The sequence below is a fragment of the Citrus clementina genome, unplaced genomic scaffold, assembly GCF_000493195.1.
Source record: "Citrus clementina cultivar Clemenules unplaced genomic scaffold, Citrus_clementina_v1.0 scaffold_9, whole genome shotgun sequence".
Taxonomy (NCBI): domain Eukaryota; kingdom Viridiplantae; phylum Streptophyta; class Magnoliopsida; order Sapindales; family Rutaceae; genus Citrus; species Citrus x clementina.
The window spans coordinates 5,125,307-5,187,941 of NW_006261964.1; the positions used below are offsets into that span (position 1 = coordinate 5,125,307).

General features: G+C 34.2%; 6 protein-coding genes and 1 non-coding gene across 10 annotated transcripts; 4 read left to right on the top strand and 3 right to left on the bottom strand.

Moving 5' to 3' along the window:
- The first annotated feature begins 7,232 nt into the window (after positions 1 to 7,232).
- Positions 7,233 to 8,338, top strand: LOC18032850 (enoyl-CoA delta isomerase 2, peroxisomal). The gene has a single exon (XM_006420111.2). It carries the CDS (start codon positions 7,445 to 7,447, stop codon positions 8,174 to 8,176), a length of 732 nt encoding a protein of 243 aa, XP_006420174.1. The 5' UTR covers positions 7,233 to 7,444; the 3' UTR covers positions 8,177 to 8,338.
- A 1,014-nt stretch (positions 8,339 to 9,352) lies between these two features.
- LOC112095523 lies at positions 9,353 to 9,479 on the bottom strand. The gene has a single exon (XR_002903899.1). It is a non-coding gene; the product is annotated as a U11 spliceosomal RNA (small nuclear RNA).
- A 427-nt stretch (positions 9,480 to 9,906) lies between these two features.
- On the bottom strand, positions 9,907 to 18,353 carry LOC18031887 (actin-related protein 9). Of its 4 annotated transcripts, XM_024183688.1 has the most exons (21): positions 18,263 to 18,353; positions 18,100 to 18,172; positions 17,908 to 18,017; positions 17,744 to 17,803; positions 17,596 to 17,661; positions 17,244 to 17,352; positions 16,541 to 16,755; positions 16,167 to 16,287; positions 14,977 to 15,041; positions 14,236 to 14,325; positions 13,387 to 13,437; positions 12,924 to 13,055; positions 12,699 to 12,788; positions 12,530 to 12,600; positions 12,237 to 12,436; positions 12,115 to 12,158; positions 11,976 to 12,025; positions 11,432 to 11,477; positions 10,911 to 10,961; positions 10,092 to 10,238; positions 9,907 to 9,953 (listed from the first exon to the last, which is right to left on the bottom strand). In XM_024183688.1, exons 1-20 carry the CDS (start codon positions 18,263 to 18,265, stop codon positions 10,095 to 10,097), a joined length of 1,791 nt encoding a protein of 596 aa, XP_024039456.1. In that variant the 5' UTR covers positions 18,266 to 18,353; the 3' UTR covers positions 9,907 to 9,953; positions 10,092 to 10,094. The 4 variants fall into 4 exon arrangements, with proteins under 4 accessions (XP_024039456.1, XP_006420175.1, XP_024039453.1 ...); XM_006420112.2 differs by having other exon boundaries at positions 9,907 to 10,238; positions 17,250 to 17,352; XM_024183685.1 differs by having other exon boundaries at positions 9,907 to 10,238.
- A 778-nt stretch (positions 18,354 to 19,131) lies between these two features.
- On the bottom strand, positions 19,132 to 21,699 carry LOC18033299. The gene is made up of 5 exons (XM_006420113.2): positions 21,399 to 21,699; positions 20,124 to 20,238; positions 19,873 to 19,962; positions 19,617 to 19,715; positions 19,132 to 19,498 (listed from the first exon to the last, which is right to left on the bottom strand). Exons 1-5 carry the CDS (start codon positions 21,464 to 21,466, stop codon positions 19,397 to 19,399), a joined length of 474 nt encoding a protein of 157 aa, XP_006420176.1. The 5' UTR covers positions 21,467 to 21,699; the 3' UTR covers positions 19,132 to 19,396.
- Positions 21,700 to 26,704: 5,005 nt separating this feature from the next.
- On the top strand, positions 26,705 to 29,851 carry LOC18033389. Its single transcript, XM_006420114.2, has 5 exons — positions 26,705 to 26,943; positions 28,285 to 28,399; positions 28,503 to 28,592; positions 28,671 to 28,769; positions 28,918 to 29,851. Exons 1-5 carry the CDS (start codon positions 26,876 to 26,878, stop codon positions 29,017 to 29,019), a joined length of 474 nt encoding a protein of 157 aa, XP_006420177.1. The 5' UTR covers positions 26,705 to 26,875; the 3' UTR covers positions 29,020 to 29,851.
- Positions 29,852 to 31,320: 1,469 nt separating this feature from the next.
- Positions 31,321 to 32,607, top strand: LOC18033107 (salutaridinol 7-O-acetyltransferase). Its single transcript, XM_006420115.1, has one exon. The coding sequence runs from the start codon at positions 31,321 to 31,323 to the stop codon at positions 32,605 to 32,607; it is 1,287 nt and encodes a 428-aa protein (XP_006420178.1).
- Positions 32,608 to 41,978: 9,371 nt separating this feature from the next.
- LOC18031267 (1-aminocyclopropane-1-carboxylate oxidase homolog 1) lies at positions 41,979 to 43,708 on the top strand. The gene is made up of 3 exons (XM_024184342.1): positions 41,979 to 42,492; positions 42,727 to 43,048; positions 43,436 to 43,708. Exons 1-3 carry the CDS (start codon positions 41,984 to 41,986, stop codon positions 43,685 to 43,687), a joined length of 1,083 nt encoding a protein of 360 aa, XP_024040110.1. The 5' UTR covers positions 41,979 to 41,983; the 3' UTR covers positions 43,688 to 43,708.
- The last annotated feature ends 18,927 nt before the right edge of the window (positions 43,709 to 62,635 follow it).

The window sequence follows — 62,635 nt, forward strand, 5'->3', positions numbered from 1 at the left end:
TAATAAAAAAGAAATAAAAGAAATCAAACAACCAAACAATGAATTTAAAGACAAATAAAATTTTTTTTTTTGTGTTTTTTTTTTAATTAAAAAAAATATAAAAGACAATCTAAATTATAACTAGTGGAAGAATCAAATCAACTTAGATTAAACTGACTTTCTAGCACAATCCCCGGCAACGGCGCCAAAAACTTGTTGTGAAAATTTTAATATACTCGCAAGCGCACGAATCTAGAGATAGAAAAGTGGTAACGAGGTCGATCCCACAGGGATTGTTATAAATTGAAAAGTCTAATTTAAATCTAAAATTAATATTAATTCTAACCTAGTTGAGCAAATTGAGTTTTAAGAGAAATTAAACTAATTAAACTAAGAAAATAATTAAAGTAAATGAGAATTTAATGAGATAAAAATTACCAAGGTTTCGGAATCCACCACTATTCAATTAGTAATTATCTAAATATTAATTAATCCCCAATTTTAGAGTGAACTCGAAATCAATCTATGTCATCTCATGGATATAACAATTAAGCCCAAGTAATTAAATCTAATGTAGGTTCTTTTTCTGCTTAATAATATGACATCTAAGAATCTCATGTAAACATATTGAATAACAAAGAGTCAAAGTTTCCTAAGCACTCCATGTAAACAATTTAATGAAAGACATAAAATCAAAGATAATCATGTATAAACTTTATAGATCCAAGCATAGAATTAATCGAATATTAATCCTAACAATCAATAATGCATGACAGAATTGATGAAAAGATTTTATTAACATCCAATTAATCATGTGAAATAAAAACCATAATCATCAAAGAACATATATAGGGAATTAATTAAATAAAAAGATAATTATTTTATTGAATAGGGTTTCATCCTTAACCTCAGTGTAAGAAAATTAGCTAGACATACTTGAATTGAGAGCAACAAAAGAAATAAAATCAGCCATGGGAAGCCGAAATATTGCTGCTGCGGATTACTCTCTTCCAAAGCCGAATTCTCCTCCACTGGCGGCTACCTCTTCTTCTTTCCGTCCAGCCACTCCCTCCAAAAGCAAAAACTCTCTTTTATAATATTTAAAATGGACCCCACCTCTTAAATCCTAAAGCCAAAAGGCTTGGCCTTTTACTTGATTTGTTCTCACACGTGATCACTCTTAGAATTGCTTTAGGATTCCTTTTGTAATTATGAAAGCCAAGTGTGGGTCCCTTTAAATTGCTTCCAAATATTAGAATGCCATGCATTTGCTTCCCACGTGTTGGCCACTTTAGCTTTAAATTTCTTCTTTGTTTGCTCTAGCATGGAGAATTCACTTTATTGGCTTCAGCTTCTTCGGATTGAATTTCATACACATCTATTTAATTGCCTCCACAAATTGACTTGATCTTTAATGCTATCCATTTACTATTCTTTATGTACTTTTCATCCATAATCTCCAATCAATTCTCTATTCAATAAAATAATTCAATTAATTAAAAATAATAAATAAAATTAACTAGCAATTATATAATAAAGGGTAAAATATGTATATAAATTATGCTCATCAGGAACCTATTATTAGGATAAGAGTTCAGCTAAGCTTAAATTAATTCTAGAAGAGGAAAAAAAAAGAAAAAAGAAAAAGCCAAATAGATCTTCCTTTCAAGCGAAATACGTTAAGAGCGGTTCGCCTTGTCTTATGAGATCCAGGTGGCATGCCATCTTCGTATGAATGAACTACTGCAACAGCATCAATTTCTCCTTGCCACAAACAGGAAATACGAAATGACAGAGCAGAAAAATATAAAAACAATAAATTTCTTTCCATTAAGAAAGGATAAAAACCTAGTCCAGGAGAAAGGTTAAAAATAGTTTATTAGCTACAACGAGCGAAGGAAACTCACTCTAATCTCACAATAGGATCCTTTTACTCGGTTAAGCATCAACATGTCCATAGGCTTTGTCAAAATGTCAGTACGAATTTGTGGCCACGTCTGGTATGCCTCTGAGTCCAGAGAAGGCATCTTGATGTATCCTGAAAAAGAATGTTAATAACTTAACATGAAATGAAAACTAATTAGCAACTGAAAATTAAAAACCACCAAGACAGTTAAATGATTCTTTTACTTCAATGTGAGAAAATACTAGATGGACTACTTCAATGTGAGAAAATATTGGATGGACCCTGCTGAAGTAAACAGGTGAAAAACTGATATGTTTGAATTTATAAGGAAGAAGTGAAGAGAAAGAAGAGATGATTTGGTTTTCTTAATTTCCTCCCTTTTTTATTGAAACACTTCCGACTATATATAATAGTCTTTACAATACTGAAAATTAACAAACAATGCCAAAAAAAATAGGAAACCAACTTCCCACTTCGCTGAAAATCAGCACATCACGGGATTATTGAACAAAACCCACAACTAAATGTAACACGTGCATGCATGGCTCCATGAATGATGGCGTGAATAATGGCTTGCATGGCTCCATGAGTAATGGCACGTATCATTCCTCCCCGCTCAAGGATCCTTGTCCTCAAGGACAAAATCAGGAAATGACTTGGAGAAACGCCATTCATTTTCCCAGGTGGCGTCTTCCATCGGCGCATATTAGACCAAAGGAAGTTATGTTTGATTCGAGAGAGAGTTTTATGGAAACCAAAGTGACCACCAATTGGAGATGAATGACAATCCGCCATTATTTTTGGAATTAATGTTGAGGTGGGGCTAAGATAAATTCTGTTGCGCTTAAACCAAACTCCATCTCGTTGGTACAATTGGTGACGTGATTGAGGAGGGCTCTTTTCAAGCAAATCTTTGTAAAATGAATCCCGGTGAACTTCTTCTTGGAGAGCGTGAATGATGAGCGTGAGCGCTTGACACTGCCCAACACACTCTATCTTTTCTCGGTTTGCAACCATAACTTGAAGCTTCTTGTCTCTGACCACTGGTAACCCAAATTTGGAGACTATGGATTGATCAATGAAGTTGTGAGTGCTGCCGCCATCTATCAATACAGTTACTTCCTTATTTTTCAGCTTGCCCGAGACGCGAAGGGTCTGGGGATGTTCAGTTCCTGCCATTGCATGAAACGAAATCTCCGGTATGGTTTCTTGAGTGTCCTGTTCGAATTGAACGCCGTTAACATCCTCACTTCCTAAATAGGGCAGGTCTTCGATCATGAATAATTGTGGTCGTTCGCAGCGGTGGCCTGGTGTGAACTTCTCATCACAATAGTAACATAATCCCCTTTCACGCCTTTCACGTGCCTCTTGATTGGTGATACGACGGAATGTTGCTGGCGGTGTCACAGGATTTTGGTTTGGGCGCTGGTTTGGAGGGGGTCCTAGAACACCAGCCGTTGGGTTGAGTCCTGGTCTTTGCGTGATCACAATGGATTGGGAGCAAGCTGCTTGGGTCGGTTTCTGTTGTAATTGGTTTCGCTCCTCAATTAATCGCGCCACACCTATCGTGTCCAACAATGTCCGAGGTTGTTTAATTTTCACGTCCAACCGGATGTCATCGCGAAGTCCTGCAACAAAGCAACCAATCAAGAAATTTTCCGGTAAGCCATCAACCCGGTGTGAGAGTCTTTCGAAAGCTTCTTGATATGCGGCCACCGACGAGGTTTGTTTAAGGCGAGTCAAAGCTTCTGATGGGTCCTCGTAATCTGTTGGACCAAAACGGAGGTGTACTGCCTTGGTGAATTCTTCCCATGTGAGTGGACCACGAAACTTTGTCAACCACCTATGCCACTGTAAAGCAATTCCTTCTAAGTGAAAAGATGTTAGCTGAACTTGTTGGTCTGGGGAAATATCTTTGAAATCAAAATATTGCTCTGCCTTGTAAATCCAGCCGGTTGGGTCCTCGCCGTTGAACCTTGGAAAGTCCAACTTGAGGTGGTGATGGGGCCGCTCATGGTGGATGGAAAGTTCATTGACAGCATTTGAACGAGAGGTTTCTTCAGGAGCAAATGGGTTGGTATCGGGTTGGCTGGAACTTGGGTTCCGAGAGTGACGAAGAGCTTGAAGTTCAGTTAACACAGCTTGCAAGGCAGCATTAACTTGGTCAAAACTTGCTTCATGTCGAGCTAAAGTCGTGGTGACGTCATTGCGGAACTCTGCATTTGTTTTGCTGCGAGTGTCCATGGTTGGAACCGGGCTCTGATACCACTGATATGTTTGAATTTATAAGGAAGAAGTGAAGAGAAAGAAGAGATGATTTGGTTTTCTTAATTTCCTCCCTTTTTTATTGAAACACTTCCGACTATATATAATAGTCTTTACAATACTGAAAATTAACAAACAATGCCAAAAAAAATAGGAAACCAACTTCCCACTTCGCTGAAAATCAGCACATCACGGGATTATTGAACAAAACCCACAACTAAATGTAACACGTGCATGCATGGCTCCATGAATGATGGCGTGAATAATGGCTTGCATGGCTCCATGAGTAATGGCACGTATCAAAAACACAAGTAGCGGGCTAGCGGCATCAATTCAGAGGACTGACATTCAAGAGATAGTCATGCTCGTCTAAACAGTGAAGCAGTCAAGAAAACTTGTGAAAGTGCAAAATATCAGTCATAAAGAGTACAGAATATCATCTTATAACTCGTGCAAAAAAAGTTCAAAAGTGGAACATATAAACCAGAATCCACACCTCCGCACCAAACGACAAAGTCTTCTCTGTATTAGGTAGAGCTACTCCATCTCGGACACCAAAAATAAACACGTAGATTTTTGGAATAAGAGTGAAACTCTTACTTCATATAATGTAGGCAGCATCCATCCCTGCTAAAAGGGGAAATAAGAAACATTCGAGAAAATAAACGGCCAAAAGAGGGGCATGAAAAAATATTAGAAAAGTGATGAGAAACGTTTTCTAGCCTTTTTTTTTTTTTGATAATAGAGGGGCTCTACAACGAGCTAAGGTAAAACATATCGGGAGTAAGCAAATCTCATACAAATCATTTGCAATAAAACTAACAACCCCGGAGGAGGAATAGAAAAAAGACACAATTTTAATAAAAATAATAAAGATATCATAACTGTTTTGTTCTATATGTATATGATCAAATCAATTTATCTTTCGAAACTTAGTTTCTAAACTATAGCAATAAGTGTTTATTAAACATAATACTTTAAATACTGTAGCTTTTAAGCTATAATTGTCCAATCACACTAGCAAATAGGACCTTAATTAATAAAATATTAACATTTTTATCTTATAATTGGATAATATGATCCAAGTTTAGAGAAAAACTTATATCTGTTGAGGTGGTAATCTTCTTACCACTTACCACTAAAACTGGATTGTGTTTGCCAAATTCGAATGTTGTTGTTATAGTACATAAAGAGTTCACATTGAGCATTATGGATCAAGTGTGGGCAAAGCAAGAATCTAGTGAAGGTAAAATGTGTCTATCTTCACTTACAAATACTATTTGGATCCACTAATAATAAAATATAAATTTTTACGTACCACAATGGAATGAAACTCAAGTTTGAGCCAAAATCTTAATAATATCAAAATATTTCTCTATTTTCTTTTGAAGGAAAACAATGGTTCCTTAGTGAATGAGCAAAAGAATGGGTACCTAGTGAATGACATTTGCATGGTAGAAGACAACGTTACTAAGCTTGGAACTTCCCAAGCATTGTATCAAGAAATTGAGAATAACTTATTACAAGAGAATTGATTTATCAAAATTTTGATTGTTCCGACTTGATTAATGGTAATTGGTAAAGATTTTTGCCCGATCGTGTGCTTGATCTTTATTGTTCTTGATTGGGAAGAAACAGAAGTTATTTTTTGATCTACTTTGTCACAACGCAAGCAATGAGTTCTGTTGGATTTGTATATTGCTAAGACATCACTAGAGATCCCTTGATTATAAGAGAAACACTATAATCATGGGTTTAGACTCGGGTTTCGGAAGATTTGAACTCTAATAAGAAAAAATTAAAACAAAACCCAAGGGGAATTGTGGTTGTGCACAATGAACATAAAAAAAAAAAAAAATCTCATAAATAAAAGCATGCGAGTCACGTGACAAAGAAATAAACAAGATATTATATTAAATGAAGAAAAGAAAAGGAACAACTGAGATTAGATCAAGAATGATCTAATCTTTTTTAGCTGAAAATTCCTAAAAATAAAAATATTGAACTACTTAAAAGGCAGGACATAAATTCTCAAGAGAGAACTAACATATTCTCTCTTATGAATGGAGGGAGAAAAACAATTTCCGCACTCAAGCTCCTTGAATTTGTTTTTTTAAATTTTGTAAGAAATGTCGAGTCTGTCCGAACCAGTAGCGTAATACTTATCAGCCGAGTGGAAAATTACTTTTAAAAAAAAGAAAAATACTCGTTTATTCCCTATATTTTGAGTTAAGTATTTATTTAGAGTATCACTAAAAAATTCTTCAAACAAGATTTTATTACTTATTTGGAAATCACATCAACACTTAAAACTCCAAAAGACGCTCCAATTAAAATTCTTTAAATAAAAAATAATTATCTATTTTCAAATTTGGAGAGTTGTTTTCTCCCTCTTCAATTTATATTTTATTACTTTTTACTAGAAAAGAGAGAAAAATATTTTAATTGTTATTGACTTTTCTTTTAAAAAAATAATTATTTGATTAAAATATTATTAACTTATTTATATTTGAAGAGTCTTTTGGAGAATAACATTTTTTTTTACTCTTCTATTTGCCACATAGGTAAGTAAATAAATATTTAAAGAGGAAAATTTATAGGAACTTTTAGAGATGCTCTCATATTTAAAAGTATAACTCAAAACACTCTTATTGTTAAATATATTACACTTCTACCTTTATGTCTTCTTGCCTTTATAATAATACTCTTACAATAAAATTTTTAGGGATATTTATAAAATAATGATAATTTATCAAATTAATCTTAAAAGTAACATAAAAATTTACAAAAACCTTTATATTATTATTATTATTATTTTACTTCTAAGATTAATTTGATAAATTATTTTTATAAAATAATTATTAGTAAAATTATTGTACAAGTATAAAAGAGTACCAATTCTTTTGCAATTATATTTATTTTTTAATTTATTAATAAATAATTATTTATTAATTAAATTATATATATATATTAATCAATGTCAAAAATATTATTAGAAGGATATTATTATAAAAAAAATAAAAAGTAAGAGTAAAAAAATAAAATTTTAATTATAAGCATATTTTAAAAATATGGAGATTAATTGGACACTTCAAGTCAAAATACTTGCCCTTTAAAGAATTTCGGGAAAAAAAAAATTACTTGAAAAAGCCTCTGCGAGTAAACGGTTCCATTGAAATCTCACAATGCCCTTTAAAGAATTTCGGGAAAAAAAAAATTACTTGAAGAAGCCTCTGCGAGTAAACGGTTCAATTGAAATCTTACAATAACTCGTAGCAAATATAACACCGAAAAATGTGCACTTTAGAGAAACACGGCGACGTTTTTGTCCTAACCTTAACCGGTTCCTCCGACGTTGACGAACACCGGTTCGGTCCTCCCGCAATCGACTCGATCCTCTCGGCTATCGCCAAAGCCAAAGCCGAAGCAACTCCCGGCTCCGCTCTTATAACCACTTCTCATGGCAAATTCTTCTCCAACGGCTTCGACCTCGCCTGGGCCCAAGCCGCCGGCTCACGAACCGGCGCCCGGGAACGCCTCCACTTCATGGTCGAATCCTTCAGGCCGGTGGTAGCAGCCATGATGGATCTACCTATGCCTACCGTGGCCGCCGTCAACGGCCACGCAGCGGCCGCAGGGTTGACGCTGGCTTTGAGCCATGATTACGTCATCATGAGGCGTGATAAGGGCGTGCTGTACATGAGCGAGGTGGATATCGGGCTCACTCTGCCGGATTATTTTGCTGCTCTGTTTCGGGCAAAGATGGGATCGGCTACGGCTCGGCGCGATGTGTTGCTGAGGGCTAAGAAGATCAAGGGAGAGGAGGCGCTGAGGATGGGACTCGTGGAGGCAGCATACGATAGCGAGGAACAAGTGGCCGAGGCTAGCATGCGCCTGGCAAAGCAATTGGCCGGCAGGAAGTGGGCTGGTGAGGTGTATGCGGAAATAAGGAAGAGTCTGTACCCGGACTTATGTGGCGTGCTGGGATTGGACATCAGGGCCGTTGTTTCCAATTCTAAGCTTTGAATTTGATTGAACGAGAAAATAACTATAAACGAGTTGTGTTTTGTGTTATTGTTATCGAAGTTATCGAAGTTTAACGATGAATAATATTCATACCCAAGAACTTGGGACACGAAAGAATTTGAGAATTCAGAAATACTGGTATAATAATGAAAGATTTAAAGAGTGAGAAGAATCATTTTTTAAAAAAAATAAACTAACATTTCATTCACTATAAATTAAAATTAATACAATATCACATTTAGTACAAACATAAAATTATACAAATAATCTAAATTGATATTTATTACAAGTATATAATTGTTGAATCAATATATTTTTAGATAATTATTCACCGACCACATTTTTTTTAATTTTTTAAAAAATACAAATTTTTTTTTCAGCGCACTACCTGAAATTAATATTTTTTTCACTGGTCCACTTTCGTTATAACACTGTTCAAACTTTGCTGACATCATAGCGTAAAATTATCATTTCATAACGATATTGTTTGAAGACAGAAGTGAACATGTGCAAAATAATATAACTTTAAGTAAAGTTCAGCAAAAAAAAAAAATTGTGTATTTTTCAAAATATGCGAAAAAAGTGGTCGGTGAATAATTGCTCTTTTATATTTAGGGGTAAAAAAGTTATTTGCATAATATTCTATTAATTCTCTTAACAATTTGAAGAAGAAAGTAAACAAGTGCAAAATAATATAATTTCGAGTAAAGTTCAACAAAAAAAATTAAGAATTGTGCATTTTTAGAAAACTGCAAAAGAATAGATTGTCGGTAGATAATTGCCCTATATTTTTCATACCGAAGAACAAGAGAAAATAAGTGGATTGAAAATACTTAGTGAAGCTTCAAAGGAAATGCACCCAATAAAAAGCCATTCACCAATGTTTATAATACCCTATCTCTAAATTTGAAAACCAATTTTCTATCTAAATCCACTTATTATAACATGAAAGAGATAGAAGTATCTTTTATTTACTCCTAAGATATCGAAAGAGACAGAAATATCTAAGATACAAGAGTAATGGTAAAATCCACTTTGTAACGGTGCCTACAATCTCACAAGTTGATTTAAAATACTTTCAATTAAATTTTAATTTGAAGCACTTCTAATGCGTCGAAATAATATACTAAATTTCGGATACACCGAAATAATTTAATAAAATATTCTATTTAGAGATGGAGGGTCGGCCAAGCGAGCCAACCCTTTGAGGTTCCACAAATTATGTCGGCCATATGTCTTGATTGCCATACGGCACTCACCAAACGCGGGCGAGTGAGGCATACTTAGCCAACCGACCCTTTTAAAGTTCCAATGAGGGTCATAAACTTTATTTATAAGCAGTTCTTAATGTTTTCTATTTATCCCATTCACGATGTGGGATTTCTACCGTAGCATAAACTGACGCCGATCGCTCCTCCAGCTTATAACGTCTACAATACATTTTATATTGTATGGCATCTCTGTTTCGCCCTTTATAACTTCAATTAGCGGCAAAAACTTGTTTACAGTTTGTTATACAATAAAAGCAGGAGATGAGATGGAAAAGGAAAAAATTAAACAACGTTTAATTGACTGTTTGACTTCTAAGAAAAGCTGTAAAGCCTGCTCAGCTCCTGGATTAATGGTTCAACAACCCATTAAACTTCTGGTTCAGAGATTCAGTTATGGCGGTGGTATGTAAATCAGTCAAGGATAAAGGATCAAGAAAAATTCCGGCTGCTGTACATTTATTTCCTTGTTCAGCAAATTGAAGGCGGCCTTGGAGAACAGAAAATTACTAAAAGGATAACAAAAATGTAACAAACTTTGACACTTCAGACTAGAAATGTCGTATTGAAAGTTTCCAATAGAACAGGAAACTACAACCTGGAAGATGCAACATAAATTAGAGTGGAGTGGTACACCTTGTTTTTACCTTTCAAGAATTTATGTAACACATCGCTTGTGCTTGAAGGAAATAGGAGTCCTTGTATTTTCTGCCACTTCCAATGTGAATCCCATTGCGAATCCAGTCCTCACGATGAATCCAGGCATCCCTACCGAAGTCTAGAATTCCAAGGACCTGTTATGAAAAGACATGAGCTACATCAGTGATCAAAGAATTGAGACCAGTAAACGACATCTCTGACTGCAACAATTGCAGCCTCCAGCAGGTGTGAGCTAGCAAAAGAAAATTGTAAAATTAGTTCAACAAGATTATTGCAGCCCACAGACAACTGAATTCGCTCAACGACTGAATTATGACCATAATAGAGCAGATAGAAATGATGAATAAGATTCAGCAAGCAAGAACATTCCTGCAGGATTGAGTTTAGACAGTTGCAAATTGAAAATCTCATGCATCAAAGATACAATAAATGGTACAACTCACGTCTCTTATGTTGTGGAATGAGACAGCAAAAATAAATAAGATAATTCAAACATACAAATATTCACACGTGCAGAATATCAAATAGAAAGAATCAGAAAAAGTCTGGTTAAACTATGAGACTGATTGTTCTTGGGTGGATCCCGCCCCTAAATCTGGATCCCGGGTAGGGAAAAGGATCTACTGAGAATTGTCCATTTATACTTCTTTCAAAAATACAAAATACTACATACGTATTCTATGGTGTCATATTTCTGTCAAAGCAGAAAAGTCATCAAACTAATCAAATAATACAGAACTCTATTGAAATATAAACACTTTATGGGATATGGCATAACATTACTATAATAAGGGATGATAACTTACAGCTCCGCCTTTCCAAGATACATAAGTTGGATTCGTTCTTGATTGCAATACCTATTTTGATACATGAAGGTTAAACAATGCCAAAATACATATACAACTGACAAAAAGACCAAGAAATGAAGCAAATCATATAAGGTAAATGTAGAATCACCACTGACAGCCAATTCGAAATAATACCTACAAAGTAACAATTTTTTCTTCAATTTGTTGAGTATTGCATATTCATGTGAAATCATTGATGGCTGAACCAAATAATTTGTAAAGACCAACAATTTGGGAATTAGTTAGACCTATTACTTGTGTGCATGTACAATTTCCAATGGTTACAACCCAATAATTCGAGTAAAACAAAGAATTTATTATTCCATTGGTAACATTATTACTCTCCCATTTGCGCATCACAAGGAGCAATGATGTTTAAAATTCCCCTTTATAGAAATAAATCAATGCACCGGTTGAATTTTTTAAGCACCAAAGCATGAAATCAACTTTATCATGAAAAAGAACAGGTGTGAACTAACCTCAACCATATCAATTGCTTCATTTGAAGGTATCGCATGCAAAACTCTGCAAGAAGAAAAGACAATGTGATGTGCGTATAATTGTTGCATTGTTGGCATCAGCCATGCAACTAACAGATTCACTGTGTTTCAACAAAGAAAATCTACCATGCAACTGAACTGATTTACTGTGTTTCCACATAGAAGTAAAAAGATGTCTTTGTAGTTGTTTTGAACTCAAGTGATTTAGGACTAGAAAGATTCACATATTTATGATATTAACTCTGGAAAATATTCATTGCTTTCCATTTTAGTCAGCAATAATGCTTTAATTTCTCATATTTTGGAGGTTATGAAATAGGGTGGTGTGGCATTTGTATAGTGTTGTTAATGAAGAATAATGTGACAGAAAATCTGCCAACCCCTAAACAGGTAATTTAGCTCGGTATCAGTTGCCCTGTAAGCTAAAAATCAATACAAACCCCCCTCCCCCCAAAACAAAACAAAAGCACCCCAGGACAAAAGCAGAACAATCTTTAACATGAAAACAAAGGATTAAACAAACCTTTCCTCCACAGCAGGAATGAGGCCACCAGTCAAAGCCACTCCACCAATCTAAAACAGAAACCATGTCATTCCTTGCATCATATGCAAAATATTTAAAATGGGACCACCCAGAATCTACTCTTGCAGCCAAAACTCACCAATTGTATGCTACAAAACAATTTTCTTTGGAGGTCAATACGACCTATACATGTAGCAACAAAGAGTTAGAAAGGTGACAAACTACTACATGATACACAGCAGAAAACATACAAAAACCTACCAGTTGAAAGAATGCTACTTGTTACAGCTTCTGCAAGACCAATCTTCTCTTCTTTCTTTGGCTTAGTTGTCAAAACTGGGTAGCTCTCCCACATTGGTAATCCAACATTAATCCCAGGATAGAAGTTATCTGATATGTCAGACCTCCTGGGGAAATCTGTATGCCACGTATCTTCTAGCATATCCTCATAGTCGTTAAACCTGATGAAGTAAACCATTACAACAGCGTCGAGGTTGCTCACTTGGCCATGGGCATTTCATCATGCAAAAAAATAAGTAACTGATATAACTAACCAAGAACGAGGGGGTGGAGGATACACATCTGGAACCAAAAGCTTCGGGTAGAACAAACCCATAGGAGGAACCTATTATTGGAAATAAGAGTTCAGCTAAGCTTAAATTAATTCTAGAAGAGAAAAGAAAAAACAAAATGCCAAATAGATTTTCCTTTCAAGTAAAATACATTAAGAGCGGTTAGCCTTGTTTTATGAGAGCCAGGTGGCATGCCATCTTCGTACGAATGAACTACAGCAACAGCATCAATTTCCCCTTCCTGCATACAGGAAATACCAAATGACAGAACAGAAAAATATAAAAACAATAAATTTCTTTCTATTAAGAATAAAAACCGAGTACAAGAGAAAGGTTAAAAAAATTTTATTGGCTCTAACAAGCAATGAAAACTCACTTTAATCTCACAATAGGATTCTTTTATTCGGTTAAGCATCAGCAAGTCCATAGCCTTTGTCAAAATGTCAGTACGAATTTGTGGCCATGTCTGGTGATGCCTCTGAGTCCAGAGAAGGCATCTTGATATATCCTGAAAAAGTATATTAATGACTTAACATGAAATGAAAACTAATTAGCAACTAAAAATTAAAAGCCACCAAGACAGTTAAATGATTCTTTTACTTCAATGTGAGAAAATATTAGATGGACCCCTTTCAGCTGAAGTAAACAGGTGAAAAACACAAGTGCCGACATCAATTCAGAAGTCAGACATTCAAGAGTTAGTCATGCTGGTCTAAACACTAAAGCAGTCAAGAAAACTTTTAAAAGTGTAAAATATCAGTCATAAAGAGTACAGAATATCATCTTATAACTCATGCAAAAAAAGTTCAAAAGTCGAGCATGTAAACCAGAATTTGCACCTCTCCACCAAACGGCAAAGTCTTCTCTGTATTAGGTAGAGCCACTCCATCCTGGACACCAAAATAATCACGTAGTTTATTAGAATAAGAGAGAAACTCTTTACTTCATATAATGTAGGCAGCATTCAGCACTGCTACACAGTGAAATAAGAAACATTCAAGAAAATAAAAGGGCAAAGGAGGGGCATGAAAAAGTATTAGAAAAGAAAAGAGAAACACTTTTTAGCTTCTTGCTGCATGCTAAACTTGAAAAGGGAAAAAAAGGCATTATGGTAAAAAGCAACATCAAAAAGCAATAATCATGTGTTGGGGTGGTATTTGTGAAGCGACGAAAGAGAAGCAGTAGCTATAAGTAAATACAGAGTGACTACAGTATTTTGGTTTCAATGGTGGTGGCAACATTCTACGTAATGAGGGGCAACAATGGTGATATTTCTGGAGGCAATAACAGGGCTGATGGAAGCCGAAAAACTAAGGCCAATGGAGATGAAGATGTCTGGTGATAATGATTATGGTTGTGAGGAGCCACCTTTGATACTGGCGATGGTAGTGATGGCACCAGTAAAGGATGGCACTAGAGATAGTGATGCATTTATGTTTTAAAAATGGCAATCACACTATGAAACTGAAAATATCTGATTCTCAAGGACCATTTACCTGTTTTAATACTTTCGAACTTTTTCTCTCTATCCAAATTTGCATTCACCAAATAATAAAACAAAAAAGTAATGCGTATTTTGGTCTCCAAAAAATAATTAAGGTCTGAAATGAATATTGTTTTTGTCAGATATTTGACCACCGCAGGCAAAGGACTAAATATTCTAAGGGGGCCATTTGGATCTGCATTACCTCTACGCAAATGACTGATGTGACCTGAGCACCCATATTCACAACACATGCTGTTGACAATCCATTTCCAAAAACTGCAGCAAGACCTTCCTGACTCAACCAGTGCAGAAAAAGAACATCATTTAAGGACAGGTACATACCAAGTTTAAATGATACAGCCAACACAACTCCTACAGCTAATGTGGAAATCCAGAAAGGATAAATGCAAAGAAAAATCATGATGGCATTATCGCAGACTCTTTGAGTCATACAATGGCACAGAGAAGAAACTGAAACAAAAAACCATGTTGAAGGAAGTGCTTCAAATGATAACTTTTTTCTGTCCATTAAAGCAAAGTTATGAAAATTTATCATGCATAAAACATTTATTATGAATATATAATAAATATTGAGTTAACACTAGATTCATTTTAGATAAGTAATAATTTTATTGAGACAATATAAGGTAGACAACACCCCTCAACAGAATGCCTAATTCTAGACCATTTTAAAGGCAAATTGCTAACAAGATGATAGAATACACTCCAGTTTTGTAAATTGGTTGGGGTCAAAATAAATCAAGTTACTATTCTATTCACATAAAGTGTAATGCAAAAGCAAATCATGAAGCCAGAAGATCTAACATCAGTCAGCAAATTTTCAGTATATTCTGACCAAGTTATCCAGACGGCAAATTTGACAGCATGAATGAATAAAAAGGTTAAAATCAGCATCTATATTCCCTATAAAGAAAATTCTCACCTGGTGTACAACTGCTGAGGCAAAGCGCAGATCTCGCAACACAATAGATAGCATTTCCTTTATCTCTGCTTGGATCAAGTAAAAACAAAAATATAGAAATATTAAGATGATCTAATAACAATCCATTCAAATGTTTTTTTATTGACTTCATAAAAATTAATAAAAGCAAAGATGTATAAAAGAAACAGAAGGTGCCAGCATATGATATTATGCTCCATGAATAATTTAATTCTGTGTGATTGGCACAGAAATCTGTTAAAGAATCCATATATCAATCTGATAGTGCCGCATATAATTTATCAATGACATCAAGTTCTATAGACCTCAACCTTACACAACTCACATACAACTGTCAATTTACATGCAAGTTACCAAGGAGACAAATTAGAGACTAAATCATTATTATTATTATTTTTTAATCATGGACAACAAAGAGATCAAACTGATCAAGCTTCAATAGTGACTTGAATACAAAGATATAACAATCATTGGCATCATTGAAACCTATCAATGACTTTAGAGAGAAAAAAAAAAAAAGGAACTAAATGAAACTCCACTTTCAGTATAAGACGATGCATGCCAATACAATATTAATATAACAAGCATGGAAAAATGGAGATGCCACCATATTTGAGGATTGGAAAAAAAGTTCAACATTTTTGTTAAAATGACATGCTTGAATCATAACAATTGGCTTCTTGAAAATATTGACAAAGAGGTTTTCTACTCCTGATGCTTTTCTGCTGTTTTTGATGAATAATTTTACTTTCATCCTTTTTTCCCCCACTTCAATTTTGCTTTTAATTAGATTTTTCCAGTTACCACACACCCGCACCCCAATCCATGCACAAACACAGTAAATTAAATCTCCTACAAGGCTGGTGTGAGGAAGATTGATCCCAAGACGAATCTTACCAGGTAGGCCATCCCCTCAGGGACTTTACTTCTGTTCATCTGTAGATTCAATTTCTTTCTTTTTTGTTTTTAAACTTCTTGCTGCATAATTTTTAATTAGTGATTGCCATCATGTGATAATTCAAACAATTACAGGGGAGACAAGACTAAACTTTTATACGGTTGAAGTACAAAAACACACATAAAAGCATTTCCATACAAACATTCCAACATTTTTGAAAAAAAGAAGAAATATTTAATTTCCCTTTCAAGAAAACACATCTGAATATAAGTACCTCGATTATCAAATGATTCTGGCAAGACAAGAATAGCAGAATACAAGTTTCTTTCAGAACGTGGAATATGCAATTTTTCTGTCAAAATCCAGTCCCATATTGCATATAGGTCTTCCAATACCTATAAAACAGGTAACATCTTATTGGAAGGCACAGTAGTTCAATTTGAAACAGAAAAACTTATTTATGCCAACAAAAAAATTTTGCATTATAGGAACAGCAGATGGTGAAGAAGACTGAATGGTATCACACTGAATGCTTAACATGAAGTAAATATACTTTGTCTCCAGCTGATGAAAAGAAAATACCATAAATAGCATATGACAATCATTTTGTTGGGCACAATACGATAGAACAACACATGAGGAGAATACCTGCTGCATTGGATAATGCTGCGAAATATTTAAGTGACCTCTACGAATAGGACGGTGTATGCAATATGGCTCTGTGGGTGACACTCTTAGCGCTTCCTCACCACAAATGAACTCTCTGAACTTACGTTCACTTGAATTAAGCTCCTGAATATCAGTATTTCTGTGCTGGCCCATTGACTCTTTAATAATACCATGATTCATTGATGATGAACTTTCTGCATAATCAATATACAAAGATATGCAAACGTAAGAGCAAAGGGATATTATTAAGTAAAATGCTATTATTTGACTGGACTATAATACGCGATCATCATGGACCCAGACTACCTTACACAATCTAACTTAATCTAAGCATGAGTGGAAGTGACTAATCGACCACTATGCTGAGGCCGTAGACATCCAACACGCACAAAGGGTAAATTTTGATTCAACTTGTGCAAGACAATAGAGAACTTAATAAGTTAAACAATTAACGACCACAATATAAAATGATGGCAGTATCTAATTTAGAAATATGTACAGGGAAAATATGTTCCCTAAGGCATCAGAAAAGAAAAGATAAGAAGTTGAAAAACAGATGTAAAAGACCATCAATATGAAACATGAGAAAGTGAACCATATAACAGAAACTTAAATATATTATATTAACCACTTCTGAATCTACAGCTGCAGTTAAACAAAAAAGAAAAAGATAATTATTAACTTTCACCTAATGCCGTAGATGGCGTAGGTTCCTTCTCATATACATTAGTCCAACTGAAGGCTACATCCTTCCTGCTATTTTGCTGATTAAATGCATCAACACGGCCCATCTGCAAAATTCCATAAACCATAAGCCAAGCCACTTTGAACATTAGCTCTGTTTTGTTTCATAATTAATGCAATTACTTTAATTATATTTCCAACAACATACATCTCCTAAATTAGTTTTTTGATTTATCCTCCAGCACTCGATGAATCCTTTTACAGTACAACAGACATTAGTCAATCATAACAGAGCAACTTAACGAGAATAAATTCTACCAAAATTCAATTACAGTAATCATTCACCCTACCTTCCTTGGGAAGGAATTGTTTGCAACCTCTTCATCAAGAAACGGAATCTTCATCAGCGACGCAATCTAATAATTAAAGAAAAAAATTAATCCAAAAACAAGTTAAAAAAATACATAAACATGCCAAACAAAATGCAAACTGACTCACAACATCATAAGCCCTCTCACGTTCCACATGCTGACTTGTGGTAACCTGAGAATTAAGCATCTAAAAACAAACAACATACAAATAAACATTAAAATTTCAAGCAAAAACATAAAAATATAATCACAAACATAAAACATCAAACAATTAAAAGAAAATTAATAAACCTGATCTACGACATTTCGCTTAGGGACTTGGCTGGTACGACGAGCAATGCAATGAGGAATGTTCAACGGAGTGTCGTGCTGAGCGAGGCCGATTCTGATGTTTGCAGAACCTGGTCAAGTTTCGCGCCAAAATTAACAACCATAGCCAATTTAATTGAGCTAATAATAGGAGTTAGGGTTTTGAGTGAGTACCAGGATTGATCACGACTATATTGGAGCCTCGTTCGGCGATGAGTTGTGAAGGCACCACGGTTTTCAAGTAATCCTGCCATCATTAAAGCCAAACTCTGTGTGAATCTTTTATTAATTTAGAGAGACGTAAGAGCGAGGACTGGTGATGATGTTTGAATTTTACCATGGTAGTGAAAGATCACTGAAAATGGATGACTGATTTTGCCGCTTCTTTCTCCTCAGTTTCACTTCTTGCGCCTTTTAATTTAATTTTGTTTTATTTTTCCCGATTTCTCCGGTTTTCTAATTTTGTAATGATCCGGTTTAAACAGAAAACCGACACGCCGAAACTACGTCGTCTTGATCGAGACGAGATAGGGTCCAATTTTTTAATTCATTTCATCAGCTGAAAACTTGTTGAGTAATCAATACGGAAAATAATAATTCTGCTACAAGTTTTTTGTTATTAGACGTGATTTTAATACGGTCATATTTTAATTTACGGTACTATTAAATAGTCAGATTTTATTAATTTTTAATCAAATAAAAAATCACGAGCTGCTAACTATGTTAGATGATCAAATTTTACTGATCTTTATAAATTTTTTGATCATTTAAAGATACACAAGATGATGTAGGATATGATGTTCGTGCAATCGAATGTTGCAGCCAATATATTGTAAGACGTGACTCAACATTCAACTATGAACAATTGCCAAATCCCCTTATCCCATATTACTCATCAATAACCATCAACCGCGCGGCATGGATCGGGATGTGTAGAGATGCGCCCCGCTAGGCTTTGAAAATTTGCTTGCTGATTCATAAACATAGCCTTTGTAATATTTTAAAATTTTTTCAAAAATGCATGCCTTCCATAATTTTTATTTTCAAAATTGTTCCTTATGAGACTCAGTATTTCACTTGTATATTAACTCTCTCTAGCTCTCCTCTTTTTAGGGTTTCAACCATGAAACTAAACATCAAAAACTCGAGTTGGAAACTTGGAACATGAAGCAAAGCTGTATAAAATCCAAGACCCATGAAACAGCATTGAAAACCCTAATCTTTAGGCTCCATTCCCAAATACTTCTCCAACAAACAAATATATTGCGATCCATTCATCTTCCAAAACGACAATACACCCTTTGAACAGGGAACTGTCAGCATAACCAATCCTAGAAATGTAAAAGAATAACCAAACTTTCGGGTATTTGAAGAACCTCCACAACATATTATCTGATGCTGCATTACATTTTGAGTGGAAAACCCAAGAATATGTAACACCCGAGAGAATAAATTTGTTTCTCTTGTATATCTAATTTGCTTTTGCCTTGGGAGCCTTCTTCTTGTGTTGCCTCCGTGGAAGTGAGTTCTTCATCCCAATAAAGAAAAGCAATGCACCAAAGATAGCAATGCTCTGCGATAAGATGGATGAAAAAGTTAAAAAAAAAAAAAAAAACACCTATTAGTATCCGCCAGTGGAATCACAAACATGCAGGAAAAGAAAAAAATAGCAGATGCAAATTCAAACAAACCTGCAAGAACTCGTTTAAGAGAGGAGTGAATTCAGGGTGCTTGGGGCTGTAGTTGTAGAAATCATACAAAAGTGGAGAGCTAAGCGCCACATAGACAAGCTGCATAACAGAGGAATAACAGATAATAATTAATACGAGTACTCATTGAGCAGTAGCTGAAAAAAAGCAGTAGCTGCTAGCTGAAGTTGAGCTGTATCTTCTTCATGCTTGTGAGGTAATTAATTAATTAAGATCCAAAAGGAAGAAAATCCCTCACCAGGAGGAAAGCTCCAAAGGAGTTGCCAAATACAAATAGAAACCCTCCAACTCCTTTCAGAAAGATATTTGTGGCAACTACGTGCCTAACCTGTATAAAATATCTCCCAATCAGTAAAACAATTTAAACACAAATAGATCAAAATTAAAATAAATAACCAACAAGCCCTATAGAATTAGAAAGCTAAAAACGTTGAAGGTCAATATAAAAGATAAAATAAAATAAAAAGCTAAAGAATAAAGAGGCCATACTTCTACATCCGGTATTGCTATCCCCAGTAGTTTAGAAATATGTTTCTTCGCAACAGCAAGCTTAGGTATCAACTCCTTCGCTGCAGGCCCTCCATCAACGCCAAAATCATTAAACCTAGATCATGCGCATGTCATGTGATTATAGAGGCTTCCTAGATTTATATAGTACGTATCCCAGCTCAGAAAGAAACCATTATAGTAAAAACAGTCAACAGAATCTAGTTTATCAAATTTAAGTAAAAATTGAAGCGCCATAATATAACTGACAGAACCACCCAAATTTTCTGTTTGTGTGAGTATACAATAATTGGTGGCAAGGCCACAGGAGAACGGAAGTCCCCAGCAAAATGCAAGCAAGGAAAATCATAGAGCAAATTGAAATAAACTAAAATCTGTAAGCCAACCAATTTCTAAGCCAGCAAGGTTCATTCCTATCCATGCACTTTAGGGCACAGTTATGTCCTAAAAATAGTAATATATTCAAATTACTCATCTCTATCCAAGTAGTAGCTATTCCTGTTTCTAAAATTTTATAACTATTTCCTTCTGGTACATATTTTCTTTGTTCTGTTGAAGAAAGCATATGTGAAATATCAAAAGTGAGAGTGAGAGATGGTTAACTAGAGGAACACAGCAATTACTTGCATGTCATAATTCAAATTGAAAGAACACAACATCAAATTTTTTTTGCTTCCAATTCGCAAGTGTAGTTGGAAATATATTAATTTTGAAAAAAAAAAGATACTTCACATAATGAGGGTAGCAGTTATCAACTAAAAAAATGTTGAAGAATCTAGAATTTGATCTCTTCGTCTAATTAACCTCTGTGTGTTATACATAGGCCACATATACAGCAGAAGGCTGTTTGATCTGTACGGCAATGATACGATACCCAAAATCAAGGAAAGATTAAATCCCACGTACAACTAACCATCACTTAACACTACCAATGGTTCAAAGCAAACATCCCGAAATCTCAATGCTTGAGGCAGTATAATTTTAAATAACAATTTCAACCAAAACTATAAAATATCAGTTAAATAATTTATTGCAAAAGAGAAATCATACAACAGGATACAGCATCTACGCATACAAATATCGAAAAAGACGGCGTAACAGAACTAAATATTAGACAGATCTAAGGGATAAAACAGTAATAAAACAAATCTCAAACATCTTTAGCAAGCAACAACCCAGACCAATACTTAAAATAAAAATAAAAAATAAAAAGCTTTATGCCGTAGATCTATATCAAGAAAGAGAAAAAGGACTTACATTTGCCAAGCGGAGAGAATGAAGAGAGAAGCGAAGAGGACTCGTCCGAGGAACGAAAAGAAACCCATGTTCGAGTTCGAGTTCGAGTTGAGATTGAGTCGTGTTTTCTGGTACAGCGCGACAGTGAATCTCGGGTCGGGTTTCTCGTTCTCCTCGAAAGAGAGAATTTAAAACGAAAAGAAAAAATAAAAATTCAAATATTAATGGAGTTTATTTTGATTTGCTTGCTTTGTGTGGTTAGTGGTTTGAGTTCGTCGTGATGGGATGGGATGGGATGTCTTAAATGGTCAAATTAAAATTTTAGACGAGAGAGAACATTGCGATCGACACGCAATTATGTGATCAATTTTTTTTCTTCGTTAATCACATTGTGGTCCCTAACATTCTATGTTTCTTAATTTCGGATATCATATATCTGTTTTGTATCAAATAAGTTCCCAACCAAGCGACCTTTTTAATTCAACCATCACAAAATTACTACACCAAAGCAGTACAATAAAATAATAGAATGCCCATATTATGGTCTACAATATTTATAATTACTACACCAAAACAGTACAATAACATAATAAAATATTTATATTACAGTCTATAATATTTATAAATAGTATACAATTATAATCAAACAATTTTGATTATATTAACGAACATAAAGGAAAAAAAATGTATACCAAAGCCTAGAGATAGCTCGAAAAATAGTACATTTTAAGCTTGAAAAATAGCACATATTTGATAAATTTTGAGCTTCATTGGAGATATCTCTCTAGTTCTTTAACTTTACTTGTGCTCCTTTTTTTTTTTTACCCAAAAGTTTACTCATCTTCTTTTAATTAGTATAGGTATGGGTTTATTGAAATCGATCTTTAATGGCTTAGAATCTTCTATATCAAAAGCTTTTGAGGCATGAAGAAAGTAAAATTATGATCAACTTAATAAATTTTGTCATAGTTATTAAAGAACAAAAAATGAATAAAATAGGATATTAACAATAAAAAGATTTATGGTAAGCTCTATCTATGGTATAATAAAAAGAAATTTTATGATTTTGTTTGCAAAATGAGAGTGCAAGGAAAAGATGGTCCCATACCCTATCTATGGTATAATAAAAAAGAAATTTTATGATTTTGTTTGCAAAATGAGAGCAAGGAAAAGATGGTCCCATACCCTATCTATGGTATAATAAAAAAGAAATTTTATGATTTTGTTTGCAAAATGAGAGCAAGGAAAAAATGGTCCCATACCCTATCTATGGTATAATAAAAAAAATTATGATTTTGTTTGCAAAATGAGAGTGCAAGGAAAAGATGGTCCCATGCCCCTAGTAGGATGGTTGAAAATCTTTTATGGTGCGTTTATTTCACGGATTGGGGAATTAAAATCCAGAATCGGAATGATTGACGCGTTTACTTCGAAAAAATGAAGAAGTAATCATAATCAAAATGGTGGGGTCCACAACTATTTAGGAATGGGGAATGGGAGATTGATTCCCATGGGAGAGGTGGGAATCAGTCTCCCATTCCCGGGACTTCTCGTTTTAGCCCCAATCATATTCAAATATTCCTAAACTATCCTCATTTAAATAAAAAAATATAAATACCGAAAATTAAAAAAAACAAACAAAATCCCTAGAACCCGTGACCCGTGTTCTCCTCTTCGAAAGCTGGATGCCATCGCCTGATCGTTCCCGCCCGTTCACCGCTGACCGGAAGCTTCCAGTCACCATTATCACCGCTGCAGGCACCAGTCATCGAAGCTTCCGTTCTTCATCTGCCGACGTGCTCGCTATCTGCTGCTGTCGTTCGTCACGATCTACTGCTGTCGCGACCTGCTACTGCAATTCGTCGCGATCTGCTGCTGTGGTCGCGATTGATCTGTTGTCGCTGTGGTCGCACTTGTCCTGCCGCCGTTTGTCGTCGCGATCTACTACCTCCGGTGAAGAGGAGCACAATGTTTGTTTGGGAATTATAATTTTATATTTTAAATTATTAATTTCTTATATTGTTTGGCCACTGATTGTATATTAAAATTATATAGATTGGTGTTTTTATTATTTCATTGTTTGCTTGTTATTATTATTATTATTATTATTATTGTAGTAGTAGTAGTTGTTGTTGTTGTTGTTATTTAATTTCATTATTATAATTAATTATGACTATTATTTATTTATTTATAATGTTATTATTAAATTTATTATTATTATCATTAATACCAAAGGAAAACTATTATTATTATTATTTGGGATTATTATTATTATTGTTATTAACAACTAAGGGCGTTTTAGTAACTTAAAACAACTTAACTTATTCCGATTCCGATTCTTAGATAAAGTAAACACATCAATGGGTTCTAACTCATTCCGATTCCGATTCCTACGGTTCAAGTAAATAACTTATTCTAATTTCGATTCTAGCTCATTTCGATTTCAACCAATTCCGATTCCAGCTCATTCCGATTACTGACAAGTAAACGCACCATTAGTGTTAATTCGCATAGTACGATTGGTTGGAATTATTTATGATATTACACTTCCAAAGATTTAGGAGACTATTTGATAAAAGATAAACATCCTATTTCATATTACAAAAATTTGAAATCCTAGGGACCTTAGATGTTATTACATTAATGAGGGAGAAAGATTGTAAATGGTGCAAGTTCGGGTGTTTTGGTTTGACTTTTACTTAATTACCAATTAGGTCCCCATGAGGGCATGAGCCCCTTCCCAAATCCACATAATGTTAGACATTATAAAACGAATAAATTCATGCCATATTTGAAAAAATAATATGATAAAAAATAGTCGAACTTGCACATGACTTTGACATGATTAGCAATGTGTATATATATCTATATATATATGTATATAAAACAAGACTATACTTCCTAACTTCAATACGATTAGATTTTTTTACGGTAAACTCATTATACACACACATATATATATATTAAGAAATTATTTATTTTAATTAAGATTTCCGGATGTCGTTCAAAATGTTAAAAGAAAAAAAGACTTGAGAAAAATACTCTGTATTATTTGTTTATTTTGTCCTCCTCAATAGATCATGATTTGAAATGCATTTTAATTATCCGAAGAATTAGTTGTATTTGGTCTACAATACTCAAAATAATGTATTATCAATGAGTATTATAAATAAAATATAATTAATTCTTCACACAATTAAAATACATTTAGAAAAAAAATTGCAGATTTTTTTCTTTTTTATTGTAGTTCATAATGTCATGCCAATTAAACAAATTAAAAAAAATTGTCAAAAACCTGTTTGATACTATAAAATTTGGTAAAAGCCCACATTCATCAAAATCCTTCTCTACAATTTTAGAAATTGTTAATCTATCTGTTTTGATCCTCTTTGTGTTGTGTAGTGAGTTGTTATCACGTGCATTGATTAATCGATCTGTTAACTCATCGGCTTCTCGATGAGTTTGTGGCATCTCTCTGCGGCTTTGCCTTTGCATCTTGAATTTGTCGATCTGTAAATTAAAAAATACAAACAAAGAATAAAGTAAAGGGCTTAAAGAAAGTGCTTTGAGTCTGATATAAGCCAAACTTAATTGAATATTTGGATCCATTGGGAACGTGCATTGATCCAACAATTAATAGTAACATGTAATGGTGGTGGCCTGACTATTAATTAAATAACAATAATTAAGATTTGGGATGTCGATTGCAAATCTTGTACATTGTTATGTTACTACAACTAATATTACATTAAATGATTATTTATATTTGCAATCACATAATTATTGAAATTAATTAGACAACTATTAGAATCAGTTAGGCAATTACTAGGATTAATATACATCGAACTTATGAAGCACTATTCAAATTTTTATCTTCACTAACATTCGAGAGACGTTTACTCTATTTACATTTCGTAAGAGAAAAGTCCGCCTCCACTTAATTAAGAGAGGAATTAAATCCCCATATAATAATATGAGGAGTGAAACTCGTACTCTCACATGTGATATGCTAATCTGATAATTTTTTCTTCTTTTTGTTTTTTTCACCATTTTTCTCATGATATTAATACATTACCTTGGTTATGAAGATTAGCAAACAGATGTGAGTGATAATTAACCGTGATACTAAAGTTAAGCCGCAAACACTTTACTGAAAAATTTTTAAAATAAATAATTTAATCTGTATTTAATTATACCTATTGAAAATTCTCCTCGAGTCCTTATTTGTAAATTTCCCATGCTTTTGTCAAAGTTATCCTTAGGAAAACAAAAGTTCAATAAATCACATTTATCGTCGCACCTACATTTTGACACGCTCCTATCACTTCCATATAATTAGCCAAGTCCAGAGAGATGCAAAATCATTGATCTTTCACCCATATTTTTCGCTGATCATTTCATTCAGTCATTGAAGAAAATAAATTTATTTTGTCGTCTATTCTTTTAATTAATTCCAATCCACGTAGAATTGTTGTCTATTGAGCTAAGCATTTCATATCACTTTAATTAAGATCAAGGCCTAAATTTACTGATTAGTGATAATTTTACTAAGACTAAACTTTTGAGTTTGAGTCTCATATAATGAATGTGAATGTTCAATTAATAAAAAAAGAAATTTCTTATTACTCAAATTAAACTAGAATTTAAAAGAATTAAGCGAAAAATGTGAACAATATTAAAAACGATTCATTGTAATCAATTGGACTTTTGTGTTTAATTTAGCTTGTTTATAGTGAAGTGTGATGGTCGCAATTAATTAATTAAGATATTTGTTAAAAATATTAGAAATGCACTTTTTTTATTTAATTTAATTTAGAATGGACTTTGATGGAAGGTAAGTAGCAGATCCCAAAATTAAATAATTTATTTATATTTCGGCAAGTGGCAAGTTCGTGGGATGGATTCGCACCGAACTTATTGAACAACTCATAAAGTCTTTCAACATTCAAATTTCAAACTGTGAACACAAACAACGACTCGGCAACAAGCAAATAAATTCCATCCAGGGACTCATTTGTAATTTCATCCGACAAACATGATGTCCATTTTCCTGACACCATCCCTCAGAACTCACACCAAGAAAATCACCTCCCCACGCTCCCGCCACAAACTCCATTCAGCACGCGCTCTCTGGTCCGTCCACATCCCCGCAACTACCCTTCCCCATTGGCTAGCCGAACGTGTCTACCCCACCGTCACACCACGCCCCAAAAAGTCAAGCAGGGTGTTTCCTTCTTGCCTACTCGCGCAAAGTGGGGCCAAATCTTGAAAAAAAAGGGATTTAATAAGATTATTGCTGTATATATAACTCGCCGCCCCTTGTTTAACTCCGCGGTGTCTTGATTTGAACACAAAAACTCGGGGTTAGATTTTGATAGTCAGGCCCTCGCGATTTTTTCATTTTCATAAACCGCAACTGCGTGTTCTGTTTTTTCGGTCACTTTGGTTCGGTTCGGTCTGTCCTGTCCGTACTATTGCAACGGATCAAAAAAAAAAAGATGGCGTTCGTTTCATTCGTCGGGAGAGTCTTATTCGCGTCGATTTTTCTTCTATCCGCTTGGCAAGAGTAAAGCGCTAAACTTGCATCAGATCTGCTCTTTTGTTGTACTTGAATATTTTTAATTTACGTGCTTCTAAGTGTTTTTGAGTGTTGCTTTTTTTGGTTGCCGAGAAATGGAGGGAAAATTTTGAATCTTTGGTGGTTACGAGCTGAAAAGCTAGGGTTTTGTTGCTCATTTTGGTCTGTATTTGCTTGGATCTGTGTTGAATGGATTTGGAACTAAAGAGTTTACTTGACTTTCCCGAAATTTTGCTGCTCGGAGTTAGTTTTTACCCTTTTTAGTGTCAGTTTCTAATGAATGGATTCATAGAACAGATATGCTCAAGTAGTTCTATTTATTATTTATTTTAAATGAATTGTCAATTGTTTGCTTGATTTACTTGGTATTGAATTTTTTAATTTTTAATTTTTTTCTTTTGTTTGTTGGAATGGAGTTTGCTTGGATGGAAAGGAAAGGAACAAAAGGTGGAAAGTTATTATGATTACCTCTTAATTGCATTAGGTTTGAATGGATAAGAAAGGAAAATCAGGGATGCTTGATTCCTTTAACCGCAATATCCTTTCTAGTCATGGGTAGTGGAAGTAGGAGGAAAGTAAAATAATTCACAGTTTTTATTTATTTAATGATATGTAATAACGTGAATTAAAAAAAAAAATGATATGTAATAATGTCATATTGACTATTGTTTCTTGAGTAATGCTACTACACACTTGCACCACCATGTGGCAGTGAGGTGAGGAGATGAGTAATCACTTGATGGATGGTAGTTTGTAATTATGCTAACAGGTTCTTTACTTTTTTTTTTAATTTTTTTTTAAAGGTTAAGATTAGTCCTTCTTATTCTATTGTCACTCTGTGCTGCTGTGTTTCTAAAGTCATGTCTTGCATCTCTATTTAAATAAGAAACTGGAAAGATGAATAAGAAGCCTTTGTTATTAAATTTTAATGTTGTGTTCAGTGCGTAGAAACCCTTAGGAGGTAGGGCGATTATTTTGAGCTGGGTTGTTTGATTCATGGAAGAGATGCTTTTTATTTTTCAGTGCTAATGATTGGCTGAAGGGCTGGTGTCATAGAAGAATATTGGCTAAATATTTCCCAATAATGTTAACAGTGCCTTATTCAATTTGTTGTATTTCGGAGCAATAAGATTTGGCGGCTACCTTAGCTCAGGATTTCAGGTTTTAAATAGGACAATATGAATGTGTGTTTGCAAAAAATAGATGAATGCTTTTTTGGTAGTTGCGATTGTGAGGACAAACAATTTCATTTGTGAGCAATGTCCTGTTTCAACTGCAGTTTGGTTATCTCTGTGCTTTTTTAATATTGTGTATTGTTCCTGCTTATAGGTTCAATGAATTTGGCGTCGACGGTGGGCCAGCAGCCAAGTCTTTGGAACCTAAATTCCACATCTTCTCAAAGCATGTGTTATCTCATACTGGGGTGCAAGTTCCAGATGTTGAAGTGCGATATGCTCAAACTTTCTTCAACTTAGTTATTTGATGGATTTTAACTTTTAATTTTGCATTTTCTATCAAATGAATTCATTATCTGTTGTTCTTCACAGATTAAGTATTTGGTTGCCGCTGCAATAGCCTTGAAGGGTATCGGCGGCCTTCTTTTCATCTTTGGGAGTTCTTTTGGAGCTTATCTTTTGGTATGTACCGTAGCCTCTGTTTCTTAAATTAGTATTCAACTGATTAATTATTGAAGCCACTTTTGTTCTTGGTTGCAGCTTCTGCACCAGGCACTTGCCACTCCTATATTGTATGACTTCTACAACTATGATGCTGACAAGAAGGAATTTGGCCAAATCTTCATTAAGTTTACCCAGGTTAGCACTTACGAGCTTTCCCTTTCCTTTTCCTGTAACTTTTATACTATGGTTTTTATTTATTTATTCCGTATTGTCATGGCTATGATTGAATGAGTCGAGGCCCTGTTCATTTGTAAAATACTTTCTCTCCCCCTCTATTTTGCAGAGCTTGGCGCTACTTGGGGCATTGCTTTTCTTCATTGGCATGAAGAACTCAATGCCAAGGAGACAACTCAAGAGAAAGGTTCCCAAAACCAAAACTGGTTGAAGATATCTTTGCGGTAACGTGATGGTCTAGTTTCATGTTCAGTATCTGAGGTGGATCTATGCATGCTTCAAAGCTTGTATCAGGGTTTTCGTTATTGTTTATTGAGATTCAAAAAAAAAATTCTACTCTAAGGGCGTGATCTTAGTGAGTCAATTTACCGTTATTGAATTGAATTTAGAGTTAATATTTTAGTCTTTTAATCATAGTGCACTGCTTTCTACTGATGAATCTAGGATTGTGGATGGATACTGGTTTATTGGTTTTACATTATGAGAGTAATTAGTTATCGTAATTTAACTTCCTCACAAAGACAGCAAAGTTGTGGGACACATTTTATTTTTCAATTAAGAATTAACTTGAATAATTACCTCCCTGAGGTTTGCCTTAACCACAAAATATAGAGCTATTTTTTTTTGGCAAAATATAGAGCTAGTTTTGTTCATTAACGGATGCCCCCGTGTCTGTCCGCGGGTGCTTACTCGGTAAAGCTTCGCTATTAAGGGCAATACAGTAAAATCACTGGAGCAACTGAAAGATCTCGCGACCGTACTCCTCTAATTGTCCTTTTCTCATACAACAAAGTACAAAATTCGAATTTCAAAGACGTATTACGTAGTAAGCTCAAAGCTCGAATGAGAATTGGTGTGTTTCTGGTCCGTAGGTTCTTGACTGGTTGTGGGACCCTTTGAAAAAACCAAAGCCAGATCCGACGGTTTCAATATGTACTTTTATTTAGGGTAATTTTCACTGCAGCCCCTGTTGTTTGTTGAAAACACCAAAAATATTGTTAGTTCCCATTTCATATGAAATAACTCCTTGTATCTCTTTTTTAGCGCTCGAGTATTAAGTCCATATTGATTGATCAACTATCCGTTTTTGATCAATGCTGAAGTGGGTAAATGACAAAATGCGGGGGGGTTTAATATTTTGCGTGTTGTGATGGAGGCACTTGATTGCCGCTGTTTTGTCATAACATAGAATCACTGTGGAGTTTAGATGGGTGCCGGTGCATGTTAGATAATCAAATTTATTGATAAGCTTCGACGGTAAAATCTCTAAGCATGGAGAAGATAAGACTGTCAATATTGGATCACGACTTAAAATTTTGAACAACTATGTGGTTTGTTCATGTTTGGTGTCATTAGGGGCTTCAGGTTTTGGTCTAGTGAACAACTAGAGATACCCACAAAATCGGATTTTTATGTACTTGTGGCATTGCTCTAAGAAATCCAAAGGTGGAATTATGAAATTGACTAATCGTGTTATATAGGTCATTTAAATTAGACCTACATCAGTCTGATACAAGATTCCGAATAACATGTAGCTTTTTTTTTGGCGGTATATAGACTGATATTCCATTTGCTCAGATGAAAAAATATTCTATCTTCCGACCTTTGTCTTGAAGTAAATTTTTTCACAAATTAAGTATGCCCACTTGCAAGTATTCATTTACTGGCAAATGCTATGTTACAATTAATGTAATATACACACTCAACAACAACCACATAAATTGTGTGGGCCCATTATTTGTGTGGTTGTTGTTGAGTGTGTATGTTCCATTAATTGTAACATAGGGGCTCCCTTCATTTACTATATATATATGTACTTTATAAAATATGGACTTAGTGTCTTTATAGCCCTATAACGTAGAAAGGTATTGTACTGGATCCACACCTGAAAGTAATTCTGTATAAAAAATAAAAATATATAAATAAAAAGTTTATTGTTGCTTTACTTTCTGATCTGCTCAAGAAGAAATTCTTATACGGGATGGACACATAAATTCATATACATATGCTGCTATATTGCTATTTGCCGTCTTATTTAATCTCGAGGGGGAAGCAGTGACAACGTAATTTCTTATTTTAGTGTTACAGTATAAAAAATCTACTGATATTTGCAATTATAAATGTATTTTATTTTTCTTAGATAAACTCATCAACTATGTCATGATGATATAGTTCGAATATTTAAATCGATTATGAGTCGGATCAAGTTGCAGCTCTACAGGGGCGGATCTCAGGAGAAAATTTAAGGGGGGCCAAATTTAAACTTATAAATTTAAGGGGGGGCCAAACTTAATTGTACAGGGATCAGTGTGTAAATTATTCATATTTTATTCAAAAATCTCAAAATATTTTAAAACCCAGGGGGGCCATGGCACCCTTTAGTCTTACATGGCGTCCGCCCCTGCAGCTCTACATAATAGTATTCGAATTAACTGAATGGAGGCCACCATAGGATATTTGACATTGTTTGAGCATTAAAAAACCTTTTTGTTTGCAGTAACAGACAGTGAAGATGGATGTTGAAGTGATCTCCAAAGAAACAATCAAACCCTCTACTCCAACTCCCAAACACCTTCAAATTTACAAATTTTCTTTCACCGATCAAATATCCCCATCCTTCTACATCCCTTTGATCTATTTCTACAATCTTAATGATCACAAACTTGGCAACAATATCATCTCCGGTGACCTAAAAAAATCTCTATCCAAAGTGCTAACTCACTATTATCCACTGGCCGGATGCCTTAACGATGACTATGTAGACTGCAACGATAAGGGTGTCCTTTTCTTGGAGGCTAAAGTCAAGTGCAATCTCTCACAAATCATCGGAGAACCAAATCCTAGAAAGCTCAACAAGTTCCTTCCTGATCATGTAAAAAATTTTATTCTCGCTATCCAAGTTAATTTCTTTGACTGTGGCAATATTGCAATTGGTGCATGTGTTTCACACAAGATTGCAGATGCTTCAACGTTCATTACATTTATCAAGAATTGGGCAGCTGCTGCTAGTTTTGGTGGCGGTGGTGGTGATGATAGTGTCAAAATTTGTCCAGAACTTTTGTCCGCGACGCTCTTTCCACCGCGGGATGTTGGAGAATCTTGCAGAGTTAGTCTCCCTGCGGAGAAGAACATTGTGTGCAAGAGTTTTGTGTTCAGGGGATCCAGGATAGCTGCCCTCAAAGAAAAATATGCTGGTGGGATACATCCAACGCGCGTTGAGGCCTTATCAGCTTTCATATGGAGCCGGTTTGCTGCTTCTACTGAAATAAAAATAGGGCCTGAAAGGGTTTCCATGTTAGTTCATGCGGTGAATTTAAGGAAGAGGATGGACCCGCCACAGCCTGATGATTCTTTTGGGAATATTTCAGGACCAACGGCAACAATTATTTCGGAAGATATTGGGGAGGAGTGTTATGGGTTAGTTAAAATGTTCAGAGACGCCATAGGCAGAATCAACAAGGACTATGCGAAAAAACTACAAGAGGGTGTCTTCGAACACTTTGGTTTGTTGGGAAGCATTAATGATGACGGATTCGACAGAAGAGAAGTGGTTAATTTTTACTATACAAGTTTATGCAGGTTTCCTCTATATGAAGCCGATTTTGGGTGGGGGAAGCCTATATGGGTAGCTTGGGGGGGCTGGCCTTACAGAAATATTGCTGTATTAATGGACACCAAATGTGGAAACGGAATTGAGGCATGGATTCACTTGAAAGAGGAAGATATGGTGAAATTTGAAGCTGATAAGGAGTTTCTTTCTTATGTTTCCCCAACCTCATGTGCCCAACGTATGTATTGATCAGGTACATTGTAGCTATTCCTGGATTGAATAATGTGCAGGCCTTATTTTGGCTGTATTTCACTTTTTTTGTATCCAAAGAGACAATAGTTTCTTGCTTCTTCATTTTTTATTTTATTTTAAACATGGTGTAATCAATTAAAAGTAAGTTTTTGTTTTGATATATCTTATTTAATAATAATAAGTGTTTATTTAAATCGATAATTTCTTATTAAAATTTTTGTTGTTGTTTGCTTCCTGTTTTAGTAGAGTTTTTGAAGATTAAATAAGTTATTTTAACCCTGCTAATAAAAACTCAAAATTTGAAATTTTGGGAGTAGAGGTTGTATTTTTTTAAATATTAAAATATTTGAAATATTTCCTACTTATTTGATAATCTTATTTTATTATTTTCATAACATAATTTTAAAAAATTTGTCTATTCATTTTTAATAAAAGCTCTCATTGACAGCCAAACAATAAAAATTTGTTTGGTAAAATCTCTATTAATAAAAGCTCTATATAAATAAATTCTACTTGAGAAATTATACCAAATGGAGCCTAAATCTAAAAGTTCCTCTATTTCAAGTGAGTGGAATTTGAAACAAAACCTATGGCTCTTATCACCAAATTAATAAGGAAAAAGGACAGTGAGCCCTTTAAGATTTCAGAAAAGGGATATTAAAACCCCTTAATATTTCAAAAAAGACATATAGCTTTGATTTTGTTAGTAAATTTTGATTGTTTTAATAGTAAATTTATTATTAATTTACAATTACTATTATGTCTCTATAATAAATAAATCAATATACTGACTTAAGACATGTCGTGTATAATGAAATCAACAACTTCTTATTTACAACTTAAAATTAAGATATAATTACCTTTTGCCCAAATTATTCACTCTAAATTATGAATATACACTTCCCAATGATAAATTCCGAAATAGGGAGATAATTTTACTTCCCATTTGCCCAATTTACCTTTCATCCATATATAAGCCTATTTAACATCTCATTTTGCCCAATTTACGAAGAAAATAAATCTGATTTTAATTTTATCTATTATTCATCACTTTTTATTATCCTATCATTGGGAAGGGTATATTCATAATTTAAAGTGAATAATTTGGACAAAAGATAATTATATTTCAATTTTAAGTTTTAAATAAAAAGAAGTTGATTTCATTATATTCGTCATCAATGACATGTCTTAATTCAATATATTGATTTATTTATTATAGGGACATAATAGTTGTTATAAATTAAAAATAAATTTATTATTAAAACAAATAGAATATACTAACAAAAATTGGGGTTATACGTCTTTTTTTGAAAGTTAAGATATTTTATGTTCCTTTTCACAAACGATAGAAGGTTCATTGTCTTTTTCGCAAGTAATAATTTATAAATGATTTGGATAAGTGTTATCTAAGTTTTATATTGAAATTTTAATAGGATTTGTAATTAATAATAATTGGATAAAAGTATTAATGTTATAAAATCTTAACAACTACTGTTATAAAATACACACGTGGCAAAGATAAACACAAAATCTAAATAAATTTGTGCATAACTATCTAATCTCCATGATTCAATGATTTGGTTGTGTGAACTGTGAAGTGCACCTTCAGTAATTAAAAAGCCCCTATACCAGCATATAATCTGATACATATTATTCTTTACAATGTCCATGGGGTCTGGTCACCGGTAAATATGACATTGCGTTTTTATAGTAAAATATAAGGCCTATAATAAAACCAATCAAACCAAATTTGTAAAGACAATGTCAATCATAATGCTATGGGCATAAAATTGACCGTCAAACCATGACGTGTAACGATTGAAATAATTATTATATTAATTGGTTTAATAAGCATACAATATCAACTCTGCAATATATTCACCATAGAGCCATATCTACCCATGCATATTGTGTTTTAAGAATTCAAAATTTGGCTTTATATGATGATGGCGTTCACGTTGTGTCCGCCTATTTTGCATCGCTGACAGCTAGCAACGATCACAAGTTTTTTCATTTATTTTCAGAAGCAAATTTTCCGTCACCAGTAATAAGTTTTGTGTTACAGGTAACAAATGTTCCATAAAACATCTTAAATTTTGGTAAGTACCTTTAAGGTTAGTTGCCAAACACCCAACTCAAGTACCAAACTTAAAAAGTACTTTTAACCTCCTTTTTAGCATTTCCATAATTCCATATGGTCTATCAAAAAAAAAAAAAACATTTCCATATGGGCTTATAATTTAGTCCGAAGAAGATTATAAACCGATTGGAAAAACAAATGTCCTAGATTATTAATTTAGCAAACCTTAAGATTATCACCAGCCGCTCATCGCTCGCCGGCACTCATTGCTTGCCGGCCACTCGTCGCTCATCACTTGCCGCTCATCTCTTCTCTTCTCTTCTCTTTTCTCTCTGTCATTGGAAAAGGAACAAGCGGAGGCACTAGAACTCTGATCTCTCTCTTTTGACATCTGTGTATGTAACTCAAAATCGCTCTCTTTTTCTTCACTTGCGCTCCTCGAATTTTGTTTGATTCATTGCGTTTGATCTGAAGTAATAGCAGACTCTGCTTCACTATTAGTTTTTATTTTTTCTTCTCTCTCTTCGCTTCTCTTCTTTCTCGGCAGCTCTCACATGGTCTCACCATGAATTTTTTCAAATTTTCTCCTTTAAATTTCAATTTATTATAATTATAAAATTATTCATCACACACACACGAGCACTTAAGATGTGTCCATAAAAGAGTCCGTGTGTCTGGAGAGGAAAACAGGCTTGAATAGAAAAATTTAAAAAGAAAAAGCAATGAAATAATTGATAATGGATTCTTAGTGTAGTCTAAAATACAGACAAAACTATGTGGTTCAGTTGTTATATAACTTTGCATTCTATGTTGCCGTATATTCCTTCAATCTTGCAGGTCACTATCAATAGATTTGTTTCAATTTTTTTTTTCTTTTATTTTGTTGTTTTGGCTAAATTAATTCCACTTTATTCTTCCTTTTGTTTTCCTCCGATTTTCTTCCATATGAATGGTAAATGGGCCATTCATTAATCCTGTTCAGATTTGCTCTTCCTCTGGATTAACTTCCTTTCTTCATGATTATTATAATTTTCTTTAAAAAAAGAAAGCGTTTCCCAGTTTACATTAACGCAGTAGAAACTAAAAGCTAACAACTGTGTGGCTTGATGATTTTCGAATCTAAGTTGCTGGGGTGGGGTGAAAGCAAAGTATTTTTCTTTTATAATGGATTAGATTAGAGAAATATATTTGAGAATATTAGTGTTGAGTGATTCTAATGTCTTTAATAGTAAATTCAATTAAGACTATTTTAATAATATAATTTTTTTTTATTGAAATTAGAGTGTTCAAAGTTATATAATTGAATTTATATAACTTTGGATTCTTATTTTTTTTTTCAACACTGATATTTCCGGTTTCAAATTTGATGATTCAGATCATAAATCTAATGTGTCAAGTTTCAAATGAACGTTTTTAAAAGTGAAGCAACTTGAAAAGAAAAGATCATAATTCTTAGCAGTTTTATTTTTGTTTCTTTTTATTTGATTAATTTTGGGTTTTAAAATTGTTCAATTTCAAGTAGTATGGCTTTTTTTTTCCTTACTAGAAATATTTTTGCTCATTTTTTGTATTGAATTTTGAGGAAATTAATCAACTTCTTATGATTAATGGGCTCTGCTAATTGGTTAGTTTTTTTAATTTGGTTTGCTTGATTGAAAATTTAGTTATTTTTATTACCAGTTTATTGGTTCTGGAAGTTTATATTTCCTTCAATTGCATTGCTTTCAATTACTTGAGCCGTCACAAACTAAGCCAAGTTGAACTTTTTCACTTTATTGGTTATGGAAGTTTACTTTTAATTGTCAAAATATTTTCTTAGCACAGTCTATTAAGAAAGCAAACAAAATAAATAAAAAGGAAGTCGCTTGTTAATGACTGCTCTGTAATGTCTTTTTTTTTAAGGTTAATTGATCTAGATCTTGTTGTTCAATTAAACCCTCAAACCTCAAATAATGTTAATGCTGAAAATCCACAAACTCATTCAATTGGTGGAGGTACAAAACGAAACTTGGAAGGACAACCTAGAAGCTCATTGAGACAAACATCTAGAGCTTGGGACCATTTCACAAGGAGAGCAATTAATGGAGAAATGAAGGCAGTGTGTAATCATTGTGGTGAAGGTTTTGCTGGACAACAATCGAGTGGAACTTCGCATTTGCTAAACCATATTGATAGGTGTCCCAAACGTATACAAAAATCAGCTCCAACTCTAGCTCCAACTTCTAGCCCTAGTCAAGCATCTAAGGTCTACAAGAAAAAAGATGCTGAAACTTCAACAATTTCATCGTTTTATCCTACTACATTTGATAAAGCACTTGCTAGATAGAAAATAGCAAGAATGATAATCATGCATGAGCTTCATTTGAGGTTTGTTGAGTATGAAGGGTTTAGGGATTTGATGAGTTTTGTTCAGCCTTTGCTTGGAAAAATTTGTAGGAACATTGTTAAAAGAGAAGTTTTTAAGCTGTTTGATTTTGAAAAGGCTAAGACAATGGCTTTGTTGGAGGATATTACTAGTAAAATTTTCATTACTATGGAATGTGGACATCTACTAATAAAAAAAAGGGATATATGATCGTGACGGCGCATTTTATTGACAATTCATGGACTCTACGAAATCAAATCTTAAGGTACTAGTTTAGAAGTTTAATAAATTTTATTATATGTACTTTATTTTATTTATTCTCATTTGTAATTTTGTTTTATTCTTTTCTTGAATTGTCTAGATTTATATATGTGCCTTCTCCACATACTATTGAAGCACTTTCTAATGAGTTAGCTAAGTATCAGTTGGATTGGAATGTAGATCGAAGGTTATTTACAATAACCGTTGATAATTGTTCCACTAATGATGCTGTGATTCCGCTTTTGTTGGCTAAGTTTCCTCCTGGTTCATTATTATTAAATGGAAAATTGTTGCTTATGAGATGTTGTGCTCACATTTTAAATGTAATTGTTAAGGATGGGTTAGATGCGATAGAAGATGGGATTGGAAAAGTTAGAAACAATGTCAATTACCGGACATCATCACTTAAAAGGATAGAGTTGTTTGAAGATACGGCTAATCGCCGATTAAAGTTGAATTGTTCTAAGAGTTTAGTGTTTGATTGTAAAACTAGGTGGAATTCGACATATTTAATACTTGAAGTTGCTTTGATTTATAAAGATGTTTTTACTCGTTTAAAGCATCGTGATAACCCATATAAGCACTTGCCTACTGAAGGAGAGTGGGAGTTGGCGAGAGTAGTATGTGAGCATTTGAAACCCTTCTATACTATGATAGAGATGTTTTCTGGCACTAAATACCCACCAACTAACTTATTTTTTTTTCCAATAATTTGTGAAATTAGATTATCATTGGATGCATGGCTTAATTCTTCATGTGATGTGATAAAAAAATATGGCGAAAAGTATGTTAGAAAAGTTTGGAAAATATTGGGATGAAATCCACGGTGTGATGATTGTTGCTGTTGTATTGACAAAAGACTTGAGAGGCTTAGAATTTATTTATTTGTACAAGACTTTACCTTTTCTAGAGTGACTAATAAGATCATGAAGAAGATAAAGTATGAAGCATTTCGAGTTTTAAGGAAGATTAATGTGAAAGACTACAAGTTTATGCTCCAAGATGCATTGCTACTCTACTTTAAGCTTCATCCTCTAGATTGTCTTTTATTTTCAGCAAAACTATAAAACTTGAGGATGAGTTTTTTTTTTAAGATGAGGAGACTAATGTAGGAAGCATATAGGGTAGAATAAATAAGGAATTCTAGATTTTAAGTTAATTTAATATTTAGTATTAGGATTTTATTTAGTTTTATTAAGTTTATTTCGATCATATTTGTAATTCTAATCTAATACAAATTATAGATTATTTCTCTTATTTGAAAAGGATTATGATTAAATGAACTACTACTATATATAGGCTTGTTATTCATAATTTATTGTAAAAAAACATTTTCAAGCTTTTGATAAATCATATTCAGTATTTTCTTAATTGAGATATTTTTTCTCTATTGTGAGAATTCTCTTTCTTAAGTTTTAAGAACGTACACTAGAACAACATATAGTATTGTTTCCGCACTGTGTCATCAAAATTGACAAAGAAGATTAATTAACAATCTAATAGATCAGATGGAGGCAAATAAATTTTCAGTATTGATGAAGAAGATTAATTAACAAAAAGTCAATCCGCTACCAAGTTTCTGGATGTCAGAAACGCCCAAATTATTACGACAATTCGTTTCAAGAAAGGAGCTCATGATAATTTCTCAGGTCCTAATGCTTCAGCAATTAATATATGGTCATTACGTTCTACTATGTATCCATCAATCATTTTGTCATCCTACGTTGTTAATCAATTACAGCAAATGTTCTTACACGTTGTTGTATGGTGATGAACTGATGATATTGGTTCAACTACGGCAACAAGTAATAATATTTTTAATTTAGTTTAGTTTTCCCAAGTCTAAAGCATGTGTGCTTGAAAGTTGCATGACGGCAACCGCTCAACAACAAAATTGATTTGTAATGTCGGAGGTTTTACGGCAAGTTTTAATTTTTTTTTTTGTATGTAGATTAAGTTCGGGTGGTTAATCCTGAGTCCACATGTTTTTATCATCTGCCCACACTTTATTTATTTATTTTAATTAGGCCGAGACTTTATTGATGTAAAATAAAGAACTTTTTATCCCATGGGTGGCCATGCGAAGCCAATGGCGTAAAGTTTTTCAAGTTAATTTAGTTTCCCCAAGTCTAAAACATGTGCGCTTGAAAGTTGCACGACGCCATGACGGCAACCGCTCAACAACAAAATTGATTTATAATGTCGGAGGTTTTACGGCAAGTTTTAATTTTATTTTTTTTGAGAAGACGGCAAGTTTTAATTAAATACCATTTATTATTATTAAAGACGGCGTGTCTAATAGCTATGCCATTATTCAACCTCGATAAGGTCGATACTACAACGGACTCTTAATACATGCTGTAGAAAATATTAACACATCTCATTTTAACAGCATAAGAATAAAATATGCAGTGGAAACCTTTTTCATGGTAAAAAGAGAGAGTAAGAATTCAGATCCTCTCTTAACTTAATTTTTCTTAAGATTTTCAGGAGAAATTCTAAAATATATCATAGGTAATATAATTAATTAATGCATGTATAATATGTATAATTGAATTTAATAAATGTATACATATCATAACATTATTTGTTTATTGTATTGTTGACATAACACCTCTGATGTATTATAAAATTTCTCAATTTTCAGAGTTCAATTATATGTGGCAATTACAATATTCTACAGTCAAGATTTATTTTTTATTTTTATCATCACATGTTAATTTGATTTCTCCTTATTAAAATTATTATTATTATTAATTTTAGTTATATTGTAAGAGTAATGACATGAAAAATATTCATTTTATTAAGATGTTTTCAATTTTATATATAAAATTCTTAGGTGCAGTAATTTTTTTTTTTTATGTGGACACGTCCTTAAACTGTAGGATTTAATAAGCTTATCTTTGAATGAATTATAAAGCTGTGCAGTTTAAAAGAATTCAAATCTTGACTATAGTAAACCCCCAAGGTTTAGAAGCATATTGGTATGAGGAAAAATAAGGGCACCCGCACTAGAGAAGGAATTGTGTATGTGTGTGTGGATTAATTTCTTTGGAGTTTTGTCTTTTAATCTTGCTGCAATTACTAATTTTTTTGGCTAAATTACGTATGATGGATTGTTATATTGTTCTTTCAAACATAATGAAATCGCTTATTTTGCAGGGGCTGCAGAGCAACAAGAAGAATTGCTAGAAGGCCAAGGATTTCGCATCAAGGATAGAAAATTATAGTTTTAATTTTTAATGAGACAATTTTTTTCTCTTTCTCTTCACTTGCTGTATCAAAATAATAGAACTTAAGAAGTTTTTATTGGTTGTTTATTGACAATTCAAGTTATACAATTTTTGTTCGTATGTAACAAATGTAATTTTATCATGTGAATGAAATAGAGAATAAATTTGTGATGCATGAAATCAATAAGAAAATATTTTAATCATATTTTTGTATCATTTAAAAAAGGAAAACTTTCAAGATTCAGTAATTTGATGGCATATGTTGAAATGAATTATCAACGGCTTATATTTCTTGCCATATATAGCTTACGGATAAACGGCACATTTTGACCCCTGTTATACGCCCTTTTTGTTGTAGTGTATATGATCATTTTCATTGCTTTTAACTATTCATCACTTATTTTGCCATCCTAAGCTTGCTAGTTACCACAAAATTTTCGTGGTGGATGTATTGAATTATTGCTCAACTATGACAATTAGATGTACGTACAATCCAAATTTTTATCCCACTAGCTAGTATTGTTCCACGAGCATGGATATTTAGAGAAAAGAATTTGATAAAATGTTGACAAAATGAATTATTACGCCGTGATGTTAAGAGTAAAGAAAACAAAATAATCAATTAACAGTACAACAACACCATACGATGTTATAGTTTATTTTGTCAGTATTTTATTAGTCATTAAACTCTTTTAGCATTTGAAAAATGATGTTTGTACCGAAACGAGCTCAAAAACTATTAAGACATATAAGAAAATTTGTCATGTAATGAGATTTTTTTTTTTATCTATAATAATGTTGTGCCATTTTTTGTACTAACTTTTATGCACCTATTCTTATTTCAGTTCACTCTGATTTTAACTCATTTCGATTATCATTTAGTAAACACACCATCAATCTTTGCAATAGACATTTAAACATGTCTAATCTTTATGTACCCTTTAAAATACGAATTTGAAGTTAAAAAAATACTTCTAATCATAGTATTATAATTACATAATATTATTTAATTGATTTTAAATTTTTATTTTAAAACGTGCAAACGTCGTATTAAATAATAACTATCCATCGAAATAATATTTAGGGAAAATGTATCCGGTTAGACATTCAATATGTTTATTATTGGGCCGCACCAATTTAAACCAAAAACATCATGAATTATTTGAACTTTAGGTGAGTACTTGAAAAGGTGTCTAAATTATAAAGAATTAATCAGCCTCCCACCTAGATCAACATGAATTGTTTGAACTTTAGGTGAGTACTTGAAAAGGTGTCTAAATTATAAAGAATTAATCAGCCTCCCACCTATGGCGGGTGACTGTGACACTTTCGACATCAACATCATGATCACCTAAAATTTCAAACACAGCACTATAAAAGGAAGTAAGAAACATTAAAATGGCAGCAAATAGCACAAGTGAAACTCAAGCTACGATGGAGTTGAATCACTATGATCGAGAGAGTGAACTAAAAGCTTTCGACAACACGAAAGCTGGCGTTAAAGGCCTTGTAGATGCTGGAATCGATAGGATTCCCCGCATATTCTATCTACCAACTGATTGCTTGGACAAGACTCCAGTTCCCCGTGACGTTCAATATATTTTTCCAACTGTAGACTTGCAGGGAGTCGACAAAGATCCAATTCAACGCAAAGAAATTGTTGAGAGAGTCCGAAAAGCATCGGAGACGTCGGGATTTTTTCAGGTGATTAATCATGGGATTCCGGTGAGTATTCTGGAGGAGGTGAAGGAAGGCGTGCGCAGGTTTTTTGAGCAAGATTTTGAGCTGAAAAAAGAATTCTATACACGTGACATCACAAAAATGGTGGGTTACAATAGCAATTTTGACTTGTATAGTGCACCAGCTGCTAATTGGAGAGACACCATACTTTTTAATATGGCTCCTAATCCTCCCAAGCCAGAAGAGATGCCGGCTGCTTGCAGGTAGGTGATCTGAGTTTTATTTTGGTTTTTTAGAAAGCTGTGATTGATAGAGATATTGGATAGATAATGAACATATACATAATTAAATCTTAACCGTATACTGTCATGAATGCACATGTCGCACAAGATTTTTTAAGAGATTAGCATAACTGAATTAACACTGGATCCAAATTTATGGAAAGCGATTTGTGGATGAATAATTAAATGTTAACCAATTTGGATTAAATGTTGCAGAGATATAGTAATGGAGTACACCAAGAGTGTAATGAAACTGGGACCTTTATTGTTTGAGTTGTTATCAGAGGCTCTTGGTTTGAACCCAAATTACCTGAAAGGGATGGATTGCGCTGAGGGTCTACTGTTATTGGGCCATTATTATCCTGCATGCCCACAGCCAGAATTAACAATGGGCGCAACCGAACACGCCGACGATGACTTCGTTACGGTGCTTCTTCAAGATCACATTGGTGGCCTCCAAGTTTGTTATCAAAATCATTGGATTGATGTGCCCCCCAGTCCTGGGGCTTTAGTTATTAACATTGGAGACCTTCTACAGGCAAGTCCCTTTATTTTTTTTTTTATCATTCTTTTTCATGAATTCGTGCTCCAATATATTGTTGAACAAAATCCTTAATTGCTATGGTCACAATAGTGTTAACGTTGGTATTCAAAAGCTTAAGCTTTCGGGTCGGATACTTTAACCTTATAGGGTTAAGTTGTTAATATTAATTTGGTGGAATGGAAAGCCTTACTAATAGTTAACACTGGAGGCTTGCACTCTGGGTCGAGGTGGGTAGGGATTTCGGTAACCACCCCATTTGTTAAAGCCATGAGCTACCCTGTTAAGTTTGGTCTTTAATACTATTTTTGGGGAGCTAGCCACCAATTTAAACTTAGGTTCTAATGGTTGCCCTAACATCTTTTGTTGGGTTTCACTTTTCAGCTTATATCAAACGACAAATTCATAAGCGCGGAACATAGGGTATTGGCAAACCGTGTTGGACCAAGAATATCAGTGGCAAGCTTCTTTAGCCCCAAACGTCAGCCATCCTCAAAACTTTATGGACCTATCAAAGAGTTGTTATCAGAAGAGAATCCTCCTAAGTACAGGGAAACCACGGTTCGAGATTTTGTTTTGCATTTGCACAAGAAGGGCCTCGATGGCACTTCAGCGTTAGAGCATTTCAAGCTATGAATTCTGTGAAATATTGCAATATGTAACCACTTATTTGAAACCTAAGCTTTTGTACTTTTTGTTGGGTGTTGAAATCTCTAGTACTATTGGACAAGTAATTGTGTTGGAAACGTGTCTTAGTTGCTTCAGTAAAAGATTTGTTAGTTGCTTCAGTAAAAGATTTGCTGAATAATTGGTCAATAGACCAAGTCTTCAGGAATATTTGGTTAGATGTGGCTTGATATTAGGAAGATATTTTGTTTCATGTTATGTTTTTTAACTTTGTATAAAAGAGTATTGCAGTGAATAACAAGTGTGTTCCACTAAAAAATCTCTCTTCCTTTAGTTACTTTTAAATATTTTTCTTTTATTGTTATAAATTTTCTGCATTGTTCTCTGCAATAAATCTACAGATTGGTATCAGAGCATTTTTTTCTTGAGGGACATGTGAGTTGTGTGAGTCTAAACACAAAACAGAAACACAATAACCCAAAAACCACAAATATAATTAACTTCAAGAATGGAAACTGAAACTAATTTCTCCCATATTACACCACCAATTTTTTATGGTGATAACTATCAAGCTTGAGCTATTAAAATGACAATTTATCTTGAAGCATTAGATCTTTAGGAAGCCATAGAGGAAGATTATGATGTGCCACCACTGCCAGCAAATCCTACAATGGCTCAGCTTAAGACCCACAGAGAAAGGAAGACCAGGAAGTCCAAAGCTAAAGCTTGCCTATTCTCTGTTGTTTCAAGCACTATCTTTACAAGAATTATGAATTTGGAGTTAGCGAAGAGTATATGGGACTACCTCAAAAAGGAATACTAGGGCAATGAAAGAACTAAAAATATGCAGGCACTCAACTTGATCAAGGAGTTTGAAATGCTGAAAATGAAGGAAACATAAACCATCAAAGATTACTCTAACAAGCTACAGAGTATAGTAAATAAGGTGAGGTTGCTTGGTAAGGACTTCTCTGATGAACGAATTGTGCAAAAAATGCTTGTTATTGTGCCTGAAATATATGAGTATAAAATTTCTTCACTAGAAAAATCTAAGGATTTGTTAAGAATATCCTTGGCAGAATTGGTAAATGCATTATAGGCACTAGAGCAAAGGAGAATGATTAGAAAAGAAGAAACGATGGAGGGATCTTCAAGCAAAGGCAGAAAGTTCAGGAGGAGGTAAAGACAGGAACAACAAAAAGAAGAAAAAGGTCGGCAACAACAACAACAAAAACAAGAATGAGACCTATCCAGCATGCCCATACTACAAAAAGACAAATTATTCACAAAGGAAGTGTTGGTGGAGGCCTGATGTCAAGTGCAGAAAATGTGGTAAGATTGGACACATGGAGCAGGTTTGCAAGTCTCAACAACCTGAAGAGGCAAACACTTCTTCGGAGCAACATGAAGAGGAGCAACTTTTTGTCGCAACATGCTTCGCGACAAGCTCTGGCAATTCCTGGTTAATTGACAGTGGCTGTACAAACCACATGACTAATGACCAAGAGCTCTTCAAAGAGCTCGATAAAACAATCATTTCCAAAGTAAAAATTGGAAATGGTGAATTTATTTTAGCTAAAGGGAAAGAAACAGTGGCTTTAGAAAGCTTAACAAGTTTGAAGTATATTACTGATGTTCTATATGTGCCTAATATTGACCAGAACCTGCTTAGTGTTGGCCAGCTGATTGAAAAAGGCTTCAAAGTTATATTTGAAGACAAATAGTGCTTGACCAATGACGTGGAAGGTAGATACGTATTCAAGGTGAAGATGAAAGAAAAAAGCTTTACTTTAAATCTATTGGAGAATGAGTAAATAGCATTTTTCAAGCACTGTAACCATTGCAGAATTGTGGCATAGAAGGCTCGGGCATTTCCACCATGATAGACTTCCATATATGCTGAGACATAATTTGGTGAAATGTGTTCCTTCATTGGAGGAAAAGCTAGCAGATTGTGTGGCTTGTCAATATGGCAAGCAAACTAGAAAACTTTTCCCTCAAACAACATGGAAATCAACACACAAGCTGCAACTTGTACACATAGATGTTGGAGGACTTTAAAAAACATCATCTTTAAATGGTAGTAAATATTACATTGTATTTATTGATGATTATACCAGATTTTGCTGGATTTATTTTTTCAAATTCAAATATGAGGTTGCCAATATATTTTGGAAATATAAAGCTTTAGTGGAGAATTAAAGTGGTTGTAGGATGCAAAAGTGATAACTCTAGGAAATGAGAGTTATTACATCAATTCTAGACTTAAATCAAGATCACTTAGAGAACAAATAAGATGTTTTTATTACATTTTGGCTACATTTTGCATAAACATTCATTTTAGTTGAGTCTTAATAAGTTTTGCTTGAATAAAAGTAATTTGTGCTAAAAACAAGTGCATAATTGTAGGTTCTCAGAAAGTCTTAATTCATGATGGGATGTTGAGACAGTAGATGAGCAAGAAGAGGAAAAAAGATGGCCACAAAAGAAGAAAAGCATAATCGGGAATAATGCAGTGCTATTGAGGATGTTAGAGCAACCTGTGCTGTAGCAATCTGGGAGCAATGCGGGAGAATACTTAGGCGCAGGCCGGCGCATGTTTCCTCATTTAACGCATGCACGCTAATGGGCTTGTGTTTACCCTAATTTGCAATATAAAAGGGAGGCATGCACCACATAGAAAGACGGGAAGGGAATTATCATCAGAATAATTACAAAGGAAAGAAGAAGAAGATCGAAATTGAAGAGTGTTGTTTTCGGCAACATTGGAGAATCGTGCAGAATTACTTGGATTTGTTTTTCATCGTGCTCAACTTATATTTATCTTCTTCCTTTAATTGTTTTGATGTATTCCGAGATCAAGATATTTATGTTTATTTTTTTTTTCAGATTATGAACTAAATTTACTTGTAGTTGAGTGACAAATAATCCAATGGGTTCTTGACTGTTCTTATATGTTGTTATGGCACTGCTGTAGCATTTTACTCTAGTAGTTTTGTATGAATATAACTGTTATTTCGGTTGACCACCCATTTAATAGTTTTAGTTAAGATAGAGCAGCAAAATGGCATGTCTTAGCGGATATTATTAGAGTATTACTTGATCTTACATTGAGTTTCCTGGATTAAGTTATCTTGAATCCCATAAGGGCAATACATGAAGTTAAGATTTATGACACACTAGACATAGGTGTTCACCTTGTAGGGTGGAGAGATTGAAGAGTATAATGTCGTACCATAAATATATTATCAGCTGGTCATTGTTAATAGATTTAAAGGTATGAGATTTCCAACATGCGATAGCTGAGGATGCTGATTTATTCTGCCCAGTGCTGCAGCACTTACTGTAACAATTGGTGCTAACTTGATAAACAACAGTCACCCCATTAGGAGAGTTTGATCATTCAACTACTATAATCTCAATTGAATCTTAGACACATTTAACTTAGTTTATTTTGTTACGGTATTATTTTATTTAATTCTTTCACAATCCTTAATTACTTTGGAAATTACTTTACAATTGTTTGTTTCGATCCTAAGTTGATTTGCAATATTGTGATTGCTTTAACATTTTGATAACATCAATCATTGTGGAGACGGTCTTGAATACTTATCACTTTATTACTTGTTCTGTATACTTGCACATTGACATTGGTAATAATTGCCTATACAAATTAGCCAACAAAAAGATAAGGTCTGATAATGGGAAAAAATACATAAATGACACTTTTGACAAGTTCTGCGAAAAAGCTAGTATTGAACACCAACTCACAACTCCTTACACGCCACAACAAAATGGTGTAAGTGAGAGAAAAAATTGAACGATTATGGAAATGACAAGGTGTATGCTATATGAAAAGGAAATGCGAAAGAAGCTATGGGCAGAGGCTGCAAATACTACAGTTTTTTTTGTTGAATAGGCTGCCAATAAGGGTTTTGCAGAAAAAAACTCCATTTGAAGTGTGGTTTGCTTACAAACCGAATTTGCAGAACCTAAAAACTTTTGGTTGTCTTTATTTCTTTTATGTACCATAGGTAAAGCGAGACAAACTCGATAAGAAGGCAGAACTAGGAGTTTTATTGGATATAGCGATTCTTCAAAGGCTTACAAAATTTTTCAACCTCAAAATGGCAAAATTCTTGTAAGCGGAGACGTCAAGTTTATAAAGGATAAACAATGGAACTGGAGCAGGGTATAAAAAAGCAGTTGACAGAGACACTGCAATATGTTGATGACGACATAGATGATGTCCCAATTAGAGGTACAAGACCCTTATAAGATGTTTATGAAAGAAGCAATGTTGATATTTTTGAGCCTCAGAATTTAAAAAAGCAGAGAAGGACAACAAGTGGATTGAAGCAATGAAAGAGGAGCTTAGAATGATTGAAAAAAATGACACTTGGGAGTTGGTGAATAGGCTTCAACACAGAAAGATAATTGGAGTCAAATGGGTTTACAGTACCAAACTTAATGCAGATGGTTCTGTAACTAAATAAAAAGCCAAATTAGTGGTGAAGGGGTATAATCAAGTGTTTGGAGTAGATTTCTCAGAAACTTTTGCTCCGGTGGCATGCTTGGATATAATAAGGATGTTAATTGCTTTGGCAGCATAAAAATGATGGAAGATTTATCAATTAGATGTAAAATCTGCCTTTTAAATGGTTATCTTCAAGGGGAGATTTATGTAGAGCAACTTGAAGGACTCCAAGTCAAGGGACATGAGGAGAAAGTCTACTTGTTGAAGAAGGCCTTATATGGTCTTAAACAGGCTCCCAGGGCTTGGTACAATAGGATTGATGAACACTTTCAAAGTCTTGAATTCATTAAAAGTCCAAGTGAAGTTACATTATATGTAAAAGGAACAAATGCTAACTTAATTATAGTTTTTGTTTATGTTGATGATCTCCTTGTTACAGGAAGTAATGAGAAGCTGGTATAGGAGTTTAAAGCTGAAATGCTCAAAGTATTCGAAATGACAGACCTTGGCTTGATATCCTATTTCTTGGGAATGGAGGTGACGCAAGATCATGATAGAGTCTTCATAAGCCAAAATAAGTATGCAAAAGAAATACTAAAAAAACTTCACATGGAAGATTGCAAAAGTATCAGCACGCCAATGAATCAGAAGGAGAAATTTAGCAAAGATGATGGAGCAGAAAAAGTTGATGAAAGCAAATATAGAAGCCGGATTGGTTGCTTGATGTCTCTTACAACCACCAAACATAATGTTTACAGTAAGCTTGCTCTCAAGATTCATGCATTGCGCCAATGAAGTGCATTTTCAAGCAGCCAAAAGGATTGTAAGATATATTAAGGGCACAACAGATTATGGCATTAAATATTCTTACTGTCAGAATTTTAAGCTTCATGGTTTTTTTGATAGTGATTGGGCTAGTTCTGTTGATGATATGAGAAGTACAACAAGTGTTTGTTTTAGTTTTGAATCAAGAATTTTTTTATGGTCTTCAAAGAGGCAAGATGTAATAGCTCAAAGTACATTAGAGGTAGAATATGTAGCAGCAAATGCTACAGTAAATCAAGGAATTTGGATTAGAAAAATACTTGCGGATTTACATATGGAGCAAAATGAGCAAATGTAGATTCATGTAGCTAACTTGTAACACCCCAAATCTAATATGTGCAGAGCACGTGAAGAAGGAGGTTACTTACAAATTTAAATCCCTATGCCAACAATCTCAAATTGAAATACCTCAAATTTTATTCAATAAAATCCACAAATCCATATGTCTAATACTAAACAATCTCTCTCTAAGACATAAATATAACAAAAGTCTTAAAACTCTCAAATTACAAGTTCATAACATAAATAAAATTAAAAGAAATATGAGTTTATTCCTCCTCTTATTCAACTAGCAAAAAAGAAACAAAATCTCTAACTCCAATGCTAAACACACCTCTCAAAAGGAACTTAATCTGCAAAAAGTAATGACGAGGAGTGAGCCGTCAACTTGGTAAGTAAAATTATTCCTAACACACTAGCCCTACCGATACTAAAAATATTGTAAGCCTTCTTTTATTTAAAACATGTATTATAATTCATAACTTTCATAAAACAACATATTTCAATAAGATGACATAAATTCATGGTAATTCAGAATATCAAAATAATAATCAATTATGAAAGAAAATCGTATAACGCATACACAAAAATCAGATAGTTAGCTCATGTCATAAAGTGTCACCTACAGTCCCGGTGACCCAACGAAAAACAGAATCAGAATATCGTGTGCACACTCAGAATAGAAACCCAGTACTGGTCCAGAATAGATATATCGTATAATACAATTAGAATCAGAATCAGAATAACTATGGACAATGAACCAAAACATTCAAATTAACTTCATATATAATGACTTATACGTGACACTTTGCACTATATATGGCACTTTACAATGCTTTGGCCCTCAAGAGGTTGCCCCCATATAGTCTCAAGAGGTGGCCCTCGTACAATTATAAATAATTGAAATCATACATTTACACAAAATATTTGTATCTGTTGGACGGGTGGGCGTCTAAGATGGGCCGACCCGACTGGACCCACACTTGGTAACCACTTGTTGGTTACTATACGTGTTTGAGAGAGGGAAGTTGATTTGTATTCAACTTCCCAACCGCTCTCAACCGCTGTATATATTCATCAAAAACCGCTGCTGGAAAAGATAACGTTAATTTTTCATTCATTCGTAAAGAAAAGCAGTGTGTGTGTGGGTAAAAGAAGAAGATTAAAACAAGATCCTTGAACAATCCAAAAAAGACAAAATATACTGTGAATTGAAAGATTTCCGCTAGTGATTTCTTTCCGACCGGTGACGTGTGTTGAGTGTTAGAAAATGTATATTTATAAAGGAGAAAATCATCATTTTACATTTCAAGTTTTACTAACAACCCTTACTTTTATGTATTTAAGCTTCTTGCAATTTAATTATGTGTGTTTGATTTTAATTAAGTATTTTATGTATTTTAGAGGCATCATGGTCGTTTCACAATAAACGAGAGATCAGACGATAAAACAGACATCACTTTTGAACTCAGGACGGTCGAAAACCTTAAGAGGAGCATAAAAGGAAAAAATAGCACTATTCACATGTACGGTACTATTCACGTGTACGGTATTGTCTACGTTACTGTTCATGACACTGTTCACATAGACGGATCGATGACGTGGCATTGATCGATGATGTGGCATTGACTGATGAGGTGTCACGATCCTGTTGGACTAAAATTCTTATGTACTGTTGATGGTGACGTGGCAGCATATCAGTGGACCAAAAATCTCGCGTACGGTACATGCATCACACAGGATTATTTTCAACCAAACCGTGTCACTGTTCACCCGGGTCAAACCGTGTTACTGTTCATCCACGTGGTCAAATCGCGTACTGTTGACTGATGACGTGGCGTAATCCTGAGCATCCAAACTGTTTTTAATTCGATGGCCATGATTTACTCCATATATCTATAAAAAGGGGGTCTCCCCCCCTAATTTGATCGCTCTGAATCTATGTTTGGGATCCATTTTCTGTAATTCCTTCTCCATCTTGTATTTTCTATGTATTTTAATAAATTTCCATTTTGCCCCTAGTTCAATTATGAGTAGGGATGGCAAATTGCGGGCTTGGGCCGGGCTTTTCAAAGCCCAGGCCCAAGCCCACATTAGTTAAACGATGTCCAGGCCCTTCAAAAGCCCGTCCAATTTGGACGGGCCAAACTCAGGCCGGGCCTAGGCGGGCCTGGGCCGGGCTTAGACGGGCCTGGGCCGGGCTCGGGTTTTTTAAATTAATTATAAAATATTTTTTAAATTAAGAAAAATATTTAAATTAAAGATAATAATATAATATATAAATAGAATAATAGTCAAATACATTAAATATTAGCAATACAACCTAATAAAATAACAAATACTAATATAAAAAATTAAACTAATTTAATATTTTGATTTTTTTCTTTTTTATTTAAATTAAATTTATTTTTTATTCATAAATTTAGAAGCTTTTTTGTTAGGCCCTTGTCCAGGCCCAACATATGCGGGCTTTATAATTTTTAGGCCCATATCCAGGCCCACCCCCTGCGGGCCGGGCTTTAGGCCCGCGGGCCTGGGCTGGGCTTGGCCGGGCCTGGGCCGGCCCGGGCTTTTTTGCCACCCCTAATTATGAGTAGCTAATTTTCTTTCAAGCTTGGGTTGAAGGTGAAGTGTGAAGTCGCAACATGTGTCATGGGCTTGATTTGGTAAATTTAATTTCTCTTCCCCTCTAATTTTTGTGGATGTTTTGAGTTCTCGTCGACAAATAATACTAATCTTGTCTAGTACCGCCTTGGTTTCACCGGCCCCCTAGTATAAGGTTATTATTATTTGGTACGATAAACCCTTAGTACCATATTGATTAGAGCGTGGTTCATGAGGTGTGGATTCCCCCCTCATGATTTAATTGGCATTAATAAGGATTATTTAGCTCTTCAATTTATTCTCGTCATTTCAATTCCAATTTTAAAATTTATTCTCGCCATTTCAATTCCAATTTTAGGATAATCTAAATCATTTTCACCACAAATCCAACCACCTATTTACAAAATTAATTCTACACACAATTAAAATCTACCTCCTCGTGGGATCGACACTCGTCACCATTAGTCTATTCTACAATAGATTCGTGCGTTTGCGAGTTCAATAAAATTTGCACAACAAGTTTTTGGCGCCGTTGCCGGGGTGGTAAGTAATTTTAATTCATAGAATTAATTTTTGTGAATAATTTCTTTTAATTGTTTTCTTGTAATTTTTTTTTATTAAAAAAAAGTGAATCTACATTTAAAGGTTAGTATTTCTTTTTTTTTTCTCCTCTTTAAAATTCTGTAATTTAATTTTCAATTTATTTTTCTTTGTAATTTTTTGTCTATCTTATTAATTTATTTTTAGTTAATTTATTTCACGTATTTATTTTTATGTATTTTTATAGAAAGGTTTTAATAGCGCAATAAGGTTAGTATCGTAATTTTTCCCTCTTATTTATTTTTTTTGTTTTGTTCCCATCTTTATTTTCATTTTATTTTTTTTTGCGTGCATGGTCGTAGGTCATTATTACTAGGGGTGGCAAAACGAATAAACGAATCGAATTCGAATCGAATCGTAAACGAATTGGGTCAAAATTATATGGATTCGGATTCGATTCGTTTATTAAACGAATTGAAATTTCAGGATTCGGATTCGATTCGTTTATTAAACGAATATTCGGTTCGATTCGTTTAATTCGTTTAACAAAATTGATAAACGAATCGAACCGAATCCGGATTCGTTTATTATTCGTTTATCCTATACGAATCGAATCGAATCAGGATTCGTTTACGATTCATTTAGAAAAATATAATTAATAAACAAAATTAAGTAAAAAAAACACAAATTTAATATCCCACAACAAAATATGAAAATACAAATAATTCAAATCATATTATACAGTCATCCAAATACCAAATTACAAATCCTTAATATTACAAATCACAATAATTCAAATTCAAATTATAAAGAAATGTAATTTCTTTAATTCTCTTCATTTATCTTTGTCACCTTGAAAACAAAAATCCTACACCAAAAAGTAAATAAAATGTTATTAACATGCTGCAATATTGATAATAATCATTGTAAAATTTCAAAAATCAAATATATAGCAAATTTGTAGCATTTTCAAGGAAATAATAATTAAACAAGATAAAAACTTTACCTACCACACTCACACACTGTCATTTGGACCATTGACACTCTCTGCAGATGGAGCACAATTAGTGCTCATGTTCATAATGTTTTGAGTAAGTTGGTCCACAGTGACATCTAAATTTTCTACAATAATTTTATAAAAATAAATCTTAATTAGAAAAATTGCACATAATATTATAAAAGAAAAGTAAATAAATTTTATGAGCAAGTTTTACCAATCTCTCCAAACTTCCAATCTCTAGTAGTAATAATTGCTTGGACTGTCTCTGGCTTCAAAACACTTCGAAATTGATCAAGAACTCGACCGCCAACACTGAAAGCTGATTCAGATGCAACAGTGGATATAGGAATGCTCAAGATATCACGAGCCATGAAAGAAAGGTTAGGATAACGAAATCCATTTCCTTTCCAAAAACTTAGAATGTCCAAATCAATCTTTCTATCAATTCTTGGCTCATCTAAATAAAGCTCCAATTCAGATTTTCTAATATAAGCACTACAATCCATGTTATCAAAATCATCAAACTCCTACAAAATAATTAAGAAATAAGAATAGTCAAAATTCAAAACAAGCATCTAAATAGTAAGTCTTACAATGAACAAATAAGAAAATTGTAAATATACCTTGAACATATCCATGGTCCTTTGGTTAAGTGTACTTTGACTATTGTCATTATGTCCCGCACTTGAACCAACATCACTCATTTGAGTGAGTACGGATGTAGTGGAGGAAGACGGTGTGATCAAATTATACTCACCAAAAATTGAAAACAACTTATCTCGAACATGTTTCAACTCCTCCGAATTTTGACCATAAACCTTACTATAAGCAAACTCAATAAATGCCATCTTGTATCTATGATCCAAGATGACCGCTATGGCCAAAATGGTACAAAAATCAGACCAATACTTCTCAAATTTTTCAATCATTTTTTGTGCCATAATTTTCATGTACACATCCTCACTACACAATAATTGATCCAAAGCAACCTTAGCCGCAAACACCTTCGGAAAATACAAATTTGAAGTGGGGTATTTTGAACCAGAAAAAATGCATGTGATCTCATAAAACATAGACAAGAATTTGCCAATCTTTTCTATTTTCTCCCATTCTTCTTCAGAAGGACAATTCTTGTAATTAGAATCACTCAGTTGTAAATGACGGAAAGCATTTTTGTAATACAGAACACTATCAAGCATGAGAAAAGTTGAATTCCATCTTGTAGGAACATCTTGTCTTAGTCCTTTCTTGTCGTTTAGAGATACTTGCTTAACACACTCTAAAAATTTTCTTTTTCTCACTTGTGACCCTTTGACATATTTCACACTCTCACGGGCTTTTTCTATTTCTTGCTCAATTTCTTTCAATCCTTGTTGAACAATTAAATTAATAATATGAGCACAACATCGAATATGAAAGAAATCTCCATCACACACCAAAGCATTCCTTAATCTCAATTGACTTTTTAACATTACAACACAAACATCATTACTCGAAGCATTGTCTACAGTCAATGAAAAAATCCTTTTCTCAATACCCCATTCACACAATAATGACAATATTTTTTCAGCCAAAGCAACCCCAGTGTGTGGAGTTGGCATTTCACAAAAATTCAGCACTTTTTTCTGTAAATTCCATCCCTTATCAATGAAATGTGCAGTGAGACACAAATAACCATCTGTAGTTATAGAAGTCCATAAATCAGTAGTAAAACATATTCTACTAGGAGCTTCTTCTAACATGCTTCTAATTTTTATCTTTTCCCTATTATGCATTTTTAACACATCGGCTTTCGCAGTGTTCCTACAGATGTTGGGCACTTCATCACACAAATAATTCCAAATTCTTCTAATTCCCTCATATTCAACAAATTGAAATGGCAAATCATGCATAATAATGGCACAAGACAATAATTCACGAAACACATGAGCTTCAAACTTGGGAACACGAGTTGACAGTCCATCACTACGATCTAACATCATTTGTACAGGATCACGCTTTTTAAATTTTGCACAAGTTTCATAATGTCTTCTTAGATTACCTGTACCAGAATTACGCACAGCCACGTACTCAATGCTGCATTTTTTACACACCGCTCTCGGCTTGTTGTCCGGATACTTATCTCCCGAAACCTTACGGAACAACGACCAAACTTGTGAAGTTAGTTTCCTTTGTCGTGGTGCCTTTTGTTCCACTGGCCTTAAACCCTTTTCAATCTCTTCTTCCAGTTCGATTATGTCATTTACATCATCATCTCCAACACTAGAATTGTTAATTGTGTAGGCTGAATTACTTTGGCTTGTGTCCATTCTCCTAAAAATAAAATAATTCAAAATTATTTTAAGGGCCCTGATTAATGACAAAACATCACCAAAGCAGCAAAACAAATAAATAAAATGTTATTAACATATATAAATGAAATAATTCAAATTAATTGAAGAATAAAAGATCATATATATATATATATATTAAAATTAATTAATTTTTAATTTTTTAACAGTGATATAATTGAAGAATATTAGCAAGAAATAAAAAAAGCTTGCACTAATATTATATATATATATATATTTTTAAAATTTTTAACAATGACATAATTGAAGAATATGAGCAAAAAATAAAAAAGCTAACAGCCTAGCACTAATGGACTCTTTGAAATTAATCGTCTTGATGGAAAAAGCTAAAAGCATGCATAGTTCACAAATCACAACATATCTTTCGAAATGAAAAAGCTAGCACTTGGAATCTTGGATGCAAAAATAATAAAAAAGAGAAAAAGAAGTGGAGCTTACTTTGGTGGTGACTGCTGCTTGCTAGTTAAGTGACGTTGATAAACTGTGAAATCAACCCTGAATTGCTAAGAGACGAAGGGAAAGAGATGAAGGTAAAGTCGTAAAGAGATGTGAAATGTAAGAATTAAGATTAGGGCCGGCTGCTTTGATTACTTTGACTTTGCTTTTGCTTAAAATTACAATATTAACCTCTAAATTTTAAAAAGTTTTCAAATAAATTTAGGGATACAAAAGTAATTTAATTAACCGAATAATAAACGAATAGTAAACGAATTCGATTCGTTTATGACCCGTTTATTAAACGAATCCTAAACGAATAAACGAATCAAAATCTTTAAACCCGCATTCGATTCGTTTAATTAGCGAATCGAATCGAATTCATCCATTTATTAAACGAATCAATTTTTTCAAATCCAAACCCATTTAATTCGTATCGAATCGAATCGAATAAACGAATCCTGACCCATATTGCCACCCCTAATTATTACATAATCTTAAACCTATAGACTTTGAACTAGAAAAAACACTTCGCACACACAAGCACGTTAAAAATAAATTTGGAATGGATTTGCAACCACAGGAGAGGCCATTTAAGGACTACTTCAGTCCTTTAACTAATTTGAGTACATCATGCATAAGATACCCAAATGTAGCTGCTAGAAGTTTTGAATTAAAACCTAGTGTGCTAAATTGTCTCCCAACATTCTTATGGCCTAGAAAATGAGGACCCATATAATCATCTGAATGATTTTCATGCTATTTGTCAAACTTTTAAATACGAGAATTTTTCAGACGATGATGTTAAACTCAGATTATTCTCATTTTCTTTAAAAGATAGAGCTCGTTCATGGCTTAATATATTGTCTGCTAATAGTATTGCATCATGGGAACAAATGGTAATAAAATTTTTGAATAAATATTTCCCAGTGCATAAAACAAATGCTATTCGCAGGGAAATCTCAGAGTTTACCCAGAGAGAGGACGAGCAGGTTTTCGAAACATGAGAATGATTCAATGGGCTACTCTTGAAGTGTCCATATCATGGGTACGAGAAATGGCACCAATGCCAATATTTTTTAGAGGGATTATTGCCGAATGTGCAAGAATGGCTAATGGCAACAAGTGGAGGAGAGCTAATGTCAAAAAGTGCATCAGAGATTTGGGAATTCTTCCAGCGACAAGTGGATAATTCCCAACAACGGAGTCGATCACTCAGGAATACTAGAAGAATTAAGGGAGTAAATGAGGTTCACATTGGTGAGTCAAGTTCAGAAATTAAAGAAGTCAAAGCGATAATTGAAGGTATTTCTCGACAAATAGCATCTTTATCGACTGCTAAATCAACAGAGCCACATAACTATGACTCATACTCAGATCAAGCCAATGCCATAGGTGTAATGAGAAAACCATGAAATTACAACCCATACTCCAACACATATAACCCTGGATGGAGAGACCACCCCAATTTTTCATGGTCTCAAGGATTCCAACAGAATGGACCAGCAGCTCCAGCTCCACCGATGCAACCAATTCCCACAAAATTGTCAAGCCTCTCAGCCCCCATTTAGACCATACAATCAAAACCAGAACTACTCACAACCCAGACCATGAGAGGATGCATTCCAGAATTTCAAGAACGTTACTCACTCCACGATTGAGCAATAGAACATCACCATTGATGGACTACGAAATGAGTTGAGAGCAAGCTTCAACTCACAAGCCCAATCAGTTTCAAGCCTCGAGAAGATGGTGGGACAACTTGCTTCTTCAGTTCAGACCTTAGCAATGACTGTTGAGAAAGGCAAGTTTCCAAGTCAACTAGTGCCTAATCCTAAAGGAGTGCATGAAGCAAGTACCAGTTCACCACAGCAGCATGGAGAGATCAAAGAAGTCATGACCTTGCGAAAAGGAAAAGAAGTCGACAACAAAGTGGAGATGCCGGTGACAAAAGAAAATCAAATTGTACCTGTGAGTGTTGATGACTCATCACCGGAGGAGAGAGAAGAAACTAACCCACGAGAATACGTTCCCAAAGCTCCATTTCCTCAGAGGTTAGCTAAAGGAAAAAACGGAAAATCCACAGGTGAGATTCTTGAAATCTTCAAACAGGTAAGTGTTAACATCCCTTTACTTGATGCTATTAAATAAGTTCCATCTTATGCCAAGTTTCTTAAAGACCTTTGTACTAAAAAGAGAAATATGCATGTTCAAAAGAAGGCATTTTTAACAGAAAATGTTAGTTCTATACTCCAACATAAAATTCCTTTAAAATGCAAAGACTCAGGCTCCCCCACTATCTCATGTAGTATAGGGAACCACACAATTGAGAATGCTTTGTTGGATTTAGGAGCTAGTGTAAATCTTTTGCCTTACTCTGTATTCGTGAAACTTGGACTTGGAGAATTACACCCAACTCCAGTGGTGTTACAGCTTGCAGATCGGTCCACGAAAATACCTCGAGGTATTGTGGAGGACATACTTATCCAGGTAGACAAGTTTTATTTTCCTGTTGATTTCATTGTAATTGACACTCAACCAATACAGGATTCAAGGAAGCACATCCCAATTATTCTAGGCCGACCTTTCTTGGCAACTGCCGATGCTTACATTCAATGCAGAACTAGAAATATGCAGTTGTCCTTCGGCAACATGACTATGGAGCTGAACATCTTCAACATTGCCAAACAACCTCACAATGCAGATGATGGAATCGTTGATGTGGATTTAATAGAAGCATTAGTTGATGACACTTTTCTTTCAAACCTTAGTGATGACCCTTTACAAACATGTTTAACTCACTTTGGTTTGGATTTTGATATTGATAGATCGATCGATGAGGTCAACGCACTGCTTGACTCAGCACCATCCATGGACACTAATAAATGGAAGTCAAGAGTTGAACAACTAGCACCATCAGAGAAAAAACTCATCCCATCATCAGAATCACCACCGAAACTCGAGTTCAAACCATTACCGAACACTCTAGAATATGCATTTTTGGGAGAAGAAAGTACTCTGCCGGTAATCATATCATCATCCCTAAATGACGAACAAAAAGGTAAGTTGTTGGATGTTTTAAAAGAGCACAAAGGGGCATTAGGATGAACCATAGCAGACATAAAAGATATAAACCCAGTAGACTGCATGCATTACATTCACCTCAATGAAAATGCTAAATCTACTATGGAAATGCAACGTCGGTTAAATCCTAATATGAAAGAAGTTGTTAGAACTGAAGTCCTTAAGCTATTAGACGTAGGTATCATTTACCCAATTTCTGATAGTTCATGGGTCAGTCCTGTACAAGTTGTCCTTAAAAAGTCAGGAGTCACAGTAGTTATCAATGCTGATAATAAATTGATACCAACTAGAGTAACTACAGGATGGCGTGTATGCATTGATTATAGAAAGTTGAATTCTGTCATACGTAAAGACCATTTTCCTTTACCATTTATCGATCAAATGCTTGATAAATTAACAGGCCATGAATTTTATTGCTTTCTAGATGGCTACTCAGGATATAATCAGATTCCCATAGCACCAAAAAATTAAGAGAAAACTACTTTCACTTGCCCTTTTGTCACTTTTGCATATAGGAGGATGCCATTTGGATTATGTAATGCACCTGCCACATTTCAACGATGCATGTTAACCATTTTTTCTGATATGGTTGAACGATTCTTTAAAGTCTTTATGGATGACTCTTTTATCTTTGGTGACTCATTTGATCAATGTTTACATCATCTAACACTAGTTCTGCAGAAATATATCGAAAAGAACTTGGTCTTAAATAAGGAGAAGTGTCATTTTATGGTAAAACAAGGTATTGTTCTCGGTCACATCATTTCAAGCAAAGGTATTGAGGTTGACAAAGCCAAGGTGGATCTCATTTCTAATCTTCCTCCACCCAAAACAATCAGAGAAGTAAGATCTTTCCTTGGGCATGCTGGTTTCTATAGACGTTTCATTAAAGATTTTAGCAAAGTTTCTAGACGCTTATGCAATTTACTTGCTAAGGATGTACCTTTTATCTTTACTGATTCATGTCTCGTGGCGTTTGAAAAATTAAAGCAGTTGTTGACATCATCACCCATATTCAGCCCCCAAACTAGAGCTTACCATTCGAGCTCATGTGTGATGCATCTGATTATGCAGTAGGAGCAGTATTAGGACAAAGAGTTGATTGAATTCCCCATGTTATTTACTATGCTAGTATGACATTGAATGATGCACAGTTGAACTATTCAACTACTGAAAAAGAAATGCTAGCAGTAGTGTTTGCATTAGAAAAATTTCGATTTTATCTCATTGGTTGTAAAATAATTATATTCACAGATCATGCTGCTCTTAAATATCTTCTCACAAAGAAAGATGCAAAAGCTAGACTAATTCGTTGGGTGTTACTTTTGCAGGAATTTGACTTGGAATTCAAAGCTGAGAAAGACACCGAGAATGTTGTGGCGGATCATCTCTCTCGTCTCCATTTTGACACAATTACAGAATCATTACCATTAAATGAGTCATTTCCAGATGAACAATTAATGAGTGTGGAAGTATTACCTTGGTATGCTGATATAGTTAATTATCTTGTTACAGGTAAACGTCCAGAGCATTGGACCAAGCAAGACAAGACCAAATTTTTTGCGGAAATAAAGAATTTCTTTTGGGATGACCCTTATTTGTTCAAGTATTGTGCAGACCAAATTGTTAGACGATGTGTCCCAGAAAGTGAAATTCACAATATCCTTTCATTCTGCCATGAACAAGCTTGTGGAGGCCATTTCAGTGCTAAGAAAGCAGCTACAAAAGTTTTACAATGTGGTTTCTATTGGCCAACTATATTTCGAGATGCTTACACTTTCTGTTCTTCATGTGATAGGTGTCAATGAATGGGGAGCATTACACGAAGGAACATGATGCCACTAAATCTAATTTTAGTGGTTGAGATTTTTGACGTATGGGGTATCGACTTCATGGGACCCTTTCCCCGTTCTTTTGGCCATCAATACATATTGGTTGCTGTTGACTATGTATCGAAATGGGTAGAAGCAATTCCATGTAGAACCAATGATCACAAGGTGGTGATAGGGTTTTTGAAAAGCAACATTGTTTCACGCTTTGGATTCCCTCGAGCAATAATCAGTGATGGTGGTGCCCACTTTTGTAACAAAGCATTCAAAGCTCTTTTGACAAAGTATTCCATCACACACAAAGTGGCGACCCCATATCATCCGCAAACCAGTGGCCAAGTTGAGATCTCCAATCGAGAAATAAAGCACATATTAGAAAAGACGGTGAAGCCGAACAGAAAAGATTGGTCATTAAGACTTGATGATGCATTATGGGCATATAGAACGGCTTTCAAGACCCCGATTGGGATGTCACCCTATAGGTTAGTGTATGGAAAAGCTTGCCACCTACCTGTGGAACTCGAGCATCGTGCATATTAGGCCATCAAGAAATTCAATTTTGACATGCAGCAAGCCAGCTCAGAAAAAAGATTACAGCTGGCAGAACTTGAAGAAATTCGCAATGACGCATACGAAAATGCCAAGATTTACAAGCAATGAATGAAAGTCTTCCATGACAAGCAAATTATGAGAAAATCTTTCACTCCAGGTCAGAAAGTGCTTTTATTTAATTCTCGCTTGCACTTATTCCCAGATAAGTTACGATCTCGTTGGTCTGGCCCATTTATTGTACATACTGTTTTTCCACATGGGGCAATTGAAATTAAGAACCTAAAGAATAGTGTCACGTTTAAAGTTAATGGTCAAAGATTAAAGTCATATCTAGAGTACCAACCACAAGGAGAAAACACCGAAATAAATTTGAGTGACCCACCAGATTTGCATTGATTTTTTTTTCTTTTCGTTGATTTGATTTTTCTTTCTTTCTTTTTATTATTCTTTTGCTAATTGAAATTATTTTTGCATAAGTGTGTTTGTTTAACTATTAAGTTTTCTCTTATCATTTTTAATCATGAGTACCTTACTTAGACCGTTCCTTCTGAACATTTTTAAACCACTTCAACGTGTCAAAATTCATCTCAAAAGGCAGATTCAATTTTGTAAAACACATCGCATTTGGGCTCTACAGCCACCAGAGTTAGTAGCCTATGTTGAGGGTTTAGAAAGCCAACTCAGAGACATTGAGAGAAGTGTTTACGACATCCAGTTGGAGCTTGAGGTAAATTCAATAAGAGGACGATTTTAATTTTCTTTGTGGGTTTTAATTTGCTTTTCAGTTTGTGTGCTTTCGTTTGTTACCCCGGTGAAGTGGCGGATAACGGTACTCCGTGACAATCAAGTCGGTTACTTTAGTTTTCCATAATAACTGATATTCTGAGGCAAAAGTATGGGTAGAAATGACATTCTAGCGAAGCTTCACAAGCGATTCCCTTCACTTCCTCAGAATGCCCTCCTTACGATCTATAAAGTTCG

Excerpts from the sequence above, each read along its gene's own strand:
- LOC18032850 (XM_006420111.2), top strand. The coding sequence starts at position 7,445 with ATGTGCACTTTAGAGAAACACGGCGACGTTTTTGTCCTAACCTTAACC.
- LOC18031887 (XM_024183688.1), bottom strand. Across the intron at positions 16,288-16,540 it reads AGCATTATCCAATGCAGCAG|GTATTGGAAGACCTATATGC; the intron begins GTATTCTCCTCA and ends CCTGTTTTATAG. Across the intron at positions 11,478-11,975 it reads ATTCCTGCTGTGGAGGAAAG|AGTTTTGCATGCGATACCTT; the intron begins GTTTGTTTAATC and ends TTCTTCTTGCAG.
- LOC18033299 (XM_006420113.2), bottom strand. The coding sequence starts at position 21,466 with ATGGGTTTCTTTTCGTTCCTCGGACGAGTCCTCTTCGCTTCTCTCTTC. Across the intron at positions 19,963-20,123 it reads TAGCAATACCGGATGTAGAA|GTTAGGCACGTAGTTGCCAC; the intron begins GTATGGCCTCTT and ends TATTTTATACAG. Across the intron at positions 19,716-19,872 it reads CCTTTGGAGCTTTCCTCCTG|CTTGTCTATGTGGCGCTTAG; the intron begins GTGAGGGATTTT and ends TCTGTTATGCAG.
- LOC18033389 (XM_006420114.2), top strand. The coding sequence starts at position 26,876 with ATGGCGTTCGTTTCATTCGTCGGGAGAGTCTTATTCGCGTCGATTTTT. Across the intron at positions 26,944-28,284 it reads CTTCTATCCGCTTGGCAAGA|GTTCAATGAATTTGGCGTCG; the intron begins GTAAAGCGCTAA and ends TCCTGCTTATAG. Across the intron at positions 28,770-28,917 it reads TCTTCATTAAGTTTACCCAG|AGCTTGGCGCTACTTGGGGC; the intron begins GTTAGCACTTAC and ends TCTATTTTGCAG.
- LOC18033107 (XM_006420115.1), top strand. The coding sequence starts at position 31,321 with ATGGATGTTGAAGTGATCTCCAAAGAAACAATCAAACCCTCTACTCCA.
- LOC18031267 (XM_024184342.1), top strand. The coding sequence starts at position 41,984 with ATGGAGTTGAATCACTATGATCGAGAGAGTGAACTAAAAGCTTTCGAC. Across the intron at positions 42,493-42,726 it reads GAGATGCCGGCTGCTTGCAG|AGATATAGTAATGGAGTACA; the intron begins GTAGGTGATCTG and ends TAAATGTTGCAG. Across the intron at positions 43,049-43,435 it reads ACATTGGAGACCTTCTACAG|CTTATATCAAACGACAAATT; the intron begins GCAAGTCCCTTT and ends TTCACTTTTCAG.